Here is a 72,089-nt window from a genome sequence, read left to right as displayed (position 1 = left end):
GGGCAGTGAAAGAATTTGGAGGATGGCTTGCATGGCTTTGGAGGTATCAGGTGTCTTTCTCACCAGACTGTACTCTCTGTAGCAGGACTGTCCAGTGCTCTGGATGTTCCTACAGGACCTTCTGCATCTTGAACTGGGGATGAACAGGCATGAACAAGAGGTAAGACAGTTCTTTTGGAAGCCACATTGATCCCACATCTGTTTCAGGATGACATCCAATGGGTTGAGCCTTTGCCATCCTGTATGTAGGTAAGATACAGAGGGGTCTTGCCATCTTCCAAGTGAAGGCAGCCAGTCCTGTTGTTTTAGGAGTTCAGACTGGGCTACTTGTGTGCATTGCTGAGGATCAGTCCCAAGGTGTCCTTCCTGTCATTGGTTACAACCATAGCTTAGTGAGGGGCAGAGGATGGGCAACAGCAAAAATGCTCTAATGGGACTTGTCCAGAAAATGAGACAGCAACCACTGATCGTGCAGCACTGCATACAGCAGGGCTTTTGAAGGTGAACATGTCCTCTAACTGGCATCTCCCCCCCATAATTATACTCCATAACTCTCATGTAATCCAGTATCCCCCCAGGCTTGTGATCTGACAGCCTGGTGGAACAAACAGACTAAAAACGTGCAATGCTTGCTTCGGGCATCCTGTAAGCTGGCCTGGTTGCTACTGGCCATGTTTCCGGAGGAGGGAGTCCTGTTGCTCAACTCACTCGTGGGCTGAAATAATTTGTCACTGGGGCTCCTTGTGCTTGGAGGGAGGTGCATGCTGCCTGCAGATGAGATGCCTGGAATGCAGGATGTATGCTTGCTTGCTTGCTTGCTTGCTTGCTTGCTTGCTTGCTTGCTTGCATGCATGCATGCATGCATGCATGCATGAATCAATCAATCAATCAATCAATCAATCAATCAATCTTAGCTGGACTCCTTGTTTGAGCTTATGAATCCCTGCACTGGAGTCTGAACTCTCTAGCTTGGAATGTCCCTTGTAAATGTTATAGGACTGCAGGCTTAAAGATGCTTGACTTCAGATGGATCATGCTGCACAGTGCTGCCATTCTTTCAGAAGTACACCCTGAGTACAGTATGGCATTTACAGCTAAATGCATCTGAGATTGCCCTTTGAGTCCCTTACAAGGTCACTGCAGAGCAAAGGTTTCTGTGTTTGCTGTCGTCTTCTCACTTGTGGGTTGATGCTTCCTCACTGGAGCCCCTGGCGAGCAGGCTTTCTTCTGTGACTCTAGGTGGGCGGGCCCACCTGCTGTAGGGACTGATCTGATTGGAGGGCCTCATCTGTCCTGTGGGGTAGGCTCTCAACAGCAGTCCTGTGAGGCCAGGAAGGTGGCACGGCTCGCCTTCAGCACAGGTGTCAGCTCGTGCTGTATTCATCATAGCTTTTATTTCTTTCGCTTCTATACAGCCCTGCAGCCAAAGCTCTCTGGGGGGGTTTACAACAGCCAATAAAAACAAGACAGTTAAAAATACAATTAAAATTTCAGAAATCTGAAGATTAAAAAAGTTAAAAACAGCTTTAACAGGCAATAGCAGAACTACTTTAAAAACCATAATCTGCAATAGTTTAAATAAATAATAAGTAGACGTGCTCCAACGGAGCTAAGCTCAGGGAACCAAGGTTCCATTTAGATGCCAGGAAGCACTTCCTGACAGTTAGGACCCCGAGGATGTGGAATGGGCTTCCACGAGAGGTCGTTGAGGCCCCATCAGTGCGGGTGTTCAAAGATAGGCTGGGCATGCGCATGGTGGGCATGTCATGAGCAGAGCCAGCTGGAGCCGGGGGTCAGACTAGATGGCCCAGGGGACCCCTTCTGACTTGCTCTGTTTCTATGTTTGTAATGAATAAATTATAAAATAAAATAAATTATTACAATTTGCAATGCATAGCTAGTTTATGATGCCTTAATGCCACTGACACAAGCCACAGCAATTCTAGAGCAACGTTATTGTCCATCATAGCAGATACTTGAAAAAATATTTTCTTTATTTCTCCCGACAGGATACAGAGGAAAGTTCTATCCTCACCTCTGGGTTTAAGAGAGAATTACTTTACCCCTCTGTATTGGCCACTTAAAGCACCACCAGCCTTAAGAGGGCAAAGCTGAAAGGGGGGAAACTGTCAAAAGAGTTTTGCTTATTCAGCAGTTTAAATGCACAACAAATAAAATAAAGATGCCGTTCCTCCCGTATTTAATATCCTGAACAGTTTGACTCAAAACATTGGCTCACATTTTCTTGTTCAGCACTTGGCAGTGGCTACATCCACTGATGATTCCAGGGTTGCATATTCTAGTGGTTTCACATCACGTTAACCACAGTGCTCTGCAATTTAATTTGGCCAGGCAGGAGGCAAATCGGAGTTAGAGCCCGGCTTTGTGTTTTCAGAAATGGAAATCAACCATCACCAATCCTTTCCCCCAAAACACATTTTTATGTGTAATCTGATACCTGCAACACCTACCACTGACTGATTTATTCTTTTTGCAATCTCTGGTTCAATACTGGGCCTATTGAAACCGCAGACCTCATGGCTATCTCGCAAAGCCCAATTTTGGAATTTTTCCACCACCACCCCTTCTTGGTACCATCCAGCCTGCTGAAGAGATCCGGAGAAAATGAAAGCCTCTTGTGGAGTTCTGATAAGCTCCAATAAAGGTGTTGCCTGTGCTTTGTTTTTGCTTCTTATGGGCCATCATGTCTGTCTTCGCTTTCCAATGGCCTTTTCAGCAGTGTCAATTCTCACATTTAACACTTCTCAAATCCTTCCACAGATCCCATTTCAAATCCTCATTTGAGAGTAAGTAAAACCTGCCACCTGTCCACCCCACCCCACCAGGATCCTGCTATTCCTTTCTTATCGACTATTTTATTAGTTTGCTCACAATATCATCAAAAGCTTTTTGGACAGAAATAACGCCATTGTTATTTACTCAATATTTAGTATAGCACAGGAACAAGCTATTGCAGGAATGATTAAGCAATGATTAATCATTAAAAAGCACCACCAAAGTAAGTGGCATGTCACAAAGCAATGTGCAAACACATTAAGTCCCTGTCCCAAACAATGTACGGATGAATTTTTATATGGGGTGGAATGGAATGAAGAGGTGCTCACAAAGTGCAGTCCTACATACACAGGATTTGTTTTTGTTTGGGCAAGAGGCAACTGGGCAGCAACTTCTTGGGAAAAATGGATCTGGAAGATCTGGAGGGAAAAGTAGTGGGATCATGCTGGTTCAGGAAGGAGGTTTCAGCCAAAGAGGAAACAATGGAATAAGAATAATTTGAAGAGACCTCCAAATGATAGCACTAGAAAATTCAGTCAGGGATGCAGTGGGAAATGCGGGCAAAAGTATATAATGGGCCCAAGCTACGAAAAGCTTTTGTAAGGATGAGAAGCTGCTGAACAACCAGGAAAAGTAGGATGGGCAATCAATACAACAGGTTCATCTGAAGGTCTGAAAAAGTAGCTTCTTTTGACAATTTTGGGTAAACTTAAAAAAATGGAGATGCAACAGAGAAAAATGTTTTTGAGGTGTACCAACTGGGCCATTTTAGTTCACACATTGAGAGAGAAAAGGGGACTTGTACAGTGTTTTAAAGAAGCACTATCACTTCTCTTACCTTCCACAAAAACAGCCGTCATTCAGCCATCACTTTCAGTCCTTCCAATTGCAGGATACTTTGTGGAAGGCCACACCTGTAAGCCATCCAAATGTTTGAAGCTGAGAAATGGCCATAACTGAAACAGGAAAAAAATGAGTGATTTGCAATTATTGGTATCCTAAAATCACAAGCATGCCACCCAAAACATTGACCTAATGAAGTCAATCTTTAAAAAGTTACATTACTGTAACAAATGTTAGAACCTATCAGTTTGAAATTTGTAATGCAAGGTGAGGTTGCATGCCTCATTGCTTTTAAACCAAACAGCACAAAAGCACCATGGTATACTTAGAAGTTTTTTTTATTACTATTATTTTGGCAACTAAGCGGTCTGTGGAATGTTATGTAGCCATGGTGTGCTGTTTGAATCCTAGATCTACTCTAGAATTAGTCAAGCAAAATAGTCCATACTTCAGAAATTGAGCACTATGGAAAATTATTAATTTCATTTCTATACCACCAAGTGCCTGAAGCTCTCTGGGTAGCTGACAATACAAAAGCATGTCCCTCAATGTTGTTGAAGAAACAACATTGCCAAAAAAGTAAGCTATTATACAGGATGGTTTCTGAAGTTCAGGTGTCAGGCCGAGGTACTTTTCCCCAGCAAAGCCACATCAAGGATAGATCTTATTATGTCCTTCATTATTTTAAGTCCCTGAACTCAGTTCTCCAGTTGAAGATGAAAGGAATGGCAAAGGCCCACGCATGCTGCAGATCTCCCTAGAGGAACTTTTTAGTACTTCCAAGAAGGAAAGCAGGTTGGAAAGACTCCAGGACAATTGCTGGGGACTCTCCTCCTGGAACACTCCATGTTTCTCCTGTCCAAAGCTGCAGCTTTTGCTTTGGAGTCCAGCCAGTGCAGTCCTTCACATGTTCATGCCAGCTATTACAGGATCAGATCTCCCCACTATCCTGGGGTCCTTCAGACAACATATGGGCCCAAAGGTCACTGTGCAATCTACAGGGCCTACCTGCATTCATTGCTTGCAAAACGTTTTTTCTTTGAGAAAGAATATGATCCTAGTAATATATATACAGCAAGGTGTAAGATTAAGGATGCAATCTTAAGCTTATTTAGATAGAAAAAGACCTTTCATTACTAGCATTCAGGGCATGCTGGGGATTTCAGGGCTTTTTTCCGTGCAAAGGATTGTGCTCCCAGATTTCCACCCCACCCCTTAGTGGTGGAAATGATCCCGCACTGGAACAGGACACCGGGTTTGCATTTAGCACGCCTAAATGCACAGTTGTGTTTCTCACGACAGGATCCTAAGCAGAGAACGCCTTCCCTACCCGGGTTTTAGTGAGAGGGGTGCTCTTCCCCGTGTTAGCCGTTCCAAAGCACAGGCCGCTTTGGTCGCGCGAAATGTAAGGGGATCGAGAGAACAGATGGCAAGAGGTCTAATTCTGACCTCTCCTGCGCGCATGCCGTTTCATAAGCAATACAAGATCTCTGCGATTACGCCCATCTCTTTTCCACGCGAACCACAAGCGCTCGCTCCGCTTTCCCCCGTTTCAACCTGGTCCTGGCCATTCTCCCTTACCCCCACTTTCCTGGGGAACGGGCAATGCCACCCTCGGGCTGGCACTCACCATCCGAGACGCAGAAAAGGCAGGCGGGGCGCAGTCGGAGAGCTTATATAGCGAGGGGGAGACGATCCCGCGAGACGTAGATGGCGCGTGGTTAAGAAGGGCACCTAAAGCAGGAGGTGGGCAGAATGATTTGTCCGCCCACTCCCTGCCGCCGCAGTTCATTGGTGGAAAGGAAAAGCGCGCGTCTCGCCGGAGGAGGAGGAGGAGGAGGAGGAGTTGGCTAGTGGGAGCGGGTTGCCGGCAGGGAAGCGGAAGCCGCGGAGAGGGTTTCGGCTTTTGTCCGGGCCTTCGGCTGCCTGGTGCTCCCCAAGGGCATTGGACTACAGCTGCCAGCACCCTCCCGCTTGCATGCTGTCTCACGCATTTGAAGGGCGCCAGGTTGGAGAAGGTTACAGTATAAGTTACGCTAGAAGTTCATGTCCTTTCCAATGCAGGTTTTCTGGGGAGGCTACATTTGGTGCACAGCTTTTTCAGAAGCTCTGCAGACATTGTTTCAAGGAGAGTCTTGCTCCAAGAGGGAAGAAACAAAGTCTCCAATATTACTACCTTCCTATTGCAGAGGGAAAGAGGCAGAAAGTGACTTGGAAGAGTTGTGCTGTATAGGTCACTGCATATGCCAGATCGAGCAGTTAGACCGATTTTGTATTTGATTTCTACATTTCATGAGATCTTTTAACCCATAGCTAGACACTAGGTTACAATATTCAGGATACTGTATATCCAAGCAGAAAATGGTACTTTGTAATCATTTGCACATTTCTGGGTATAGTTACAGTTGCAAACGATTCTGCTTGGCTCCAGTCAGTTCCCCTGTGTGTGATGTATGTCTGGTTTAAACAGTTGCTAATATTTATGATGATTAATAAAGAGGCCTGGAAGCAAAAGGATGAGTTTTTGGTTTTGCCCCTGACATTTGTGGATTTCCCAAGAGTACAGCATGGTCCATAGACCTTCTCAGACAACTTGATGAGTTCCATCTTTTGCTCTCTCTCTAACTATATATGTGTATAATTGGTCGAAGAGCAAATTCCATGAGATGATACAGGAAGACAAAAACAGAATAAAATAGGAAACGTTCCTTAGAGCAGTAAAACTCAAATATTGTACTACCAGTTAACCAAGTATGAAACTGAATGGGTTGCAGCCATTACATTTCTCTGCCACTTACAGCTGAAGCTCTCTGGTTGGTTCACAATATTTTAAGTCACTCATTCAGATTTCAACCAGGCCCAGTCCTGCTTAACCTCCAAGATTGGGCAGAATCAGGTACTTGATGAGCTTGTTAATGAATAACATTTTTAATTTGCAAATACATACACATATAATGATTAGAGTGTAAAGCTTTGTGGAATGGAAACAAACTTTATTTCAGTGATGTGGTTACAACCCACCTTGTGCCCACCAGATAAGGCAGGCTATATACTTCTTCAGTGAGGCTTATTCATGAGATTTTCGGATAGTTTTCCAGAAATATACTGGTCAGGCCAATATCTGCTATTTCAGGAACCACATCAGATGCCTCCAGACCTGTCTAAGTCAGTAGAGAATGGTTCCCTGTCTCTTTCTTGGAACTGTACACACCCAAACCCAAGAAGAGCCATTGTGAAGTAGTGTATGACGTGTGGGTAGTGTGGAACTGGGAATACCAACATTCAAAGCCCCACTCAGCCATGAACTTTAGTGAATGAAGTTTAGCCAGGCACTCCCTCTCTCAGCTAAACCTGCTTTACAGTGCTCATGTGAGACTAAAATGGGATAACTACATTGATACCACACTAAACTCCTTGGGGGAACAAAGGACCAGAAATTTATTGTTATTTTTGTAAGTTAAGAAGCAAGGGCACTCTCCTGTGTATGTTTAGACAGAAAAGTGGCCTACAGCTCCTAGCAATTCCCAACCAGTATGTAATGTCAGTGCCAACCAAGGCCCTAGGCAAGCCATATGTTTCAACATTATGTGCCCATTCACACCCCACTGTAATATAGTGACAGCACACTGCTGTTCTCCCTTGGTGTGCAGCAGGCCTCCATATCTTGCGACCATGATGCTGAAAACAACCCATAGCCCATTTAATTAAATTGGTAATTTGCTGTCCATTTGGGACTGCACAAAGAGGTGAGTTGGCAATGACCTGGCATGGCTAATAGGCTGTGTTTGGCTTGGTAGGTCACAATTCCATTGTATGCATTATTATAATAATGCATGTGAAGTACTTTGAACTGGAGTGAATTTACTGTGAAATATCAATAACACAATTCACAAACAAAATTGCAGTTCAGATTTTTGAAACTCTGGCTCTGCTAATGCATGAATTTATTAGTAACTGTATAAATATAGGTTTTACCACATTGTTCTGAAAATAGCTCATGTTCTGTTTCCAGCCCACTTGCTGTCACAGCAACCAGCTATTTGATTTCCACGATGCATCTGCCCTGCAATTAACACTTCTAAGTAACCACATACAAATATTCAAGGTAAAGAATGTTGGATAATTAGAAGAGGTCTGCATGCTTCTAGGCACTAGGGGGCGATAGAGGTTGGGTTGTATCAACAGCCAATAGTCCCGTGCCCGCCCCTTTTGCCTTCAGCCCTGACCACCACCGGATGTGGTCCCCGAGTGGAATGGGATGAAGCCCTCAGACTGTGAGTGGTTCCGCATTCCAGTCTATGGCTTCATGCACCCATTTTAGACATTGCACCAGATATGTAGAAGCCTAGGGCATGGTGCAGTCAGGGGGTGCTGCATTGTTCATGCTTCTTTGCCTTCTGGGAATATATGGAGGGAGCTTATTTATTATTTTTACAACTATTTATAGGGTGCTTTGCAAGATCCAAACTCTGCCATGGTAGCTTGCAAGTAACATCAACAAGACCAACACATTCTAAATACATTGAAGTTCATAATCAACATCTTCCCCCAGTGGCAAACAGACCTGGGGACTGGGAGAGTGTAGCTGAAACTGGAGTAGGTATCTGGAGTCATCCACATCAATGCCACCCTCCTGCCCCAGAGGGAACTTGATGGTAGGCAGAGGTGCAGGAGGAGAGGATAAAATTTGGGTGCAGGGAGGCAGGAAACTATACAGGAATATACAGCCTGCCAAAACACACACGCACACACAAACACACAACCTCTTTCTATATCCCACTTGAAAAATGGAGCTTTACAATTTTTACACTGTTGCATGTTCAAGGGATGGTAGTATCTCAGGAACAAGTGCAAAAGTGAGGGCACCCTAGGGACACAAAAGCCCCTCCCTCTGGAAAAAAAACCCACCAGAGAATCTGGCCATGAAGGGGAGGAATGACAACCCACTCCCTTTTCACACGTGTAAGAAAGACAAAGATGTAGACAGGAAGAGCTGTTCTCTGAATACAAAGGGAGTCTCATTCTGAAGTTCTCTGCAAAAGTGCTCATTTGAATGAAACATAATTAAGGAGTAAGGTGCAGAGAGGATGGCTATATTATAAGATAATCTCACTCCATGGGGCATTTTTGAAGAACTGGTCTGACTATAAAATCTTCTTTAAATACAATTGAGAGCCCATTACTTGCTATCAGCATAAAATGTTAACCTATTTTATACGTTTTCTCTCCTTGATGAACTTGGACAGGTTTTTTGAGGCTGCAGGTTTCTAGACAACTCCTCTCCCCAGCACTTTCCTTTTCTTCTCACTGTAAAAATAAATACCTAGTTTCAATCCTTTTACAGTCTGTTTATGACCAGGAAAGTCACTGTGAACCTTCCTTGGTTATAAGAAGTATAGCATGACTCCAAGGCCCTTTGGCTGTAACGGAATGCTTCCAGAGCCTGCCAGGCACCCCTCTTTAGAGGGAAAGTCCACCCCCCCTCAAAAAAAGCTTCCTAAGGAACATACACATCAATATAAAAATTATATACAAAGGGAGGCCATACTTTCTCCTTAGCAGTCTTAAATCCTTAGGTCTTAAGAACTGTGTACTGTGCTACTTCTGATGAATTCTTTATGATGGATATACAAAAGTGAAAGGTTTTTGGTGGTTACCAAACCGTGATCCTCTGTTCTGGAGGCTGCTTTTCAGTGTGGCTCTGAGAATAGCATGTCTTATTTTAATTATTCTCATTCTCATTGTAATTATTCTAGTAATTATTATACTTGATTCTCTGTGGAATGGGAGTTGTTGATGAAACAGGAGAACATGGGACCGAAGATGTGCTCTTGTGTGGTTGTGTGATTTCTCCATTCCACTTCACATGCTTTGTGTCTCAGTTTTCCGCTTCTGGGGTATGGCCTGCTACGGTGTGGATTCGAAGACTGCTTTGCCATGTGTGACCCTTTGGCTCCATCTCTGCTGACCTGACCTCTGCCCACCATACAGATTGGCCGTCAGTCTGTCCTGTACAGAGTAGTATCAAAAGTAATAAATGAAAACATCTGCTAAAAAGCCCCCTATGCTGTTTCAAAGGTTGAGATCAGTGCTTAATTTCTAGGAGAGGGAGGTTTTTAGAGTTCAGGCTTGCAAACACTCCCGTGTGCCCTTCACTACTTCGGATCTGCCAGGTTGCATTCTCCCTGTCCTTGGCCAATTAGATCCCCTGTGCCCCTGATCTGTGGGGCCCCACTGTGGTTCATCTGGCATTGCAGAGAGCAAACAGGGAGAGGCAGGCTGTTGGCAATATTTTCTAGCGCGAGATGTAACATGATTCGAGACAACTGTGAGCTAGGCTAAGTCATGACTGGGCCATTTGCCATTTTGCTCACCCTCACAACAAAGTGGAACTTTTCTGGTAACCTTTTGTCTGGTAATGTCTGAGCAGATGATCAGCAGGCTACTAAAAGGAAATACAGTGAGTTTCTTTTGACCTTTCAATGAAATTATATAAGAACAGTTGTGTTATAAATAGTCTTTTTGTCTTACCAAAGAAAGGAAACACGGGGCTGTTTGTTTGTTATGAAGGGATACAATGGGAACAATTGTTCACTGCTCTTATCCACCCAACACTCTTTTGAAAACTGGCATTTCTTGCTTTCCCAGCATTTCTTAAACAACTGTTTAAAAAGAAAATATGTCTATATGGTTCTCTCTGCCAACCCAGTTGCTTTTATCCTTGTTTTTCCTGAATTAGTCTGCTGAGGCTAAATCAACAAAGAGTCTTGTGACACCTAAAAATGCTAACAAATGTACTGTGTCCTAAGCTTTTGTGGGTCAGAACCCATTTTGTTATTTTAAAAGCAGCAACTCTGTTTACACAGACATTGCTTGGCAATAGAGGGAACCATGCTGGTAAATCAGACTTTCTGTGCACATACAGTCAGTCCTTCATGGCAGATGGAGGAAGACATCCACTTCAGTAAACACTGCTCTGAAGCACCGCCTTACCCACATATAGGGAAGAGCTATTCCCCATTCCCCAATTTCAGGGTACAATTCCCAGCACTTATGATGAGAACTATCTGAACAATAATGAGGAAAGACTGGAAGAATATTAAATGGCAGAGAATGAGAGGGATTAAATACAGAAAGGACAGACTCTGAAAATTATTTTATATGCACATAAAATAAACAATAAGTAGTGATTCTCAGTTGTTGATGATAACCCATATTTCTGGCATTGGTCAGCTGGGGGTGGTCCAATGTAATCAATACTGAAAATGTAATTATAAACTCCATTCTGGCCATGGGTGTCAGAACAGACTGTCCTAAGGTATAATTCAGCAGTTCTACACTAGAGCCTCCATTTGAATTTTCTTTGTTCAAAACAAGCTATGTTAGAGTCAGTAACAGAATTCTCAGGATGCATCAAATGTTGTTCTACTGGTTTCTGAATGGCCTCTCCTTTTTCATTACATCTTTTTTAAAAATTGAAGTACATGTGTATTGAATACAACATAAAAATCAAATATATGTATATGGAAAAGAGTGCATAATGCAAATACGAAGCAAGTAACCCAAATGCTTCCTAAAGCAGACAAATACTGTCTGTTCTGGTGTTCATGCATTATTTTTCAAAGAAGCCAGCCTGTTTTCTTGTATAGAAGGCCATTGCTAGCTGATGACAGCCTATCCTTTCTCTTTTCATCCTTTTAATTTGTCTGTGCAAGTGAACTATGTCCTTCAGTTATACCTGCTGAGCAGGATAGGATTACTACCAAAACTGTCCTGAACTGGTAACACCCAGTGTTGTGAATTTACAGCAGCACAGATGTGCCATTGCACTAGTATTACCTATACTGGCAGGCTACCTCCTGTGAAAGAGGGACACATGGGTGACATTGGAAGCATAGTGCAAGAAAATCAGCATCAGCATCATCACCACCATCATATAATCTGAATATTATACCAGTGTATACCAACAGCATAGTGATACATGTGAAAACACAAAACCATCCTGTTTAAATCAAATAGAAAGCCCAAGGTACCATCCCTCCTAAAGAATTTTAATAAATCCAGTAACCAGTCATGGCATGAAAGTGCAATGAGAGGAAAGACTTTAGTGCACCATTTACCAGTGACGCAGTAGTACAGTTCAGCCTGCTCAGCTGCAATCTTGTGCTCATTCACTGGAAAGCATGTATGTTCCAGTAAGTTTAATGAAACTTGCTTACAGATAAACATTCTAGACTTGTACTGGAAGAGTTCAGTCCTCTGTACACTTACTTGGATTTGCTAAGTCTTGCTTCTGAGTAAACATGCAAAAGAATCACACAGAGATTTTTACTACTCCCTAATTATTACAACAGCAAGTGATCAATGTATTGAATTTTAAATAAATATATTTATATCTGCAAAATAACAATTCTCTGAGTAGCTTATACTTTAAAAAAACTAAATTGCAGTACAAACATTTAAAATGAAAAATACAATGAAAGTGTGTATTGAAAAGAATATAATACAACATGTAGAAGAATAAAGATATATAGGAGCAGCCATCAAAATTTAGAACTAGGTATTTAACATGCCAGAGAGAAAACAAAGATCTTTGGCTAGACCCAAAAAGATAACGAGACACTTTCTGCAAAGCATTCTGCAAGAAAGGTGCCACAACTGAGAAGACCTTTTCTCTTGTAGCTTCATTTACCTCAGCAAGCTGAAATTGACAAATCAACCCTCCTAGACTGAACAAACTCTTCAGCTCTCACAATACCACCTCAAGCACAGATGCAGTTCAGCCATCACATCACACACTGGCAGTGATCAGCCTTCATTGACAGACATATGGCATATTGAGCGGTTTCCTTCCCTGGGTGAAGCAAACCATGATATCCCATCCCTGTGCAGTGCAGGATCGGACTCAAACCTGAAAGGGCCCTGGGCAAATGCTTTCCGCTAGACTCCCTCCAATGTCAGTGGGCTCCTCTGGAATTACTTGGCCACCTAGGCACTCTGGAGGCAGTGAGGAGCCATCATGGTAATTTCCTACAATGTCCTGAGTTAGATAACAGGGCCCACCAGCCCTGGTGCCTGAACTGGGCTTCCTCCATGACAGCCTGCTGAGTCTGTGGTGGCCATTTTGATTCCCCATTATGGCCTAGAAGCTGATACCAGGCCTGTTGCAGTAGACTGGGGCAATGGGGTGGGTGGATTTTGTGCCTGTTTCTAGACAGACAGACAGACAGACAGACAGATGATAGCAGGTCTCTGGTCTGTCGAGAAGCATCATGTTCCTTTTTTCCTAATGTCTGATATGGATTAGCAGGGGTGTGTCTATAATCATCCTATAGAGAAGGAGATGCCCTGTGCTTCTGAAGACTCCCATTATCTTTATTCATGCTAGCAAGGTGGCTTGGCAACCTGGCTCCATTTCAGCAGTGCTGCTTGGCATTCATGTCAGAGGAGATGCTTTTCCATTAGCAAGTAAATGGCTGCCATATATGCATGGCCCTTGCCCACAACTTGATTACTGTACTGCTGGTTGGCAGCAGTGTGTGGGCTGATTCTACGGTTAACCCCTCAGCTAGAAAGGATCTTGGAGGTTTTGGCTCTGATTGAGAAATCTTTTCTCCGGAAATCAAATCTGCATCACTTTCACGCTTGCACGCATCAAGGAATCGCAGGATGCATGCATGTGTGAACGCGTTGCACTTCTGCGAGCCGGGGAAATGTGAAGCGGAGGCATTGCCTTGACGCGTTGCGTCCCATGTCCCGCTGTTCCGATGCCACCCTTCTGTCCTAGAGTGCGCAAAGGCAACAGGGAAGTTGCCTTCCCTGCCTGCCGAAGGCAAGCGACGCCAAGCGCCTCCGTTCCCGTCTCCGGCGCCACTTGACCCCTAAGGCTGGCCTAGCGGCTCGGACCGCCTTCCGTCTTTCTCGCCTCGGCATTGGCGGCTGGGCATCCCTCCCGAGATGGGAGCCGGCGGTTGGCTGGCGGCGATGTCACTAATCGGGATTGACCTTCCTTTTCCCCGTCGCTGTCAAAGTTGATCACCGGGCGCCGCACTGCAATGGAGAGAAGGGGAGAGGAGCAACTGCACCCGCCGCGGGGGAAGCAGCCGCAGCAGCAGGAGCAGGAGGAAGAGGAAGGAAAAGGGGGGGACTGAGAGCTGCTCTGACCCGGCTGGTGAAAATCCCAGGTCTTTCCCTCGCCGTGTCTGCGTGTGCGAAACAAATAAACGTAGCCCAGAAATGCTCCCGCGGCTGGGCTGCTGATAGGATCGTCGGCCGCCGCCGCCCCCCCGCCGCCCCGGCTCCCGGGCAGAGTAGGCGGCAGAGCTGGGAGGGAGTGGATGCCCTCGTTGTGTCTCTCCGCCTCTCGGATCCTGCAAAGCCAAGAGAAATGAGAAGCTGATCTGTCTCCCTCCCTCCCTCCTTCCTCTCCTCCTCCTCCTCCTCCAACTCTCTCGCCGCAGCTCCCTCTTCACGATCCCAAGAGCCCCTGCAGAGCTTTCGCTGCTCTCTCTCCCGCTCCCCGCGTGTTAGCCTCCCCCGCCCCCTAGTCCTGGCCTCTTCCCGGTCCTTCAACCATGCCTATTTCGGTTTTCACCTTATAAAGATGGCGGTGTGGGATCACTGCAACCTTTAGACTCATGACTGTCAGAAATATCGCCTCCATTTGTAATATGGTGAGTACTTCTGGCCTGTCTGACCTGTTTGGGGAGGGGGCTTCAAGCGGGGATTCCGCAGGCAGGGGGCGGGGCGGGGTGGGATGGGAGAAGGGAAGAGAGGCCCTAACCTTCGCCCGTCCCACTAATCCCCCCCCACCACGGTGTGGGAAAACTAGACTAGGGCAATGGCAAATGTGGCAAACAACAGGGCTCCTACCCTTCAGAATAAGATCTCCTGAAAGCTGTCCTCGGTTTCCAGAGACCTGTGCACGCTTATCAGAGAGTAAGGCTCGTTTAGTGTAGAGACCTTACTTCTGAGTAGTTACGCCTATGATAGGGCTGCAGGGGAAGCAATTGGGAGGTCTGGGAAAGCAGGCATATTGGATCCATTTGGCAGAAATATCGGGGTCGTTTGAAGTTTGTACAGAAGAATGTTGACATTGTGGTGTTATGCATGATGAACCTGAGATCCGGAAAAATGAGTTTTGGATACTGGGGTGAGGGGTGAGATTTTTAATCTGCAAGAGTGTCAGGCAGGTTCAAAGGTAAACATTGATTTCAAAGTGGGAAGAGATACTCCTTTTGAGGATGCATCTACTGAAAAAGTAGCTGGTGCAAATAATACTTCTTTAAGCTTCTATGGATGGGTAAAAAAAGATATGGCATTCAACCTACCTAATTAGTAAATAATTTCCAGGATCTCAAGATAGGACTTTCACTAGGTTTGTTCTTTTGGAGATGTCTACCAAGATTATAAAGTATGAAGTTTGGTTTTAAACTTCTTGCTCCAAAGGGTCAGGAGTTTTGTAAAACAATCTCCCCCTCCTTGGTTATGTTGGACTGGCTAATTGGCACCTAAGTTTTCAAAAGCCTGATGTGTTAAGAGTGGAGAAAGGGAATAGTGTCTCGAAGGAAGTAAGGCCAAGAGTGGAAAAGGTTGTCATTCTTCAATAAAGTGCAAAGATTTGCATGGGTTGGAGAAATCTTGAAGAGGACCACTAAGCAGGAAAAGGTCACAGGATCACATGTGGACTTTGCTGCATCTGTGTGCATCTGTCAGGAGCAGGTTGCGTGAATCTTTCTGCTCTGTGATGGCACCATCCAAATCTTTTAGACTACAACTGCCACCAGCTCCAGCTGTCATGGCCAGTATTTGGGATTGCAGCCTGAAACATCTGGAAGGCACCATGGTGGGGGCGGGGGGGGGGGGGATATGCACTATCTGACTTGCTCTGACAGTATGTTAGCATTTAGGATGTATCAGCAGCTACAAGAGCACAGTAACAGAAAAGATGGTGGTGGACAAACTCTGGTTAGCACCACCTGCATTTGTACAAATAACCTGGAGGTATAAGGCTATAATCCTCCTTATGCTATTTGATCCACTGTTGGTTTGACTGAAGTCAAAAGACATTTCAATAGTGTAAACACTTTGAAGATTTTTACAGCTTCATACTAAGGGCATAATCTTGTGGAAGTTTACATAGAAAAAAGGCCTACAGACTCCCAGCATGCCCCAGCCAACTATGCTAGGTGATCTAGACCCTTTTTTCTGTTTAAATTTGCAATGAATTGTGCCTTTTGTTTATTTGATTAAGGTTGGGGGAAGGTGGCATATTTGAATACCTGATTATGGTATTCTGCTTCAGGTGACCCACTTCTGAAAATGTAGGCTTTGAAATGGTCTCTGTTAAATTTCCTATGTGTGTTACACTTAAATTTTATTGCTATTATTCTTAATGTAATAGCTGTTATATATTTTATTTCTACAACAGAGATTGCACATGCTGTTAAGTAGTGACTGCTCATTTTCCTTAACTGTGGAAACCATTCCAGATGCACTAGTAGGACAGGTTTTGGGCCTCCAACCCTGAATTTATATAGCAACACACACACACACACACCCCTGCATGCCCACAGACATAAACAGTGCTTCCAGATGAGGTTTTATTGAAACATCAGCCTGCCTCCTTCATGGGATTTTACAGTGGGATGGATATGTGTCTAGATGTCGTCTTCTACTTGTAAACCACCTGTTTCCTTATCTCTCCTTCTGTCTTTTTCTTACTGCAGAAGAACTATTAATGAGAATTAATACAAAAAACAAAAACAGGATAGCTGTGCCATACCTGGTAGTGCCAGAAGTCCTCTGTCTGGAAGCAGCTACAGATGCTGTGAATCAGTTCACTACAATCAGTGGCTACTAGTTCTGATAACTATAAGTTATACCTTTCTATACTATTTACTGGGGAACATGAGCAGGAGGGTGAGATCACAGCCATGTCCTAACTTGTGGGTTTTCCATGCGCAGGGACAGCTGGTTGTTTGCTATGTGAAAAGTATGTGCGTTAGATGGACCTTTGGTCTGATCCAGCAGGCCTCTTCTTTTCTTCGTACATGTGACATTCAACTACATGTGTGAATGAGGAGTAGATTTGCATATAGTGAAAAATGTGTTCTGGGAAATATAATGACAATTATTCTTATTTGTTCAAAACTCGCATGCTCAGTAAGCCTTAGAACACCATGAATCATCTGAGGCTTGTGGCACCAGGTTGCATCCAATCCTGCCAGTGGGTAACAGAACTGCTTTCCTTCCCTCTCTGCTGCCCTCCTCCCCCAGATCCACTTTAGATTGAGGGACTCTACAGAGCAAATGAGGAGGGCATGCAACAGGCCTCTCATGAAAAGTTGAATTTAAGCCTAGGGCTGCAATGTCTTCAGTTGGCAGGTACATACACTGATAAAAGCACATGTATGTGTGGGGAATGTAAACACTGTTGTAAAATAGCAATGAAATAAAGAAATACAATCTTGTATGACAATCTCATATGAAACTGAAGATATGCAACTGGCCATTTGCTATTGCAGTACTCATGATAACAAGTCACTTCATTAGATTTATTAACACCTATAAGTGGGATAGCATGGATATAACCTAAATGACTCAGTAAGCTTTTCAGCTGTCTTGTCCAAGCTGAGATAATGAAATGGTAATCAAATAAAAGCTCATGAAGGCTAATCAAATAAAAGCCCATTAATGCCTTTCATCTTTAAGGCAACTTTCTCCAGCCTGGTGCCTCCAGATGCATTGGGCACAATTCTATAATCCCAGGTTGCGGAATGCTGCTTTATGATCACACAAACTTCCTTGCTGGGTTTGTTGTGATAGGCGTAACAGGGCTACATCTCTGGAAGTTGCAGCAACCTTGCAACTGAGGCTGTGGCAGTGATCTTCATATGACCAATGGGAATGGAGGCCAAAAGGCCTAAAGCCACCCAGAAAAGGATCCTCATGAGGGGGAACACATTCTTTGAACTAAGGCATCACACCAGCTTGCCAACACTCACCACTGGACAGATCAGTGATGTATTTTTAGTGTTTGATAGGCAATTGTCTGCATCTATATAACTTCACAGATAGCCAGCTTGTTGGCCAGAGGTCTTTACATGTTTCCACTTGGTAGTTCAGTTTAGAAGGGTAAGGATAGGGTTGCAGACAGAATGAGCCAAGAAGCAAACAGGGGAAGGAAGGAAATGCAAGTAGGATTTAAGGAGTCAGTGTTACTCTGAAGGTGGGCCAGGTAGAATAAACATCTGAGCTAGATAATGCCTGACTGCTGTTCCAAACCTTTTCTGTTTGACAGCAGTTGCTAAAATCTCCCTGCAGACAGGGAATTGATGAGCATTTTAGACCAAACCAGGAGGAAAATAGTAGGGTTGTTTTTTTCATTTTTCGTTTTGTTTTTTTTTAAGCAATTGGAAGTAGTTTGTGGAAACATTGGTTGAAACTTTAATGTGAAGGTGTTTTCAATGTACAGATAGATCTCCTTCACCCTCCCTTGGCCCTTTAAAAATAGAGTGAGGGAGTATAAACATAATATTTTATTGCACATCTGTGGTGGAGATTTACTGCTTTCTGTCTTGCTGTTAAGACAAATTTCATACTCTGCTTTTTGTGAGCAAAGCTTTATTTTGACATTTTCCTTGGAAATGATTGGCTATCCTGCTACTGAAGCATTTAAGAGCTCTGTTCTATTCTGTTCAGCAAGTAATTTTTTTAACAGAAGCCATATTTTCAGTTGAGCCCAGCTGGGTAGCAGCTGAAGAGACAAAAACCTTGGCTCTGTTCATTGTTGCACAGGAGCAAAGGGACTCTTTAGGCTGATAGTGTTGAACTTTATATTCTTGTAGGTGAAGCTTAAGGCAAAATGGGAAAGCCAAACAGGCCAACATATTGTAATTTAAAGCTCTTCCTACTCATAATTAAGGCTTAGGAGAGGCATTTCAGCATTTGAGAATGGGAAAAGGAACTGCACAGAGCTTGAAAACAACAAAATGCCCAGTGGTTGCAGGAAAGGGGTGGAGCTAGAGGAAAAGAATATGGCCAGAAGATTGGATTTTTGGCTTTGAGCCCCTGGTTTTGCACTCCTGCTTTAGCCCAAACTTGCCCAATCCACTGCCATTAGCTATACTGGTTGGGAATGATGGGAACTGTGACCCAAAACTTCTGGAGTTCACCAGATGAGAAAGGCTATGTGAGCCTAAATCTTCTGGCGTGAACAACAGCAGAACTTTTGCCTTTATCCACCTGAGGCTCTCCATCGATGCCCCACATCTTCCTTTGGAAATGGGAGGGAGTAGCCAAGGTGCATAATGAGGGAAGTTCTGCCAAACCCTCTCATGTTGCCTGCACTGCAGGAGAGGGGAGCCCTTTTCCTGCTGTGTTCCAGCTTGGGAAAAATGCTGGGATACATGATGGACACATCTGTGTGCATGACTGTTCCTCTGCAGTTGGTGAGGTTGCTGGGAAAATACTAGAAGCCAGAGCTAGACTTTCAGTGACCTATGCCCAGTTTAGGGTTTCTCTAGAGTCTTCAATCAAAACATTTTTGACACTGTTGGACCAAATCTTCCTGTGAAATCCAGCTGTTTAATAAGTGGAAACACGCATTTTAATATCCAAAGTTGCCCCTTGGAGTTCTTGGTTGTTTTACTTTACATGTGCACCCTTAATCTTCACCCTCCATTTCACCCTGAAAGAGCAGTTACTTGTAGACTCCATCTTCCCACCTAGTGGTGACCCAGCATGCCCTTTGCTGGTGAGGTCACATCCACCATACATCAGCACTGTAAAATGGAGCTAAGGCACTGGTTCCAGCTTGTGAAGTCATGACACCTCTGAGGTCATCAGCATGCTTTCTGAGTGTTTGGAGCATGCTCCTGAGTCTCTCTGTCTCCAGTAATCCACTTGAGTGGATCCTTCCTTGACAGAAGCTACTCCACAGAAACTTGTCCCAAGGTCCTTAATTATACCATTTAAGAAGTTGGAGGAGTTGGAGCTCACGTGAATGAAACAGGAGGAGAATCGCTGAAGTAAACAATATCTTGTTTTCCTTGTAATTTAGTTTCCCCATTGCTGGAAGAGAGGGTGGAGATCTTCAGGCCTGGGGTCAGATTTGGTCCTCCAGTGCTCTCGGTACAGTCCTCCAGGATTCACCAGATGCCCAATTCCTTCTAGATCAAGAATCAGTACTACCTGCCAGTAATATTTAGCCAACCAAATAGAGCCAGATGGGAACCCTGGATTGGATCACATGAATTTACTTCAGAGACACGTTTCCTGCTGAACTTGGAGATTGTTAGAAGAGTTTGAAATGGCACAATGGCAGCTTGAGGGTCCTTTGTTGTAGCATTTACCATTTGGGCTGTCCCATCTACACATTGCACCTTTTCAAATAAGCTGCCAAAAAAAGAAAGGAATTTCAGAGAGACTCACAAGGGAGCAAGTGTTTAGTTGACTCCTCTTTTTCAGGGTAATTATATTTCATTGCATGCCCTGTGGTAAACTGACATTACTTCTGTTTCATCTACATTCCATAATAACTCATCTGCAGCAGTTTCCTCCTCATTTTCTGTTTCAGTCTGGACATGACTATTCTGTGCTTTCATTGTTACTATAATGATTATATTTCATTTATAGCCTACCTTTTTTCCTCCTGTGAGGAGCCCAAGACAGCTTATCCTCCCAATAGCCCTGTGAGGTAGGTTAGGCTGAGAGTGAGTGACCAGCCCAAAGTTACCTAGTGAGCTTCATGGGCAAGTGGGGCATAGAGCCCATACCTCTCAGCTCCCCACTCCAACTACACCACACTAGCTCCCAAAGTAGCTTCTCTTAGAAACTCTCTTACAAAGAATGAAGTGGGTAGAAAAGGCTGGAAAGCCTTGGGGCATGTTTAATTGCCTTCACATAATGTAAATTACCTACAAACTAGCCTGTCTTGTTGATTTCAGTGTAACTTAAGTGGGCTGTCTACTCTGGATTTGGGCAAAGGCGTGTGGAATAAGATGTGCATTTACAAAATAAGCACTTATTTTTTATTTTATTTATAAGGTGCCAAATAGTCCAAAAAGACTCTGAAAGTACTCTGTATTTATGAAATATGAATGTTAATACTCAGTGGCTCAGACAGCAGTGGTTCCCCCATCTTCTCGACCTCTCTAGTCATTCCTATTACTGAGTACCCCTCCAACCCGACCTCATTTCTCAGGAACACAGGAGAGTCCTCCATTCAGACATACTCTCCATCTTATGGCAAGGAGAACCCTACCATCTCAAATTCAATGACTGACTTACCTCACAACATCCAGCTGATCCTCAGTGCTTCATGGATATATGCTGTCTGCAAACCATACAGCTCAAAGTGGGCTGCATTCCCTAATTTTGCATCCCTACACAGTTTTGAACCACACAGAGCTTTCATCAGCCAAATCCTTTCCTTCCTCAACTATCTATACAAAAAAGGTCTCAAATCCTCCTCTGTCAGGGTTGATACAGCTGCTGTCATTGCATTCGACAATCCTCTGCAAGATTACTCTATTTTCTCTTACCCCGTAATCTAGAGGCATCGTTAATCTCACTCCACCTGTCTGGCAACCAGTACTAACTTGGAGTCTCTCTATCGTCCTCCACTCTCTTACTTGGAAATGCTTTGAACCCATGGCTACCACTAAGCTCTGTCTTCTGTCATTTAAGACAGCTTTCCTGGTGGCTGTCACCACAGCTTGTTGGGCCAGTGACTTAGCTGCCCTCAGAATTGATCCACCTTATCTCACCTTCCACAAAAATAAAGTGATACTCCATCTTGATCCCACTTTCCTTCTGAAAGTTGTCTCTACCTTTCATGTCAATGTGCTTCCAGCCCTTTTCCAGTCCCCTCCAACCCAGTTGGGCTAGCCCTTCACCGCTTAGATGTACACAGGGCTTTAGCCTTTTATAAGACCAGGATGCAACCTATTTGTAAGTCACAAAGACTTTTTGTTGTCTTTGGAGGTGCAGCTCCAGGCTCACCCATCTCCTCTCAAAAACTTGCTAACTAGATATCTTCCACAATTCAAGTAACTTACAGTCATGCTGGCCCTTCAGTTCACTAGCCCTATCCACACTAGAGCAACAGTGACCTCCACAGCTATTTATGCTGGAGTGTCTTGACCTGTGTCAAGTAGTGACTTGGTCAAACCCATCAATCTTCGTTCGCCAGAATCGACTAGATATCTGGGCTAGAGCAGATTGCACCTTCAGGAGAGCCATGCTCTTCCTTTTTCTGTCGAGCAATACCACCCTCCTCCAAGAGGTAAGCTCACCAGTCTCCCATGTGTGTGATACACAGAGACCACAGTGAAGAAAGGCAGGCTGCCTACCTGTAACTTTCACTGTCTGAGTGGTCATCTGTGCATTCACACGTACCCACCCGCCATCCCCACTGTGTTGCTTGATACATAAGGGATAAGCACAATTCTTATTCTTACAGGGGTCACACTTGATGGTGGTCTCACTTTTGAACTGAGCTCTTGGTGGGAGCCCCTCCCGCATGCTGGGCTTGGCTAGGGGCTGAGCTCCTGCCAAATAATAATCAATCGGCTTTGGAATCTTCCTAAATGAGCTCCACGCATGTGTGCAGAACCCATATCTGTGAATGCACAGATGACCAGTGGAAGAACGATAGTTACAGGTAGGCAGTTTCTCCTTTCAGTTATTCAATTGCAAGTATATTGTTCTGAGTTATTTTCATTAGCTGTTTGTGTCATGTACCTTGTGGGGAGGGTATCTAGATATTTATTTAGTTCATTGTTGTTATACCAATGTATGTATCAGGTATCTTAGAGGATTTATAGGCTTCTATTCATACTTGCTTTGTTTCATTTGGAAACATTACTTGAAATTAATACTGTAAATTAAGAATTAACAGGTTGAAATTAGCCAGATCTAATTTCTTTAGTCAGAGGAACTGGAAGGATGCTTGTTTTGGTATCTTTGGCTGCCTGAGCATGCAATTTTTCCAAGAGGGCTTGAAAAACTGAACCCAAGAGGACTTACCTTTGACTAGGCAGGAATAGGATTGTACTGTCAATTTGTAATAATATATTTCCCTCCTAAAATATGAAATACTATATTTTTATCCTAGATCTGCTTGGCCCAGCTGTTTCACTACTTTAAATTAATCAGATAGAATGTTTGCACATTCTTTTCCATAGGATACATTTTCATATCAAGAACTCTTTGGGCTCAGCTCAGACAAAGCTACCCTGTTTTGGTTTCTCCCTTTTGATTTGTGCTGGGGCTGGGTAGGTCACTGGAAAATGAGGTAGCATTCCTTTAAAACACCCAGTAGAAAAAATTAAATAAAGGAAAGGGGATGGTTGTAGTTTGTTGACTCCCTCATTATCCAAAAGGAGAGGTTAAATCCCTAACATAGAAGACAAGGGGGATACAGATTTACTTAGGGAAATTTCGAACTAATCACCATACTAGAAATAGAATAGACCTCACCAATGTGGGGAAAGCTGACCAGGTGACTCATGTACCTTTTTCATGCTGGTGGCCAGGTGCCCAACTGTTGATTGGCAGCTTCAGGGCCCTTTGATACAGTTCTTTATCTTTCACTCTAACTTGGACTGGAAAGATCTCAAAGAGAAGACTGTCCAGGAGGGCACATGATCCTCAGTAGGGAGACCCAGAGTTAACAATGTTATAGTAGCTAGAAAGGTGAAGGAGCAGAGCTTGAGGGAGGGGGAGAGATCCATTTTGAAAAGGGAAATAATGCATGTGGTTGGCCTCTAGGCCCCATTGCAATTTCTCGTGTTGTTGCCAATTGGATGAAAGGGACTAGAAGCCTTAGGCAGGGAAGACCTGAAACATTTTGTTCCCTTACTGGCCCATTATAAATCAGTAAAATCAAAAAATTAAAAAGTAGACCTCTCCCTAGTATAGCACCCAGACTAGTATTTAATGCCAGCTCCAGGCAGGAATAAGATAATCTTATTTGAATGTATTTTTGTATCTTGATTTCTTTGGTCTGACCTATGGGCTATGGAGGGGTATGCAAATGTAATAAATAAAATGATGCTCCTAGACAGAAGCAGAGAGGAGATGAATGCCCTTGCCAGCTGGCAGTGCATTTTGCCAGTGGTCTGAGCAATGCGGGGTGCAATCCAAAAATGTCCACAACTCTCAGTGTGCCCCAGCCAGTTGTAGACTACCTAAATATGTATAGGATTATGCACTTAGATAGTGTGTTTGACATAGGTGTACTTGCATGGGCCTGTCTCTGCATGAGCATGATGGAAAAAGAGAAACAGTTACCAATTTTGGTACTAGCATTTGCTCTTAGTAGAAGGCTAAAACCTTTTAAACAATTATACATAAGTAGACCTTCAAGTGCATCTGAGCTGCATCACTGACATACTTAGGTCCTGGATGATAAACGGTTCTCCACAGTAGACATGTTGCTCTTGAAGCAGCCCTTGTTTAGCAGAAGAATTTTGCAAGGGTTGTCCCCAAAAAGAATCTTTGCCTTGAAGGATTACCAACACATTACAGAACAGCTACCACTGACCCTCAGTGCAAGAGGGACCTGAGAGACCCGGGTTCCAGTCCCCACTTGGCCATGAACTCACTGGGTGACTTTAGGCTGTTCACTCGCTCTGAGCCTGACCCACCTCACAGGGCTGCTGTTGTGAGGACAAAATGGAGCGATGTAAGCTGCCTGGGGTTCCTCCCAAGAGGAACAAAGGTGAGATATAACCTCAATGTAGCAGTAAGAATAAGATCAAGGAGGCATGTTTTGCAGTGATACGTAAGGTGGCCTTGCTCTGGGCCTAGCCTGACTCAGCTTTGTCCTCTTCCTTTCTTCAGTGTAACTTTACGCTCCTCTACCCCTTTTGCTTACTCACTCTTTGCCACTGTCTGGCACTTTTTTTCCCCTGTCTGGCACTGAGCCTCCAGATGCCACTCTTGTTCCCATGTCCTGCTTGTGGCTTGCCCATAGGCCTCTGTTTGGCTACTGTGTGAACTGAATGCCAGACTAATGCCTGTTCTTGTGTTTTTAGCTTGCTGTATTGCTAGTTGATACCTTTTCTGATTCCCATTTCAACCCTGGTTTTGCTTAAAAGAAAAGCTTGCCTTGTGGCCGCTAGTTGCAGTACTCATGCCTTCAAGGGCTTGGTTCTTGTAACACAAGCTCTGTATTGGGCCAGTAGCTGGGCCAAGCCTTGATTTCTAAACAATATTAGATGTACATGGCATCAACTGAAATGAGAGATTTCCAAGATAAAGCTGTTTCAGGCACGCCTTGTCCCCATTTTCAGACTGTCCCAAATTGCTTTTGCAAAATGTCCAGTTCATTTTAATTGACAAAATCCTCTGCAATGTATTATTCCCTTTCACTCATAATCTTCCAGTTCAGACTCTCCCTGTTAAGCTGTTGCTGCAGTTTAGCTGCAGAGAGAGAAATGCATGCATGCACACACACCGTTTATCATAATCTGGTTTTTCTTTCCCACTTCCCTCCTCTCCAGGATGCTGAACAATAGCTAAAATAATCTGTTTTGACTGAATTGAAAGCAAAATTTCAACATGTCATAATCACTTCTAATGGTGTTACAGGGATGATAGTTTTTTAGGCTGCTCACATGTTACAATGTTTGTCAGTCCCTGTGGTAAGATGCTGTAGAATGAATGCATTCTGAAGGGAAGACGATTCCATGAGGTACACTGCTGGGTGTTTTCTATATTTTTAAAACCAGTCTTTGAAAAAGTGTATGGTCTGATTTTTGGATATACATTTGTACTGCTCCTGAAGGCCCACACTGTTTGATTACCTGCTGCAGCTTTCACCAGATGCACATACTTCCCATGCATCCAGCCTTTCTCCCACCAGCGAGCAGGGCACTAGTTTTATACCCACCGTTAGTGGAAAGGAAAGGTGAGCAAGTGGATATTTGAATCCCAAGGCAGAGCGGCTCTTAAAGCATTGAGCATCATCTTGAGGTCTGGAACTGCCAACCCCGTCTACAGAAAACAGATGGGGGTACAGAAAACTATTTCCCTGCATTATCAGTCCACACAGCTGGAAGGGATGCATCTGCTGCCTCCTGGCTTATTAAGAATACAAAGCATGCTAAGATGCTGTTAGCTGTTTATATCCATGTGGCAACTATCATGTTTGTGCCATGTGGCTTGGTATCATGTGCAAAAAACACGTGCCCACAGTGCTGTTCTAGAGTTCACAGGGAAGTACTCGGGGACAAAAGTGCAAGCAGGATTTAAAGCCAAATCATGGACACACTGAAAATCAAATTGTGAATAAGAAGAGTGGGGGTGTTAAGAATACCTGTAATGATTATGACACAATAACTAGCAGTGTTCTGTTACAACACAGGAAATGCTATACAACATTGGAAATGTGTGGGATGGGAGGATTTGTGGCTTTGGGATGCAGAGCTGGCATACAGAACCATTTAATTCTTCAAAAAAATTCAGCATTATAAATACGTCTCTCAATGTTACTTACTAACTGAAACACTTTTACTAGCCTCTGATAGTGGCAAAGGAGGGAAGAGAGCTGCATGTGATGCCTCTTTGCCAGCCATCATCTCATCTGCATCAATTCCTGGTCACCCATGGCTACTGGGCTAGAGCTTAAATACAAAGTTGCAGTTCCTAGCTGTGTAGAACCAATGTGCAGAATTGCAGCTCCTTTGGTATGAGTAGATACATTTGCAATTTATGTTTTTTCTGGCTGCAGAAAAAAAGGCAGCTCTTTCCAGTAGCTCCCCACTTCCATGCTGATACAAACATCATATAAATGATGTAAACATGGGTGAGCAGTTACTGGCACAGGTAAGCTGGTTACAGTAAATATGACCATGCAGGCTATAAACATACTGTTCATCCAGTGGTGAGAGCTGTACAAGTGAGGAAGGTCAGTATAATAATGAAAGTAAACCTACAAAGAGTTTTCTGAGATTCAGAGACCAAGAGGCCCATGAAAGAACTCTTATTCCAGAGATAGAACCTGGAAAAATGCAAGACTAACAAGCAAACCTTTGGGAGCCGTGTGTGCTTGTGCATTTACGTCAATTTATATGTATTCAAGAGAGAGAGAGGAATATGTTATTGAAAGAAAATGAAAGCCAAGAAAACAAATAGAGGCTGATGTTAGAACTGGTAACAGGGAAGCCAAATGACAGGAGAGTTAGTAGCAGGGGCGAAAAGGCAGCTACTCAGAATGTTAAGAGAGGTAAGGATTGGAAGAAAAAGATCTGACCTACATCTTTCTTTTTAGCAAGCTAGCTAATGACATAAATGAAAGAGAAGGGGAGTGACGAGTTGCAAAGTCAGGATTCTGCTTTCAGGCTGGATCTGATTTCCACTGTAAAGGAAGTCCAAGTTAATTCTGCTGCAGCAAAAGCGCCTGAAGCACTTCGAAGACTCACACATTAATTGTAGTATTTCACATGCATGAAATGTTGCCCTTGTTCGGCAGGTATGCATGTACACACTCATTTTGATCATGTAAAGCCCCTTGATAATTCATTGAAAGATGAATGTAAATAGCTAAGTAAAGCAAAATATATACACAGTAGAGAAAAATTTCTAAACTGTGTAGTCAAATGATCATAAAATGTAAAACGTACAGTCTGAGGCAATTTAACAAATACTTAAATGTATGCACAGTAAATGCAGCTCTACCAAGAGTGCAATCCTATGCATGCTTAGACAGAAGAGAATGCCTGCAACTCTCTACATGCCCCAGCCACCCCCTTGAACTTTCTTGTTGAAGAATGGCAAGAACAGAGAGTGCCCTCAGAGATGTAAACATTCGGCTGCTGGAATCTGAATGGTGCTGTTTCTCATGTGAGATTCATATCTGTTTATATTGGTCTGTTCGTTCTATAGCATATGCTGAAGGCACTGGTATCCAGTGGTAACTTGCCTGAGTGTATCTCTTCTGGAGAACAATGGAAGCAAGCCAGTTCCATAAGGCGGAATCAGCCCTCAGTCAGGATTGTTAGTTTTCATGATATAAATATAATGAAAGGGTGGGCACGGATCAGAGAGTCCATATGGGCAACCTTGACTATCCCAGAGTAAAGAATAGGTAGGTAACAATGCAATAAATGTCCATCCAAAAGTAAGTCTCATGGAGTTCAGTGCCATTTAGGTCCAGATAAGCAGATGTAGGACTTCAGCCTGATTTAATTCAGCCTGATTCAGTTGACTTTATCAACTTTTTGAGTTATTAGAATTTTCTATGCATTAGGAGCCAGATGCATGGAAGAAGGTATGGCAAAACAATCCTCAGTATGGGATTCCTAATCACATTCACCTCCAGCCTGCAACACCAGAAAATGCTGAAACTGACAGGCCAACTAGTCATACTGATTCATTCGATTTTCTTTCCAAGGGGAACTAAATGCAAAAAAGTACTAAATGGTGCAGCATTGCTGAGAGGGGAAATAGTTTGCCTTGTACACTTTTGTCTTATTTTGCCCATATATACATGTTTATATTTGGAGATGAAGTTCTCATACTTTTCCATAATTAAAAATGAACTCAAGGGATTGTTTAAAGAAATTCTAAAACTGCTCCAGGCATGGATAAGAATTGACTTACCCCTTAGCACTTCTGTGAGGGTGCTCACAACAGTCACACTGAAATGAAAATGTACGTTATTGTAGTAGGCTGTAGTACAGTGCTGATTACACAGGCAAGAGCTAGTTGTGGTATTTTTCAAAGTTGCCACCTGTTTGGTTGGCAACTTAATGTTCCACAAGGGCCATTATGTTGAATTGCTTGATTCATAGAGGCCAAGACCGTCAGTGGTGATGCCCATTAAATGTGTTGTGTGCCATCAAGTTGTCTCTGTCTTATGGCTACCTGATGAATGAATGCCTTCTAAAATCCTGTGTACAGCAAGCCCCTCATCTACAATATCGGGGATAATCCTATCCTACCTTACTCAACTGCTGAAAGCATTGATCTACTTAAAGTACTTCAAGCCTTCTGAAAGACTCTTTATATGCTGGATATGATTATTGGGAATGTAATAGTTTTGAGGCATTTGCAAATCTATGGGATATGGTAGATTTTTGGAACTGGGAGAATACTAGAAAACATCAAGCACCAAGAGGGGAAGGTCTTTAAAAATATATGGATTATTTATGTACTGTCCTGCACTTCTCTCAAGGAGCTGAGAACAATATAAGTGACGTTCCAACCCCTATTTTATCCTTGCAACAACCCTGTGAGGTAGGAGAGGCTTATGATGATATTTTGGAACTGTGAACTTGAGGAAGCTTACCGAAAACTGGGCCAAATGTGCCTCCCAGCAGCAGTGCTGTTGTGTGACATGCTTATTTTCGTATAAACACCTTTCCAGATCACAGGTGCCTGCCCCAGAGAAGCCAGATGAGTACCTACAATAGAGAGGGAGAAAGCAATGTGGGGGGAAAACTTTACAAAGCCCCAAGTGCCAACCATAATAAATGATTTATTGTTACCCTATGCATTTCAAAAATGTAGGCTTCCTTCAGGATCCAATAGTCATTTGTTTGTTATATTTAATATAATGTGTTATCATAATGATTTAAACGAATACATACATAGCTGAGATGTGAAAAATAAATACTGCAGAACACCCATGTGTAGAGATTTAGAGTCAAACTGTATGTGATATCAGTTGTGTGGATGCCTTTAACATACACATTTCTAAACAAAAAATACTTTGAAATACATTGCAGCTACAGGGTTCTGCTTGAGCAGAATCAGGACCATGGTGCACAGGGAAGGGGAATTTAAGCTGCAGTCCTGCTGAACTCCAGCACCCCCCAAAACTGCTATTAACCCCAGAAGGTAAGCTCCCACTGGAAGCTCCACTCTGTAATTGAAGTAACATAGAACCAGAGTTTGGAAGTTGATCTTACTATCAAGTACAGCAATATTTTCCAACAGTGGAAAATTAACCACAGAGGCTATGTCCTTGCTTTCTCTAGGCTGATGCAAGGACTGCCTGATGATTCTACTGGATAAAAACTCTGCTACACCTGATGCTCCCTGGGGTACAAATGATGTAATATGAGGTAGACCTTCAGGGCAGCCAGGCCATTAAGAACAGGAACAACCCACAATGGATTATTGTTGAATTGTGTGCCTTCCCATTGAACATTTTTCTTCAGGAAAGGCTCATGTGGAGTGAGGAACTGAAAACTATTGTGTGCCTGAGGAAATTCAGTACAGTTCTTTGTTTTCACTGAGAACTACTGGGAGACTTCTGTACCCTAGGACTGAAAAATAGGGAAAGTGTTCTGACAGCAACATGACATTTATTTAAGCCTGCAACTTTATTACTAGCTGCCAACTGCAAGGGAGTTGATTTACTTTTAGAGCCAGCAAACTCTCCACAATTATCTTTTCCAATTCTCATTCATCCATTCCAGCACTCAAAAAGCCTTCATTTACTGAAAAAAACCCAAGTTGCTTTACTAATCTAGGCAAGAGAAAAACATGCCTCTTGTCCTTCCCTCCCAGCCCTTGCAAATTGGACAAATGGAATGATAAGGAAAATGTTAAATGAGATTGCAGAAATAAAATTGGATAACATCAGAAGGTTCTGGCAGTTTGTTTGTTTTTGTAGTTCTTTTATCTGGAAAACAGATGACAGCAAGTTAATGGAAGAGGGGTGAAGGAGTGTCTTGGTGCTCTATTGCAAGGTCATGGGTTTGGAAGGACAGATCGACGCTGTTTTTAATTTAAAACCAACGAGGCTTGTGTGTGCTTTGTGCATGATATGTCAGATGGCAACCAAGTGTTTTCAAAGTTCATATGTTGGGCTGTTGGGTAATGAGGATGAAGGACATAAGAGGAGCCCTGCTGGATTAGACCAAATGCCTACCAAGGCATTCTGCTTCTTTAGCAGTTAGCCAAATACTTGTAGGAAGCCCACAAACAGGGCAAGATTGTGTGGACACCTTTCTCTTGTCTTCCTCAGCAACTGGTATTCATAAGTATGCTGGTATTCATAAGCATGTCTTCATCAAGAGTGGTAGCCATTGACAGTCTTCTTTTTTATGAATCTGTTGAATCCCCTTCTATATCTGTCCAGCTTGGCAGCCATTGCTACATATTGGGGTAGCAAATTGCACCATTTATGCACTGAGTGAAAAAGTACTCACTTTCATCTCTCCTGTATCTCCCACTATGCAGCATCATGGAATAATGGTTCTAGTATTATGAAAGACAAAGAAAAATACCTCCCTGTCCACTGATCCCAAACCATGCATATTTCTATACAACTCTATTCCTTCTCCTTCCACTGCCGATTTACTTGGGTCCCCCCCCCACCCCCATGCTAAAGAGTCCCAAATGTTATATCTTTTCCTCATAGGGAAGTTGTTCCGGCCTTTTGATCCTGTGGGTTGCTGATTTTGGTACCTTGTCCACCTCTACAATATTCTTTTGGAGGTGCACGGCAGCCTCATGTCACCGGCTGAGCTGCAGTGGAGCTGTAAGCCCTCAGAGATGCCTAAGCCCTGGGAGAGTCCTCTTGGCACAACTTCAGAGCAGAAGTGTGAAGGGACTTGCCCTTTCAGGGTCATCTCTCTCTTATCTTTTAAAAGGCAATTTCTTTTCCCTAGGGCACCAATGCCTCTGCTCTGGAAAAAGACATTGGGCCAGAGCAATTTCCACTCAATGAACACTACTTCGGACTGGTCAATGTAAGTATCATTGCTGTAATGCAGGATGCATTTTAGAGGTTATGCCAAAAATTGAAAGTCTGGTTTGTAGAAGTGCTAGATCACAACCCACAACCCCTAAAGGAGGAGGCAGGCACTGCTGTGTAAATTTTCTGTTTTTCCTATGGTCCTGGTGCCCACCTGCCACACACACCCCATCCCACACTGGAGCAAGCAGAAGTCTCATTTTGTCCCCCAGCAGGTGAAGGGAATATGGGAAGGGCAAGTCAAGAGGAGCGGTAGCGTCACAGTGAGACTTTAAGAACATAAAGGAAGGAACAGGAAAAAGGCAGACAGACTGGATACCTCCTGGTCTGAATGAGATATTCCATGTTTTACTTTTTAAAAATTCTTGTAAATTTCAGAATAAAAATAAAAATCCAACCAAAAAAGGGAAAATAAAAATAATAGTGTTCTTTCCTGTCTTGATGTTTAACTAAATCTATTACAATGAATGTGTGTATATTATGTACTCCTATATATGTCATGTATAACAACATGTGGTACTATTTTTTAAGATAGTTCTATGCAGACTTCAAGAAAGGGAGCACAGATATCTGTGAATTGGTCAGTTTGTAAAATTGCCTAAAAACTACCCATTCAAAATTCAAATGTTTCATCAAGACCTCTAGCTTTCAGTGTTGTAGGATTAGACTTCTAGCTGTCAAAAGGGTGCAGAAAATCAATTTCTGCCGACCTTGCATTAAATTCCAAAAGGAAGACTGGTAGTTCAGAAAAGGAGTTTCTGTAAATACTAAAGAAGATTTTCTCATACAATTTATCTGAATTAATCTTCTTTTAGATTAGACAGGTGTAGGGCATTGGCAAAACATTTGGGTAAGAGAAATGTTAGCTGTATTGCATTTCCAACAATTGTCCGATTTAATTAAGCCCTTATTGAAAATGTTGTCTACTTGAAGCATCATTTAGGTTACCTTTCCTAAATGATTTTCCATCATTTAGGAAAGGTAACCTAAAATCTGTTTCCCCTCCTGAAATAGATCCAATGAAGTGCTGCACTGATTGGGCGAGATTGGGTTTTTCAATTCATGACATGCATTTATAGACATAGATCCTGGACTAGTGTAGCTGTTCAGCCTCAACCAGTACTTCCAATAGCAAAGGGAGATCTGAACCTGGAAAGGTGACAAGGCCAAACCTGGATTCCATCAGATGTTTCAGTTGTGCATTTTGCCATTCAGCTGGAGCTGGCAAATCATATTTAGCATACAAAACAGAGAATGGCAGGAAGTTATCATTGGGCCCTGCATGCTGAGCCAAAGTGAAAATTAGCCTTTCCATCCAAATATGCCAAACAAATATTTTCTTGCCAATCTTAAATCTGGATTTCCCCACAGAGAACATTTTACACATGAAAATAAATCAGACTTCAATTGACATAAGCCCATGTGTCAATCCCCGTTTACTTTGAAGGTTAGCATGATCCTCACCCTGAATTGCTTGGCTCATAACCTAGATGAAGAGAGGCCAGCTGGATCACTTGGAAAAGCATTACTGGTGCTTGTATCCAGGCCAAACTGTGACATTGCACTAAGCCATGTGATTTGCAGTCCACCAATATCTGAAGGGCCACACATTTCTCAGCTGTACAGGCTGTTTGTTCCTCTGAGAAGGAGTAATTTAGCCCTGGAAAGATAAAAGGCCTCAGTTCAGCTCCAGACCTTGTTGGAACCAGTTGCTTACTTGGAAGCTTCTGAGCTTCTGCCTTTCTGAGCTGGTTAGTGTGCCCCGTGGGCTTCTGCTTGCAGTCAGGGTGGGACAGCAGTAGTGGGGAGTGGTACATGCAAGGCTTCCTGGCAATGAGATCAAGAAATGCTCCCATTTGCTCAAAGGCACCCTCTGAATGATTGATTCCCATGTGTATTGCTGCAGATGGTACACTGGGTGTGGGAGGAGCTGCATGAAAAGTCTCCCTTCCACATGTTGGGCTTCTGCATGAGCCAGACTGGCTCACTGTTGCCATGGTGACTGCACTCTCCAAAAAATAGCATCTGAAAAGACCCAGCTGCCCTTCTTCCTGCTATGAAGGAAGATCCATGAAAGAAGCATGGATTTATACCTTATTCCAAGCTGGTTTCTTGCATTTATGACAGAGCCTGTGCATGATAAAAGGCTTTCTGGATCATAGCCAAAGTATGTTGATGAGTGCATTTAAGTGGAATGTTTAGGAACTAATGAAATAGAAGCTTTGAGTTTTTTGAAAAAGAAAAGGCCTGATGGCCTGGACACCTAAACACCTGCTTAACATCATGGAATTTTTATTCCTAGCTAAATAATTCTTTATAGTTCCACTACCAAACATCTGTTCTGACCCACAATCAAAAGCAGTTCCTTGCAACTTGTGATAGGAATTTTACAAAAAGCAGAAAATCTGGAAGCAACAGGTATGGAATTTTGGGATGTCGCATCACACTGCGGCTCACTGTCTACATCCACCTTTTTATCTTGCAGTTTGGAAACACGTGCTACTGTAATTCTGTCTTGCAAGCCCTGTATTTCTGCCGGCCGTTTCGGGAGAATGTGTTGGCATACAAGGCCCAGCAGAAAAAAAAGGAAAACCTCCTGACATGCCTGGCTGACCTTTTCCATAGTATTGCAACACAGAAGAAGAAAGTTGGGGTGATCCCACCAAAAAAGTTCATCTCCCGATTACGAAAAGAAAATGGTATGGAGCAGAGCTGAGCCTTCTTTTAAAACAGGTGGGCAGAAGGTAGATCTCCAGATGTTTTGGACTCAGCATTCCTGACCATTAGCCATGCTGGCAGTGGCTTCCAGGGGTTGATCTCAAACATCTGAAGATCTTCCTTTGTGTTAGGCAGTGGTCCTGCACCCTTTCCCAACTTGTAGGAGCAAGAGGAGGATGCTCCACCACCTCTCCTTGCAAACATGTACACTCTCTGGGTGGCTGTGCTCAGTTAAGTCACCCAGTCCCACTAGAGCAGCCTTTCTCAACCTCATATCCTCCAGATGCATTGGAGTGCATTCCCATCATTCCCAGTCAGTATGGCTGCTTATGCCACTGGCATGGTCAAGAGGACAATGCAGTGAGAGAGCAGAGGTAGCAGCTGATGTATGCTTTCAGCTGCTATGCAACATGGTAGACAGAGCCCAGCCTACCTTCATTTACTGCCCAGAAAGGCCAGGATACAACCAAGAGGATGTGGCAGCTTCTCTTGGAAGGCTTCCTCCTCCTCCTCATGCCCTCATGTGCCTCTTTCTGGGCAACCCTCATGTGCAAGCCAAAACATCCAGAGTGAGCAAGCTGAGGCAGAACACTGCCATCATCCTTGTTCTCTTGCTTGCTTGCTCTGTCTGGGTGGCATGGCAAGGTCTTATCTTACCATTGCATCTCTCTAAGGGAGAGGTCAGGTGAGCAGTCAGGTGCACAGGTGACTGCTCCTTGTCTCTTCCATGCATGTGGTTGCTTTTGATCCTAGGTTGGGAGAAGGAGGAGGTGCACCTGCCAGTCTGACGTCAGCACTGGTGGCTTTTCTTAAAATGTGCAGACCTTGGCAGCTGCCTGAAGGTGCCAACACCAAGCTGGCTGGGACTTCAGAAGCCTGGAAAATGGATGGCTTTCTCCTTTTTGCAGACCTCTTTGACAACTACATGCAGCAAGATGCCCACGAGTTTCTGAACTACTTACTGAACACTGTTGCCGACATTCTGCAGGAGGAGAAGAAACAAGAAAAGCAAAATGGCAAGTTGAGAAATGGCAACATGAATGAAGCAGAAGAGAACAACAAACAAGAGCTGACCTGGGTGCACGAGATCTTTCAGGGAACCCTGACGAATGAAACAAGATGTTTGAACTGTGAAACTGTAAGCATTGGGCTAGTTGGGTTGTGGGGGTCTGGGCATATGCATAGTGAGAAGGTATACGGATGATAGATGTAAGTGGATGTAAGAGGCCGGCTGAGAAGTGGGGATGCATCTGTGTAGTGAAGTGAAGGCTGTCTGCTTTGAACCATGGTCTTTGTGGCTATTAGCCATCTGTTACAATGGGCCACAGAAGCCCTGCTCATGAATCCACTGGAAAGACCCATCCAGATGGTGCATATGAGAAACTAAGTCTTTCTGTTGGTGACCACATCACTGTCGAACTCCCTACTGAGAAGTGTGTTTGGTTCCCTCATTGACTACTTTTAACTACAATTCATTTTACTTGAGGAGTCTGTAGTTGGTCTGTTAAATGGTTGTTTATTTCATTGCTAATATTTTTTTAAAATCTGGTTTTTATCATTGCAATCATTGATTTTTTTTTTCATTTTGTAAGTTGCCTTGTGAAAGCATTCTGCCCAAAAGGATGGCATATAAATGCGACTCTTAACAGAAGGCATGAGATAGATCTTATTGTATGGGCTGGATTGTATGTTGTGGCACACTTGGGTAGAGTCCTGGGTCACAGTTTGGTAACTACTGGATTTTCTGAAAACAAATTTTTATAACTGCATTGTTAATGTCATGAAAGGTCATTCTGGGCTTCAGTTCTTTTACTGGGACACGTTAGAATCATGCACTGGATGGTGCTACAAGACAAAGTGCTTTGCAGTCTTCATATTCACTGTCGCAACATCCCTTGAGCAGCCACTGTCCTTCCCGGTTTAGGGACAAGACATGTCCATGGTGACATGAGAGATGGGATTTTGGCCCAGGCCTTTCAGGAGTAGCCCATGAGCAGGCAGAATCAAATAGCCAGAAAGACAGCCACCACCCCTACCGTAGTCCATGAAGATTTTTCTTGTTGTGTAGATCCAGGTGATCTGTGCTTTTATGTCCAGTTTACCTGTCTTGAATACAGCTGTGCTGAAGAGTGCCCCCCAAAAGCCCTGGATCCAAATTCTGAACGTAAACGCACAATCGTTCTGTTTATGAGATCCACCAACATTAGCATTTTATTCTGAGAGAAACCAGAATCTTTATTTTCCCCTGAATTATTTTATCAAGCTGACAAGTGGTTATGAGGAACTGCATCTGTCCCGAAGGCAGACTGGAAAGCAACTGATACAGGAGCGTTGTAGTTAATTCTTGACAGAGAGAGGAAAAGGCCACAGCCAGCTCTATTCCAACAGTTGCACTGGCTTGCTTTTAGTTTTGCACTTAATTCAAGGTGCTGATGTTTATATTTCTATCACTGATGTTTAGATTTCCATCAGAAACAACCTTTCCAAATATGACCCCAAACATTGCCTGTGTCCTGCAAGTTTGGAGACACCCAAGGACCCTGCAACCAGAAAGACTTGGAGAGACAGGGAAATTGACCAATTGATTTGTCCACTGCAGATGTTGACAACCATGTGCAATACCCAATCCAAACCATGCCTTGCAACCCCTCTTCACACCATGTTTTCATGTACCTTTTTGTGGCCAGAATGTAACTGCAGGTACTCAGATGCCCTTTAGTGACAGAGCAATCCTGTGTTTGTTCCTGTGCCCTGTTGGCAAGGCAGAATACCTGTGAGAGGCACGGTTTACGTTCTTCCATTCACAGATGGAAGAAAAAGCATTCATTCCAATGCAGGTCCAATGTCATGAGTGGACAGGTTGGACATCTGCTGTGTGTCCCTACCCTATCAGAGTCCCAATGACAAGACTGCCCTGGGTGGCCCCTTGGCATTATCTTTTAGGTTTTGATGTTGGACTGACTCCAATGGTAGTCATATTCCTTTAAGCATTTGCTTCAGGGAACTGGTCTTGGGGTCAGGCACCTGTACATAATTTGCTTTGGATTTTTCTGTCTTGGTTTCAGGTCAGTAGCAAAGATGAAGATTTTCTCGATCTTTCTGTTGATGTAGAACAGAACACATCAATTACTCATTGCTTAAGGTAAAAAAGAGAAAATGGGTTTGAAAAGACCATTTGAGACTTCCACTTTGATATAGCATAAATCAAATCAAGGAATAGAAACAGAGCTTTTTTTGGTGGTAAGAAGCTGGGGGTATATATCAAGCATGATGCCATTGAATGTTTGGTAAGAAACTGCAGGTTTTGAATGTCTTGGTTGCTTACTCCTGGGAAACTGTAGGATTACTCAGGAGCAAATAGCTTCAGTGTGTGCATTTCTGTAAGCACACACAATAGATACTTAATCTATCCTCCATCTGTCAAAGGACCTATTGATGAATAATTTGAAACATTTGCTCCCAGGCATTAAAAAGTTTATCACGGCAGTTGACTGTACAGGAAAGATTTTAGCATCCATCATGTTCCATTGAATTACAGAAGTTGTTAATTTACCAGAGTTTCACTGAACAAAATATTGGTTTTATTTATTTTACTTGCTTATGATGGATATTTACGTGCTTATGATGGATACTTATAAACTGCCCTTCATCAAATGATATTAGGTACTGAATAACAAATATGTAACAAATAGCTTCAGCTATTGAGTGGTGCAGAAATGAAATTAAATAAAATATACAAACAATAATAAAATGTAGTCATTAAACACCTTAACACACATCACCCCCCAAACACACACACATATAAATGCCATCTAGAATGCTGAGGCATTTCATTAACACATCATTTCCAAGTGAAGAGTTTAATGCATCTTTCTAAGACAAATTAAGAACCTACTTAAGCTTTCCTATTAGTTGGGGTCAAGCCTTAGCAATCAGCAGAAGTTCAACCTTTTTGAATGTTAGCTGCTTAAATGTAAGTGCATGCGAGCAGTGATCTTGCCTAAGAGATCACACCCTCTCTTATGTCCAGTTGTCGTACTACTTGAACAGGCCTGGGCAATGGGTCACCATCAGGCTGAAAGCGGACAGGCATCTTTGGCAAGCCACTGGGTGGGCGGGGGAGGGAGGCAGGCAGGGGAGGGAATGTGGCACTTATGTGCCTTACTGGGAATGGAATAATAAGACTGTTGAACACCTGGTAGTCCACTGTGGTGCATTCATTGTGTTCTTGAGCATTCTGTCTGCGTGGAGGATGCTGGAATTGCACAACCATGCAGTGAAGCAAGCTAATCAGCATTTCCAAAATAATTAATGTCCCTTTTCCTGGATGCTCACCAAAGCCTGAACACTTTTAGAAGCTTCATAACAGTTCATTTCTAAAATGATTTTGGCAGGAAGTAGCAGTCAATCACGGCTATTTTTCTGTCATTCTCTTGAAATCTTTCCACATTGTCTGATGTCTGTTTTGGTGCCAACTGAAGACTAACAACAGATCTTCATCATCATTCCTGAGCTTGCAGAGAGTTTGCTTTATTGCTGGTGGTTTTATTTGCAGTGTGGGGGGGGGGGTTGGTCTCATTTTGTTCTTATATGATAGCTGTATTAGGCAATATTCCATGCTGCGTGCATGTCAGAGGGGACCTTCCACTATCCCAACAGGAAACCTGTGGTCCCAAAGCAACCCTGGAAACATCTTGAAATGTCCGTTCCTGGAATTTGGTACAGCAGTGGTGCTCCTGCCAGGGAGCTCTATTGAGCTGCCCCGTTCCAGAAATGAGCATCCATTTGCTTTAGGAAATACTAGCTTCCTGTTGTGTCCGTCCTGCAGATGAGTAGCTGCAATGTTGCATACTGCCCATTGTTCTTCCTACCATATTGGGAGCCATCCTGTAAATTGTTATACTGAAGGGTAGTGTGTGCAGCTGTATAAATAACTAAATGATGGCTTAGTATCCCTGCCTGTCACACTGAATGAAGTTTGATTCCATGATGAACAGTCTCCCTTTGTTTTGGGTCAGAGGCCATAGATTGGTGCTAGAACAGGTGCTTTGGATACAGAAAGTCATAGGTCATATCCCAACAACTCCACTTGGCAGGGCTGGAAAAGATCTTGGAGAGTTGCTGTCAGTCAGAGAAAACAATATCAGTGTATCGGTATGGACCAACAGCCTGATTCAAGATAATGCAGCCTCCTGGGTTTGTATGTGACAAGTATTTATCTCAGAACATGCATGAAAGAGCTCATGAAAGACTAGCTGATGTCCTTGCCCTATTTGGGAGTTCTCACCCTGAATAAAGCAAGTGCATGAGGAAAGCAAGTGCTCCAGCCCAGCCCACCTCCATTGTGACATCACACAGTCCTCTTCCATCTTTCCACTCATAAAAGTCATGCAATGTAAGTTATGGTGAGAGTCAGTGACCTGCCCAAAATTATTAAGTGAGCTTCATGGCCAAGTGAGGAATGGAACTCAGATCTACTGAGTCCCAGCCTAACATTCTAACCACAAACATTCTTCAGCTCTCAGTGTCATAAGCAAATAAGGAGATAACATATAGCCAGCCACTTCTGTTTTCTGTGCCTTTTCTGTAAAAGAAGGAAAATGGCTGTCTGTTTTACAAAGTGATATATTTCCTCTTTTTTTCTTTTGGCAACTCATATGTGACCACCTTAGGTTTTAGCCAGACAATTACACCTGTAGTAACCTCCATAAAAAAACAGATAATGGCTGAATTTTGACTGGGAACACTTTCTGTGAAGGCAAAACATAATAGTCTTTTTGGATTTTTTTCTCATCAGTTATTCAAATGAGCATAAAATATCCTCTTTGCCCATGAGGCTCCAGAATGTATGTTGGAAATTATAATTGCTATGTTTGAGAACTGAAAAATGTTTGTTTGAACTTAATTGTATGAATAATGGAGAGCAGGAAAGAGAAAGCAGTAAACAGGAGCAGTTCAGAGGTGATTGCTCCATTAGTTTCTTTCCCCCTTAACAGTACATCTAGCTGTTCCCCCCTCCTACTTATCTTTGGATGAAAAAGGCCTTCTGTGTTTAAGTCTGTGAAATAGCTATTTTCCTCTGGGTATTAGTGCTGGCATTAAAATAGGAATGCATATAATAACACAATAAATTATGTGTCAATTATTTTTATTTCCACAAGGAGTTAAAAAGACCAGTTGTTTCAAGTCAATTTGCCTCTCACAGCCCCTTCCTTTTTCTTTGTTTTATCAACATTTTCTATGTGCTTGGGGTTTTTTGTGTTGTTTTTTTTAAAGAAAAACATTTTCCCTGTGAATAAATAACAACTCCAACATTTTTCTGTCTAAGTGTTAGTTCATGTTGGCATCCTCAAAAGCCGCACTTAAATAAAATTCAATAAGCTGGATTAGGTTGGAGATGAGCAGCTGTCAGTACCAGGCTGAATCTTTAAAGGATGTTATTTGGCCCAGCAGGTGCCAGTCCAGAAGCAAGGAGGGTGATGGAGCCATTGGGCCATTTTAGGAAATGGCAAGCAGAACTTGGCCCATCCCCACTCCCAGTGTTTCTTTCCAGTGGAAATCTTTTTGTCTATGGGAATAAGGTCACCCTGATCTTGTAGAGTGGGCATGTATCCTCCTTTACAGTGGGCAGTATCTTTATCTGAAGGGCTGATGGAGGACCATCTTCTGCCTGAACATAGCCTGTATTTGAAGGACTGGCCTACTGAATTCCAGTTATCTTTAATGTCATTGTAAGAACAGTTGCTCAGCAACACATGCCAGCTGGACACTAGACTGAACAAGCAGGCACTCTGGTTACCCAGTCACAGTCTTCCATAGGATCCTGAGCTGTACTCTCTATTTAAATTATAATTATTTTGTCTCTTTGCACCTCTATATAAAATTAGTGCATGCACATTTAATGTGATTTGCCATTCTCTTTGCCTTTCTTCAGGTGATTCATTTACTTTGCTTGTTTTGTTTTGGCATTTCATAAGTGAACACCCTAGAACTTAGCACGGTTAGCCATGTAGCAACTTCTATATAAAAAAGCAAAGGCAAATAATTGCTGGACATTATGAATTCTTTTCATTTGAAAATGTTTTTGAGCTGCTAGATGTTTAAATGAAGCAAAACACTTTGCCAAATATGAAGGCATTCCTGGCACATAGTGGGCCCCCAATGCACAAACAGCCCCCCAGGCAGTAAAGGCACCCCTCTTCATGCTGGTCACACCCAAGGGAAAAAATGGAGTTTTGTAGGCACATGCAGTAAACTCAAGAGTATCATTTCAGAAGTTCCAACTGTTAGGCATATAATCACATTTTAATAATTAGTATGGTATAATTAGCTGTTCCAACAACACTAAATTAAGAGCCAGAACAATATAATCAAACTTCCATTACCCCAAACTCTTAATTAGTTAATTCAATTAATTTAATGACAAACCTGCCCATTGGAAACAAAGTATTCTTTGCAAGGTTTCATTCATTCAAACCTTCATTCAAGAGATATTCTCCAGCTTATTCTCCTTAACAAAGCTTAAAACCCACAATAAGAACACTATGGTGAACAAGCAACAAATACCAGGCGAGAACAAACCCACAATAATGCAAAAATGGGCAAATTTCTCACAGTGAATTAAGTAACTGCCTGTCACTAATCAGTTACTCCAAAAGCCTCCAAAACAAGTTAATCTTTACTGCCCACCATTTGGATTTCCCCTGCAAAACTTCCAGGTGCTGGATGGAGAGTTGCTCCAGAGCTTTGCTGCTGCTATTCCATCTACCTCCCCTCTGCAGAGGAGGTGAGGGGGCGCTCATGTGGAGGGTGCTGAGGGCCCTTGGCCCTTGACTCCTGGGCAGCCACACTCCAGAACAGGTGCACTTTCTGAGCACTCTTTGAGGCAGAGGTGGGCAGCATGTGGCCTACCATATGTTTTTGGACTGCAGCTCCCATCAGCCAGAGCCAGCATAGCCAGTGGGGAAGGAGGATGAGTGTGGTAGCCCCAAAACATCAGAAGGTCACAGGTTGCCCTCCCCTGCTCAAAAGGCGAGCCTGTACAAAATGACTCTTTGCTGCTACAGCAGGGGCTGCACATAACATTTCGGATGACCACCCAGCCACCTACTCTGCTAACTGTGTTTATGGAACACAAGCACATGTGTGCGAATTCATAGATAATACAGTGGGTAGTTGGGCTGGAAAATACCAAAACGCTTCTGTCAACAGGTACCTCTGCTAACTTTTTCCAGAGACTTCAGCAACACAGAAACATTGTGTAGTGAACAGAAGTATTACTGTGAGACCTGCTGCAGCAAACAGGAGGCACAGAAAAGGTAAGGAAGGCCATTGGGGCTCAGGCATACCTACAGTACAAATCAAAAGGGTTAGGCAGGACTTACTTCAGACATCTTGATTTCAGTGGAGCTCCACTAAGCATGACTAAATCTGAATCCAACCCGTTTTGTTATTGGGATAGGTACCTGTTTATAAGTAGAATACATATCACTATTGTTTTGCATTACTATTTGAACCTCGGATGCAATTTGCCTCATATAAAAGAAGCTATACTATAAGTATTTCTATTTTTTTAAAAACACTCTTTTCAAAAAACATGACAGTTGTTGCCTCCCCTCACCCCCATGCAAAAAAATCCTGTTTGTGTGATATGAATAGAAAATGCAGTTCTTATTCTATAATGTTACTTTGATTTCCCAGGATGCGGGTTAAAAAACTGCCGATGATCCTTGCATTGCACCTGAAAAGATTCAAATACATGGAGCAGCTACATCGGTACACCAAGCTCTCTTACCGTGTGGTATTTCCGCTGGAGCTTCGGCTGTTCAACACCTCCGGGGATGCTATCAACTTGGATCGCATGTATGACCTCGTGGCTGTGGTAGTTCACTGTGGAAGGTAAACTGCTTTCAGGTGTACGCCAGGAGATAATTCAGAACAAGAGTGTCATTACCTCTCATCCTGAATGCAGGACCCTGATGTTTAAGTGAATCAGAGCTAGTGTCTGTATATTTGGTGTACTCTTTAAGTAGGTAGAAGCAAACTGCATTAAATAAGCAAAGAAAAAAAATCCTTTCTAGGAATCCCTGAGGCCTGAAAGTACCTGTGCGCTTCTACAATGTAGAGAACATTGTGTTTGTAAAAAAATTCAGATACAGACTGGGAGGAAATGGGATCCACACTACGACTGAGAGGTACATTTGTGTATCGCTTTTTTTCCTCTTCTGTCTCTGTGCCTATAAATTAATGAGCACAGAGCAATCAATGCTGGGGAGAATCTCCAGTGCCTGAACTGCCAAATCCAAAGCCCTGCTGGGCTGATGCCAGCAGGATAGAAGATGGAGGTGGGGTGGATGGAGTGGAAGGAATATGTCGAGGCTGGTATTTGCTCCGTCCTTTTGGCACATCAGTGGAGCAAGAGGACATTGGAAGTGGGAGGCCCAAAGCTCCAAGTACCTGCTAGATGCACACCACTGGATGCTGCTGTTTCTCCAGCTGCAGATCTCCCTGTCCCTCTATCTGCCCCCGGGATGCCTTCCTAGGGACCATACGATTGCAGTCTAAGTGCCTTTTCCTGTAATGGGTGGGCGTCCATAAGCACCAGTGCTGTCTTGACCCTTGCTGAGTTGCCCTTCCCTCCTACTTTCTTTAGAGAAGTTAGCACGTTTTCTTAGTGGCAGCTTAGAATTGTTTAAGAGAGGCTTGGGTAGTGAAAGGAATCAGAGTTTTCTGGTGGAGGGAACAGAAAGAAAGTGTTTGTCTTCTGTGAATTAATTTTCTGTTGGCACTGAAAACTTTGATTTTAACATCATCTCTTAGTGTGTTGAACTCTGACTCCACCTCCACTTCGTACTCAGTCTTTTGAACTACTTACTTGTCCCCTGCAAATAGCCGTCTCTCCCATGGCAGCTATTTTGTGTTGATGCCCAGGACAGCAACTCAAATGTCAAAGGAGACTGAAATGGGTGCCCGCCCATGTACAGTAATATGACTTTTGTTTTTTAGGAGGTTGACTCCATCTTGTCACTAATTTTTAATTTGTTTTTCTGTTTAGTGGGCCTAATCGTGGACATTATATTACTATTGTGAAGAGCCATGGATTTTGGCTTTTGTTTGATGATGACATTGTAGAGGTCAGTATGCTGGTAATGGCTGTGCAGAATTTAAATGTATCAAGCTGTCTTGTTTGTGTGAAGAATAGCAACCTTCAAACACTAGGAAGCATTGAAGTTAGTGGGAGTTACGCCACGATTCCATTGTTTAGAACCCTAAATTTAGTATCCTCAGTAGATGTTAGTTAGAGCCAGGTCTACATGTGCAATTGAATCTGTACCACTTCAGGCTACAGATTGGGGATCATAATTTTTAAATTATCCACTATATTTTAAAAGCTCTGCCCAAATAGAAAATTAGCAGGAAATCCAGGAAAAGGATTGGACTAGCCTCTTTCTCCCTGATATGCATGCCTTTCATTTGCAGGGAGGGTTATTTTTATATAGAGAAACATTTCAACAGGCTGTTTCCCACCCATACTCTGAAGTGGTACAGTCTCTTCTGGTACCTGCTTACCATTGTGTCCTGCTAGATGTGAAAACCAAAGTGCAAAAAAAGATATATCCGTCTAGCAGCTACACCGCTCTTTCTCTCCTTTTATTTTTAGTTTAGAGCAGATCAAGACTCTAGTGTTGGAGTAGAAACTTCCAAAGATCCAGATTAGGGCCTCTGGGCCTACTCTAGAGTAAAGACAGAAGAAAGATATAGATTTAAAGTTGAGTCTGTTTTGGCCCCCAACCTCAGCCTCTCTCTTTCCTGGGCCAGAGATTCTAACTTGTTCCTTCAGGGAAGCATGGAAGTGTCTCACACACTTCTTAGCACATCACTTGAAGAGCGCCCCACAATACTAAATAAATAAAGGGTACCATTCTGAGCAAGAGTTTGTGTGCCTTGTTCATGCATGTGGACTGCTGCACAATGAATATGGTCACTCCCAAGGCTCACTGTTCGGTGGCCAAGCAGCCAGGAAAAGAGCATCATGGGTCCCATGCTGTTTGTCGGGATTGGGTAAAACTGTGAAAAACTGGGTGGCAGGAGAGAATAGACCTTAAATGAGGCATCCACAACCAGACCCATCAAGCCAACTCACCAGCCATGAGTTGCGCCCTTTGAAACACTCGATGAGGTAGGAAAATAAAAATTTTGTGGAGACTCAGGTGGGTTCCCAGACATCATTGCTGACACGCATTTAGTTTGCTTGGCAAGTCAGCCACTAATCTACAACAATCGATTTGCTGCTACAAGCTATAACCAAATAAACTCATGGATAAATCACATTGTTTTTGACATTTCATCATATTTTGCCCTTTAACATTTTTATCACTCTTTCCCTTACTTTTACAGAAAATCGATGCACAAGCTATTGAGGAATTCTATGGTCTGACTTCTGATATATCAAAAAATTCAGAATCTGGATATATTTTATTTTATCAGTCAAGAGAGTGACTGGGAAGACAGTGACTTCATCCACACCCAATGGGAGAATCTGACCAGCACTGTTAACTGAATCTGTGTAGACCCATTTGAATACAGTCCAGCCTGCTTTTGTCTCAGTTGTCGACTCCTTTGACTGCAAAGACTTTCCCCCTTTTACCATGACCCTCATTTAACAACAAGACCAAATTTATACAGACTCATGCTCATCTGCCGAAACCTGCAGAACTGAGGCCTAATGTTGCATAGATGTTTGTATCACTATTCAGGACCATTTGTTCACTGTTTCTAAAGAACCATTCCTTTAGGCTAGTGGTTTCCAAACTGAGAAACCATGGGATGCCTTAGATTATTAGCAGGAATTCCTCAGTAAGTTCATGGGTAGTAATGGTGGATGAGCATCAGAGCCAGGGTCAGACCTCGGTGTTGTTGGGCAGCTTCCAAGCCAACCCTCAGAATCCCCTAACCTGGCTTCTCCTCTTACTGCTCCCTGCTGTTGTTTGTTCACATGCTCACTACAAGAATGTGGGTAGTGGCAAAAGCAAAGGTGAGCGTCAGCTTCCACTTGTCCTCTCCTTCAAGTCAGTGGTTGTGAACTGAGGTCAGAGGAGGTGGCAAAAGAACGCTCAGGAAAAATAGCATTAAGGATCCTGCTCAGAGAGAGTATCTCACCCCAGATGTTCTGCCACCATCTGGAGCCACCATCAACATTCATACCCAAAGGCAGCTTTTCCCAGGTCCCTTGAGACATTGATAGACTATGATTCCTGGCCAATGACTGGCCATGCTGGCTGAGGCTAATGGAGCTATAGATCAAAATATCTGAAAGGATCGAAGTTGAGGAAGGCTGCTTTCAAAATAGTTTGCCAAATGTTTGCCTGGAAGCATAGGCCGGAGGTAGTCCAAGGAGCTATGTACTCTCTTCACACAGGACAGTGCTGAATCCCCGTAATACGTATCTACCCTAGAATATGTCTTGGATGCCCCTGGCACATGGAGGGGTCACATGGCAGGTGAGCTCAAGGGTTTCCAGACAGAGCAATGTGGGAAGGTAGAAAGTCTGGATTTTCCAGCTTTAAATGGCTGTTACTATAATGTAACTCGTACTAAGTGGAGAGGAGATAGATATGTATTTCATAACCATTGGAACCAAGTTTGGATTGTGGATTATGTCACATGGTATTCTCCAGTTAGAAAACTATTCCTTCCTAATCCCTTTAAACTTAGAGTTATTAAAAAAGAAATCAAATTGGCAACCTCCAGGCACACTTTTACTCCAAGGGATTTCAGTCCCACTAGAACCAAATCATGCCTGTTTGTCCAGTCTTCCTGTGATCGTGGGACAGCACAAATGGACCAAGTTGGTCTTGTGGATTCCCACCCTGTACAAGACTTTAGGAGATTTTGCACTGAGGAAGAGAGGAAGCTGTTTCTCCCTGTTACTTTCGCTGCATAACGAGTGATTGTATCTGTTCTTAACCCAAAGAAATGTCACATAATGTTGCTTTTGCTTTCTCAAGTTCGGACATGCCTGAGTCTCACGCATGCCAGCAAGTGCTTGTCCAGCAGTTGTCCATGCTACAGAAGCATTACTGGCCACGATCCCTAACTCCATAGGGCTTACCAGAGTCCTGCATGCAGGGGGCATTCACATTCTCCTCAGTCTTAGGGAATGCTGCATAGCACAGTGGAGATTTTGCATGCACATTAGAGATTTTGGGTTTAAGTAAAGATCTGCCATGGCACTCCATCTCATAAAGTGCTAGACCTGACAGGTTGTGATGGCTGCTTGGAAAGCTAATTAATGTGGCATCACCCAGGATCAAATGTTTTTTTGTGTTCTGCAGGATCTTTACAGTCATATATATTAAAATCCAGTTCCTGAATTCTGTCTCCATTGCCATACACAGCTTAGCATGGCCAAGATATGGAACCTGGGGCAAGGGAATCAGCCTGACTTTGAATGGCTCCCATTTGACATGAAGTAAATGGGCCGCAACTGGCAAGACTGCTGGAGAAGATACAAAGTCACTGACCAACTTTGGAGAGAAAGAGGGAATGACCCCTGAGGCATAGGACAGATTGAGCACCCACCTCAGTCTCAATCTGGGAACATGCCTTTAGTTTCTGACATATGATGGCTCTCATTAAGTAAATGGGCTGTAATTGGCAATTGCAATTGACCTCAAACCTGCTGCCCTCAAAATCCTGAGAACACCAACTCAAGGAACAAGGTTAGTTTTTGTCCCAACTATCTCCTGGTGTGAATTCTTTTTTCTTCTTCTGTAGAAGCCAGGAATAGGAAGCCTCAAGCCCATGAACTAATTTTGGCCCTTCCAAGGTTTTTTGATGGCCCCATCCCTCCCTCCAGCCACAGCCCTTTCTTCCAATTACCAATTTTTCAGTGGTTTCCCAGGTGTAGTGCATCCCACTGCCACTCCCAGATATGGAAGCTTGAAATGCCCCTCCTACGCCTTAGTTACTGGCAGAAGCAGCTTTAAGCGAACATGTGCTTCTATTTGGAATGGTTGGCCAAACCCCTTTTGCCTACCACCATTGGAATGCAGCCCCTTGAAAACAAGTTTCGCCTTCTGGCTAAAAAAGTTCCCTACCTCTACTGTAAAGGAGTCATTTTGGGAAATTATATTGAATGAATGAATGAATGAATGAATGAATGAATGAATGAATGAATGAATGACTGCTCCGAATCCTGGCTTTGAGCATTCCTTTTCAGTGGTGGTGAGATGGGCCTTCTGGCCCTATCACCGAGTGGCTGAGCCTACACCAAGTACTGGGATGCCTCATGTCTCTGTGTGCCCCAACCAGAACCTGCAATATATAAATCTCTACCACCCTCTTGCTAGTCTTATGAGCAGGGATTTTGCTGGTTGGGCAATAATAAAGAACAATCTTCACTGCAGAAATTAAATCCTAATGACATCAAGAGTCACACATACTGATTTGCCAGATTGCTGTTTCAAGGCTACCTGGATGTCTTGGGGTGGTCCTGCTGGCTGCAAGAATTGCACTCTGGCGAATCAGTACTTCCAAATAATACTGCCTAAGTCCTCTTAAATGGGAAAACTTTGAAGGCAACTGGGAGGCCTCTGTTTTGTTGAATGGTTAAAGTAGCAGACTTGGATTGCCTCAATGTTTATGACCCTGCATGATGCATTGCATGGGCTGCTAATGCCATGTTTTGACCGAGACCAAACAGAAAGCAAAGGGCAACTTCTAGCAGGAGGTTCTCCTTGGCAAGGCCCATCAAGGTGAGCAGGAGATGTGCAGAAGCTTTTCTTTCTGCTGGATTGTGTACCAGTTCTCTGTGGATCTGTGTAGGACTTTCAGTGAAGACATTCCAGAGGAGATCATAAGCTCACAACTTTTTAAAAGATGCATGTATTTATTAGGGACCAGTCCCTTTTAATACTTTCTGAATGGAGGTCTAATTAGGATTTTACTGCTGGGTTGCATATTTCATCACTTGCCAGATTTTGTACCTTGGTTTCCCTTCTGAAAGTTAAAATCTTCCTTGTGTTCATGTGATGTTACATTATTGGCTTTCGCTAAAGCAACACTGCATAGTGTACTTGCTGTGTATTACAGGGTGTAATACTTCCTGTGGCTGAGGAGCAAAATCTAATAGTTTTAATCTTTAAATCATTAGTTTATCACCATGAAGATCCATTATGACAGACAAAAGAAAATTGCTTGCATGGATACTCCATTTTATCCACATGGTCATGGTTACTTTGTACATGTACAGAAGATAGGCAGTTTGCACCTCTGCATAGCCTAATGCCAGAATTGGACTGGAATTCAGATGCAGATTTAGCATATGAAATCTTAGCAGGCATTGCCCACATTTTTGTCCCAAACATGTTCATGGTCATAAGGACTAGATGTCAAATGTCACACTTGCACAATACTGTCAAAGAAGCAATGATACAGATAAACCTGATATAAGAGCCTTAGCCTACAGGTTCTTATTAAGATATGCAGTGAAGTAAAAAATGGAGGGTGTAGTTTATACTAAGAGGACTTTTTTTTCAAATTGTGCCCATAGTCTGTAATTCACAAAGATATGTATACAAATATATGTATGCATCAATTGATTATGCAGCTTTCAATTGCTGGCAGCTGAACATGTGAACTGGTTCAGGCCTGGTTTGGATGTAATGAGATATCATCGCTTTCTACTACCTGAACAAGCTGCAATGCAACTTAGGTTTGTCCTCTCCCCTTTCCTCTTCTTTTGTGGCTCCAAGGAGATTGGCGCTTCTGCTCTCAGTTTGAAAGAAACCAGTTTCTTGTGACATTCAAACTCTGGAAGCTATAGCCTGTTTAAACTCCAGTTAAGAAACAAATTGGTTTGTTTACACTAACTAGTGTTTTAATAATCCACAGTTCTTTCAGACTGGGCTTGATGGGAACCTGTAGTTTGTTTAACACTGGAAGTGAGGACTTCCTGTTATGCCAGGCTGCATGGGAGGAAAGGAGAAAGTGCAAACCCAAGGCTAATTATGGTTCATTCACACAGTAGGAAACCATGACTTCCTATTACATCTGAACTAGGCCTGTGTACATATTGCACTGAAGATAATGATGTGAAAGTTGGGTCTCCAGTGTTTGGTCTGTGATGGCTGATTCACACATGCAAGACATCCTTTGATACCCTAGTGATTGGCAAGCATGTGTGGAAACAGGCCAGATCAGGTATATCAGGAATACGTGTTTTGCCTTGGAGAACATAAGCATGAAACTCTTACTTTGGGAATGGAGCAATGTAAGCTTGTCTAACCAATAACTGGAATCAATGGAGCTCTTTCCATTAAAACTCACCTGTCAACAGACACTGTACAACTGGCTCCCAATGGTTGGGATGTGGTCCGTTTGTGAATAAAGTCCGTTACTTGCTTTGCTACATGGCATAGCCTTTTTCTGAGATGTGGCCATCACTTTTCTGACAGGCTGGCTGCTCCGGTTGTGGTGAATAAATGCACTTTCTAGTTCAGTGTTAATCAGTGTAATAAAGATGTTTTGTACATTGCAAAGGTTGCTGCCAAACGTTTTTAGGATATATGTTAAACCTTTTTTTAAAATAAAAAAGCTAGCGTTAATGTATAACTTCAATGTTTGGAGCTGATGTTTGTATGAACAGAATTTTTTGCATTACTGATGATTTTTAAAGAAACAAAAAAGTAGAGATAAGGATATATTGGTGTTTTACATTATTAAATGCAATATCCTTTTTTGTGGTAGATAATTATGCCAGGGGATTAGAATATATTTAAATAGTACGATATACAACTCAACATGTTTTTCCTTCCTGTATCTCATGATTTGAGCTGGATAATAAATGCAGACAATTATAATACATTTTTGATAGTAAAATTGCTGTGGTAGGTGAGGGCCTAAATCCACAAATGGTTGTGCAAATATGACCTGTATAGCTGTCTTCCCTTTCTCCTAAGCAGCCTAATATATGTTAACATTACACAATGTATATGCAGCCCTCCCCAGTGGAGAGGCTGAAAATTACACAGACAGCATTTCTATGAGATACCATTTTCCATCCAGGCAGGATTAGTGAGCAAAAGCTCGCTTCAGTGTGAATATGGCCTCTAGCAAGACTGGGGCAGATTCCCTCAAACCTTCCGTTGACAGTGTGTGGGAGATGTAAATATAAGCCTGACTCACTCTTGCCTGGTCCTAAGCACCCCAAGCCCTGACCAAGATCACACAATAACAACCAAGGGTGACTACAAAAGCCTCGTTAGTTTCTTCCAAACTGGCATGACCCCATTTTGCACTTTGTGCAACCTCTCTATTTCCTGTTGTGAAGCAATGTTCTGCTGATTTCCACCACTGGGTTGGACACTGGCACTGTGCACTCGTCCCATACCAAAGAGGAATGTTTAACAATAAGGATCTGTTTCTCAAGGAACCTCAAGTAATGCTTCACACTCCTCTATTATCTATATGTTTACCTGTAACTTCCTCTACATGGTTCCTCAATATCCTTCAAGGGAAACTGTGTGGTGCTTTAGGATTTTGGCAATGCACACTACTCCACCCCTACTGTGATTCAGACGCTCACACCTCACTATTGATCATCTGGTCTGAACTTTCATGCCTGTCTCCTTTGTACTTTGACCAAGAAGAGGTTATACTTTCTCCACCAGTGCCACAGATGTCAAATAAGGTTTCAGAAAACCTGAAGCTGTGGCTTACCTCCACCTTGGATATATATAATGTCCAAGGGTTCATCATGCTTCTATTTTCCTTCACAGCATGTCATTTTGTAAAAAAGCTGTACAAATAAATAAATGAATAAATAAATAGAATTGAGGGCATTCTGATGGAAAAGAAATTGCATGTGTGTACCTTAAGCCAGAGTTGGGGAACACTTGGCCCTCCAGACCCTGAACTCCCATCAAGCCTGGCCATAGGCTGTGTTGTCTGGGGCTGATGGGAGTTGGGAGCTCAAGACATTTGGAGGGCCACCCTGTATACAATAATGTAGGCTTCTAGGAAAGATAATGGAAAGACAGGTTGATTGGGAAAAATGCTGAATCCAAATATTTGAAGATGGGCTATGTGAAGTAAAGGAGGAGTAGAACATGGAAATAGAGGTGGATCGTGTTGCAAAGTTAGAAGAGGCAGCGTGCAGCCTGGGGTTGTCCACTGCCTGGGCAGGGAAGATCTCCACAATGGACAGAGAACATGCCCCTCCATGGAACAGAAAGTGAAGATTCACTTTTGGGCAAAACCCAGCAAAAGAACTTGTATGAGTGGACTGGCAATGACAAATGGACAAACACAGAGTGTACATACTATATTTGCCATGGTAGTCTGTGTAAAATAGAATGGAAGTACAATTAGGATCATGGCAGGATTATATCCCGTATTTCTAAAGCTCCCATAAAGAGCCAAATGTGGTGAGGTGTTGGACTGGGGTCCTGAGATCCAGGTTCAAGTCCCTTCTTGTCCATGAAGCTCACTAGATGATTTTGGGCAAGTCCATCAATTCTCAGCTCAACCTACTGTACAGGGTTTATTTATTTATAATTGAATTTATAAACCAAATTAACCAATAGTCCAGGAGGACTCTTGGGTGGATGTTGTTGTGAAGGTGTCTTGGGTTTATCACAAGAGGAAAAAGGTGGGATATAAATGCAATGTACTAATAAAATCAACATTCTTTTAATTTCATGGAGAGAGGCCAAGATGTGATTTGTCTGAAAGCATCACAGTGTTGGGAAATGAGGGAGACGTGCCAGCTATAGAAATTAACTTCAGTAGGACCCAATAGCCCAACTTCTTACCCAAAAGCAGGAGAATCCAGCCATGCAAGAATCCCTCCTTGCCACAGTGCATCAAAAGCAGTGAAGAGGCACAGAGCAGGAAAAATACCACTATCTATCTATTTAGAGTATTTGTATGCCGTCCCATCGCATAGCCTCGGGACGGCTTACATAAAATAAAACATAATACAAATAAAATCCAGATCCACCCTGGCTGCAGATTAAAACCTATAAGCTGATGTTAAAAGTTATCAAAATATTGTTGAAATAAAAAGAACTTGGCCTGGCACCAAAAAACAAATAACGACGATGCCAGGCAGACCTCTCTGGGGAGCGCATTCCATAGGCGGGGCGCCACCGCAGAGAAAGCCCTCCTCTGGGTACTTTGCCTCCTAATGTCTTTCATGGAGGGTTCCCGGAGGAGGACCTCTGCTGCTGATCTCAGGGGGCGGGAGGGCAAATATGAAAGCAGGCGTTCCTTTAGGTGTTCCTTTAGGTATCCACTAAATGACATCATATTATTCAAGCAGGTAAGAATAGCAGATCTGGGGGAGTTTCCAGCAACAAAAAACCCTTTTACTGGGGGAAGGGATCCTTCCTATCTCCAAAACCACTAATCAATAAAGAAAACTCATCACACAGGAATATTTATGTAGCACACCTATACATACCAGCCATTCTTTTCCCCAAATCTCAGCTGAAAAGAAGTCAGAAAAGACCCCACTATTTCCAAATATGGATTCAAATCCTGTTGCTGGGAACATTTTGCATATTAGACAGATACTGTTGATGCTTGCCCTGCAGAAAGAGAACATGAGGTGTTCGCTAGCCATACCATTTGTGTGAAGATGGTAACAGCCAAGGTGAAATGTTAGCAGGAACTTATTGCCAAGGCTCTAAGCATTTTGCTTTGTAATTCAAACAAAGTTCATTCTATAATTGCATCAGTTACACTAACTCTTAGGTATTTGAGATGTTGTTTTAAGAGGGGTTTTTAAAGACTATTAAAGTTCAATAGCTCAGAAACTTTCAAAATCACTCCTTAACATTTTATATTTGTGTTTGGCTTTATAAGCAAAGACTTTAAAGCACCATAGATTATTCCTGTACATATTGTTACAGGAATTGTTAAGTGTCTGAATGGGAACTGAGTTTGATCTTTCTGGGTTTTGGACTTTTATCCAGTATTCTGGATATTATGTTCTATCCAGAACTTTAATCCAAAAAAAAAAAAAGACCTTGGATTAATTGTGGACAAGAAGCCAAATATGAGTCAACACTGTGATGCAGCAAAAAAGGGCAAATGCTCTTTTGGGATGCATTAATAGAAGGAATACTGTGTCCAGTTCAGGGCATCAAGATCTAAGAAAAATGCAGAAAAATTAGAAAGGGTCAAGAGGAGAGCAATAAACATTATCCAGGATTTGGAAACACTGCCCTATGAGGAGAGACTGAGAGAACTGGACATGTTCAGCCTTGAGAAGAGAAGACTGAGCAGGGACATGGTATCACTCTGTAAGTACCTCAAAGGCTGTCACAAAGATCTCTTCTTGCTGATACCAGTGTAGGACACAGAAAAATCAACTCCAGTTGTGACAACTCAGATTCAGGCTAGATAGCAGGAAATTTCCGCTCTGTCAGAGTAATACGACATTGGAACCAGTTGCCTAGAGAGGTCGTGGGCTCTCCCACACTAGAAATATTCAAGTGAAATTGAACAGTCATCTGAGTGGGAGGGTATAAATTGGTGACCTGCAACAGCAGGGGGGTGGACTCAATAGCCTTCATGGCCCCTTCCAACTCTACTATACCATGATTCTATGATTATGTTTTAGTACATTGGCTAGATTTCCATTCATTGCTGGACATCCTATATTATATCTGCATAACTGTTTTTTTACCTGCATTTTAGCCAACTTTATCTATTTTAAATTATTTTTCTTTTTGTTAATGTATTTAATCAAACACTTTAAGCAATGACATCCATCCTTTGAAATTTGGGTCAACTTAACAACTGGTCTGCAAAATAAAGTGAAAATAATTCACAACTGGAGTTCTGGATAAAATAATATGCAGCATTTCCATCCACAAAAGCCTTTTAATTGAAATCTAATGTCAACTTACAGATCAAAATGTAAGCAGTTTATGCTACATACTTAGAGTGACTCACAGGGGCTTGAATGCACTTCACCATGTAACTACTTCCATAAGTCCATAAGACATTGAACATTCATCAAACAATAGCACACCACGCAACATAACAAGGTGCTTTTAGGTTCAAGAGTAGTTTAGGTTCAAGAGCAGTTTACCAGACATGCTGCTCTGCTGTGAACCTAAGATCACAAAAAGAACCATGGTGGATCAAGAAAGGTCCAACTAGTCCAGCATCCTGTTCACACAGCGGCTAGCCAGCTGCCTGTCACAAGTAGGACATGTCTTCAGCAGCTCCCCCAACACTCATGTTCCTCAGGAACTGCTAGTGAAATGCATGCTTCCTTCAGTACTGGAGGTAATATAATCAGGATGAGGAGCCACAGAGCCTTCTCCTCCATGAATTGCTCCAATCCTGTTTAAAGCTGTCCAAATGTGTGGCCATCGCCACATCTTGTGGAAGTAACTTCCATAATTTAATCTGTAATTTAACCAGGTCCTAATATTACGGGGGATGGAGAAAAATGTCTCCCTAGCTACTTCCTCCTTACAATGCATAATTTTGATCTATCCCCCTGTGCAGGGATGCACTCTGGCCATGTAAAGAGGACTCCGTGTTGGCACTAGTTAGGTATAAGGTTCTCCTAGGCAGGATGAGGCTTCAGGGACTGGCCAGGAAGGGAAGCTTATGTTCAGTTTGCATTCAGTGTTAGCATTTGCCAATAAAATGATTATACCTGTGCACAAGCTAGAACACTATTTGCTTTGTGAGAAATTCCTGGACATGTGAGCGTTCTCATTTCCTTCAGTGCACGGCTGTATGCTTGCAGACATGTGCTTTCTACCCCCTGTTGAAATATTGAGTTTCCCCCTCCACCGAAATAAACAGGGAAGTCTTTATAGGTAACAGGGCTTGTATTGTTCAGGCTTTCCTGGAAGAATGGTGAGGTGTTACTGAGGATCAACAGGTAGTATAGCGAACTTTCCTGGTTTCCAAATGACAAAACCAATTCTGGAAAGCATGCCAAGCCCTTCAGCTTTTTAAGAAGTGCATCAGAGATGGTCTTGAAGGTGCCTTCCACAGTCATTCCGTAAGGCCTGCCTTTGCAGCAAAAACAAAGCTTTATGTTACCAAAACAGCTTTTTTCCCAGGAAGAGGGAAGGGGGTTTGTGCATCCTGAGAGGCTCTGCAATAGTGGGAGAGAAGAACTGCAGAAATGCTGAAGTAAGAACTGTTATCTTTTGTTCATGACCTGGAGGGAAGAATTAATGTGTCCCCTACCTGGGCACTTTTGGAGGCTGTCAGAGCACCCCTGGCCTAGTCAGGGGACCAATAGGCCATGGAGAAGGAAAGTGTGAGCTTTCTTTATTAACAACCTGCATCCATATTTCATTTGTATTCAATAGACTGTATTGAATTGCCACTTTTTGACACCCATGTCTTTGAGTCTTCTGAAGTATCCTCAAACCTAAACTGATGGAGCATGGTCAGAACAGGACCACACACTTGCAATTTGCAAGTGAACCCATAAGGAATATCTTGGACCAGGGAATACAAGTCTTTTGTCCATATGTTACCATTTTTAAAAAAGGGAAAATGAGACCCATCACTTTGAAAATAATTTAGGTTATCATGCTGTTTTCTGTCACGGTGTGCATCATGTGTGTGAAGTGAGGAAATTGTTTCCCTGTTAAACATGTTTTCAATCCATATTTGTATGCAGTATGCCACCATTTTACTAATAATGTGCTCAGAAGCCCATAGCAGTACATTTTAACATCACATTTTCTGACCTTGTCAGAAGAGATAATCCATTAGTGAGAAACCAAATTTGAACAAAATGCAAATAGGCAGTTTGCAACCAACCATCTCATTGTGTCAGCCAAAATAGTTAAGAGAGCTCCAGCACAGATTATATTTTCCAAATTCCAGGAATGTAAGAACAGATAAGGAGAAATGGCTTGAGCTTTGTTCTTTTGAAATAATAAGCAAATCAAATGGCTGCAAGGGGTTTTGTAAGTGCAAAAGGACACTTTTGTTACAACTCAGCCAATACAAGGGAGTGTATCAGGGTAAAATGCCAATGGGCAGTTCCCCTTCCAGGGCACATTAACAGCTTGCATGAGCCCAATTACAACCTGCTGAATTGTACCAGAGGCGGGATCTTTTCAGTGGTGGCCCGACAACTTTAGAATTCTCTCTCCAGGCAGCTGTGCATGGCTCCTTTAGTACTTGCTGCCTTGAATATTTTTTTAAACATTGCAGTCTACATTTGGTTGAGGTGCTGTTGCTCTTCCTTAATATTTGGCAAATTCATCATGTCGATTTTATGGAATATTTTAATGAACTGTCTGGGGAGAGTTACACCCTGAAAGGTTGACGTCAGGAGGAAATAATTTAAAAAATAAATAGGGACCACGACATAGGGGAAGTGTTAGTGCCCACTTTCACACACCATGGCCCTGATCCTGATTTAGGATATTAGGACCCCTGCTGAGGTTCCACATGACAGCAAGGGCCCACTGGCAAGTCCACAGGAATTGTGCTTCCTTTTCACCATGGCAACCTGCGTGTTCACCTGTTTGTTCACCTGCGTTTCACTCTGACTCAGACAATGGCCTCGGTGCTGCTTTGCTGTCAGGCCAGCAAGTGGTTGAGGAGCAAGGGCAGCTGGTAACCATAGCAGTGAGCAGGTAGGCTGTTTGGGGAAGGGGCTCACTGAGAATGTCTTGCCCAAGGGTCCCCAAAACCTCAAGATGGCACTGCCTGGTCACCTGTCCCCATCCTGGCAGACAAAGCCACACCAGCCCACACTGCTGTGGGGGCTGGAAGAGAAAATAGGGACGCCAGGGCCAGGGCTACAGAACTCAAAGCAAGGCAGAGTCCAAAGTCCAAACGCAAGGTTCAATAGCGGTCCAAATCACAGGCATGGAACAGGCTAGGGCCAGGAACCAGAAACATGTATCAGGGCAGGGCATGGGCATCGACATATGCAGGTGAAGGGTTAAGAAGCAGGAAGACAAACAGAGAAGCAGGTACCCGAAGGCAGGAGAACTGGACAGGATATGTGAAAAGGCATGACACAAGGTAAGGCAAGTTGCAGGAGCTGAACCACAGCTGGCAGGAAAACCTGCACTGCTGAGGCAACTCTGCAAGGCAGGATGCACAGCGAGGCAGGACACAAACAGCAAGGCAGGATCTGGGTCAGGCAAGATACAGGCACTGCAGCAAACAGGAAGACCTGAGTTGTTGAAGCTGGCTTGGAGAGAAGAGCTTGCTCTTAGATACGTAGCGCCTCCCTCAGATCTCCCAGCTGGTGCTCATTAAGAGACTGAGTGTTCCAGCAGGGCTGGGACCAATTCTGCCAATACCAGGTTGGTGATTCTGGTATGGGCTACCAGTTGGACCAGATCCTGACAACTGATTGCTCACATGTCTAGTCTATCAATCTCACTAAGCAGCAGAGAGGATAATGAGCAGGGTTTAAAGGCAAGCAACAGGGCAATGCAAGGTGGAGAGGTGGGCACCTTGACCATAGACCCCAAACATGGAGCTGGGCAGTCCACCTGATGGCTATTTCTCAGCATGGTCTTTTGGATGTCATATAGGACTTTGAAAAATGTCCGACGACTCCCAGCATTCCCCATATTGGCAACAAATTCGATGTTTTTGAGGCACCCAAAAAACTTTAAATATTTCCTTTCATAACCAGTATCCAAAACAGATTGTAAATTAATCTAAGGCAGGAAGTTAATATTATAATAAGTTGTACAGTGGCCAGAGAGGTGCATCTGGTTGCCAAGCTCTCGTATTATTTGACCCAAGTTTCCAGGAGTGCTGCAGAGAGTTAATTGTGCCCATGTTCCAATATTTTTCTGCAATGGATGTGAAAATAAATATGCACCACAAATAATCACAGTAAGTATTTTCAGAATAGCGGGATTGGATTTTTTTAAAAATAAAAACTAATCAGAGTGAATCTAAGGAATTTCATAAGGGCCTTCTATCTAGACAGCAATCCAAACCATTGATTAGAAAATCATGACTTTTTTCACATGCCTCTCAGAGCTGTAGTAGATGGATTCTGGAAAGAAAATGCGCTTTTTATTTCTTTTTGCGGGGGCAAGGAGCCCTTCACATTGCTAATTTCAGGTCCCATGTTTTTATAGGACAACCCTGAACTAAGTTTACTCAAATCCCTTTCCTTCTCAACTACCACATTTTAAGTTTCCCTGCACTTCTTTGTACCTGACCACTCTCAATTAGTTGTCAAAATGAATGACAACTGCAATGATCTTTGGGAAACATTTGTTGGAGCAGGACACTGGGAGGTTAAGTCTTCTCATGACTGAAAAACAATGGGAACAGTTTCTCCTAAGAATATAAGCACAACATTGTTACACTGACCTTGTTTGCATAATATTTAGTGCCACAGAAGGCCTGCAGGAATGACTTTGCAACTAACAACAACAACAAACAGTTCGCCCCCCCCCCCAAAAAAAGTAGCTGAGAAAGGAAACTGAAAGAAATGGAACAAATAGGCTTCTGCCTGGTACCACACTTCCTCCACTGCAGTCTTCTTTATCCATAAGAGGTTTTTGAAAAAGAAACACCTGTTGGGAACATTTGCTGATTTTGTGACTGAGAAATGTGTGCAATTTTAAGGCTGGGAAGTAAATGGATAGGAAATTTGCAGCCATGCCATAATGGAGCAGTTAATGCAGGTGTACAAATTTCCTCTCCATTTACTTTGTAGCCTCTAATTGTACACAGAATTCTCCCCAATTTACTCCTGAGCTATTAAATGTACATATATTTCTTGCATTTATTTAACAGCTCTCAGGGACCTGTAGCAATTGTGGCACTCTAAAAAGGAACTATGCACAGAGGGGGAGCCAATATTCATTGGCTGGAGAATCAGAGAAGTTTTGAAAAGGTGGAGGGCTTAAAAGCAACAAGATCACATTGCCAAGGGGGACATACTGTCCTCCCACTTTTCGGTGCATCTACACTGGCTGCTTTTTTCTACTTTTTGGTGCTTTTCAATTGTCTGCTCAGCAATTGCACCTTGGAAACTATGCACAAATTAGCCTCTACACAGTTTCATCTTGTCAGTCTCAATATATGTTACTTATTCCACTTGGCTGCTCCCTTGGACAGCAGAAACACACAAGGACTTTGGCCAGGCAAGACTACAAGAAGAGTACACTTGGAAAAAAGACTGACGTAAATAAATAAATAAATAAATAAATACAAACACATTTGCACAAAGTTCTGGGGGTTTTGTGAAACAAAACCCAATCCTTTAAAAATAACCTGAATTGTACATTTTTGAAGCTCCAGTTTTTCCAAGTGGTGAATGAAAAGGGGTAGCAACCAGGGCAGAGAAGTGGAGGACGCAGCAGATGGCTTCTGCTGGGAAGGACCCTGAGATACTGGCTACAGGAACAACAACTAAGGAGGGGAGTACAGGTCATGGTGAGTTCAGTTGTCTTTTGGCCAAACGGTAGGTAGTTCCAGGAATCCATCTCCCCTGGTAACCCAGTCTAGCATTAATTTGATGATCTTGATGGAGCTGGATGTTGAGAAGTTTGGGGTATAGAAATCCAGTGACCATGATTGCCAAATCCAACTGGGTTTGCACAATAGATTAAGCCACCATGGCTTCACAGCTGCAGAGGCTTAGCTTGTTCTCCCAACCTGCAGCCCCACCATGGAGTGGCTTCACTGGGGAAGCTTTGTGGGGTGGATGACTTTTGGACAGCAGTTGTCCTCACCGCACACCCCTCAGTGCGCCCATGGAGATAATCCTGTGGGATTGAGGACTGAGGGTGGAAGAGGAGGGATGAAAAATTATTTGTTAGGCACAGCTGGAGTCCCTGGAGGATGTTTAAGCCATGCTGGGTTTAAAGTGTCTGCAGACCAGCTCGGTATGTCTGATGCTAAGGAAGAAGGCTTTTCATTTGGTGTTCCCAGATATGAATGTGGCTCATTCTTACAGTTTCTAATTAATGTTTGCCTCCTTGTGTCATCTTAATATATGTGTTTCAACTTTATCACCCTGCTAGAGATGTTAAAGATTAGCATTACTCTTCTATTAACACATTAATTATCTTAGCTTTGAACTTGAATTCAGAAATTTGAATTTGAATGTGACTGTGTTTCATCACTTCTAATGAGCTGGCTTGGTATCAGGCAAATATAGTATAAAATTAAAAGTAATGTTAAGTTTAATGCAGATTTTAGGTATTTTATCAAACTTGTTTCAAGTATAAGAAAAACACTGTTTTGTATTACAAATGGTACTATAGTCAGGAAAGCTAGAGGCATAATATAGATAATCCAAGGCTGCAGCTCAGGAAGCTAGGCTGCAATCCTATACATGCTTAGTTTGGAGTAAGCAATGGGATTTACTTCTGAGCTGACTTACCTAGAGTGCCCTATTAATGACCAAGACTGCTGTGTACACTCTTTCCCAGGAGCAAGCTCCCTTAGACGCACTGGGACTTCTTTCTGAATGCACATGGATAGGATTGCTCAGTAAATTTGTATTCTCTGTTGAGCGGATTATGCAAAGAAGTATATACCCTGAACCAGAAAAGGTTAATTGTGCCTAATTATCATCTATTTTGTTCAAACCCATGTGACATGTTAATCGCAACTGTCTGACTGACTTCAACTGTTCTTATAGAGAGGTTTGTACCACTTGCTCATTAGTTCTGCTTCATTTATAATGTGCTCCATGTTTGTCTTGTCATGAAATATAGCTCTTTTCAAAATCTCCTGCTGATTTAGGGGAATGAAGGAAACCATCAAACATTTGTATTTCCTGTGGCAATTTATACTAGTTTGGGGTCTCCAGTGTCATTAATACAAGGTATAGGGGAAGAGCAAGGAGGTTGCCAAAAGAAAACATATTACACGATAAGTTCTGGGACCTGCACCAGTATGTTGCCTCCAGTAGCTTTCAAATGGTCAAAGATGGCACTTTGTATGGCAAAAACTGAGCATTGGGTAGAAAAACTTAAGTACTGAACACAAAGATGCCACCATCTATTTCATCCTAGCCATTCCCAGACTATATAATAACAATGGCCAGAAAGACACCTCAGTAGGCATTGGAATAATGCACAAAACAAGAACTATCAATCGTCTTGTGAATGTCTTGGATGAAAGATTCTGAATGCCGATTTCCAGAGCCTTCTGTAACTACATCTTTCAGTGAATATATATTTGTAACTACAGAACCATCTGAAAATGGTGATGACAAGACCACAAAATAGGATCCTGTCCCAGTAAGAGTGGATGTGAAGACATTAGTCTGGATAAACTATAGAGAAGGCTAGATCAGGGCTGGGGAAATGAGCTTCAGTCATCCTCAGAGACTATAGATGTCAATGTCGGTGCAAAAAAAGAGAGTTTGGAAGAGGAAACAACACTGTCCCCACCTATTGAGCTGGTTTTAAAGGGTATTGACAAATGTATGGCATATATGGCTATCCATGGCTGCAGTCCTGAAGGTTCAGTGCTATGAAAGGCAATGTTTCTGTGTGCAGTGGCTCCATGTGGGTTTTCCATGGGCAGATGGTTGGACAGAATGCTGGACTAGATATACTCTTGGTGTGGTATTGTGCCGCTCTTTTATGTTGTTATGCTCAGTTGCTTCATTTAACAAGGTAATCACAATGAATATATGCAAATCATATCATGGATGTTTTGCCAAACGTTCACCATGCTCCATACAACAACATCCATAAATGTTACTTGAAGTACCTCATCCACCTGAAAAAATTCCCTTCTGCTGAAAGACTTCCTTGTGTACAGAGTCCACATGGAAGGAGCCACAAAGGTATCCAGCATGTCAGATGAATCTCTGCTTTTTGATGGATCCAAATAACCCTATACCAAATCTCCCTCTTCTTCCTGGTTTCTCTTCATTCATGTACACCATCCATGTAATTTCATGAAAGAAAAGCCTCACATCTTTTCCATGGCATTCACTTTTGCCTTTTCTAAAGAGCCTTGTGCTGTTTCTTTTGATACACTTTTCAGATGCACATACCAGATGTGTCATAACGGCAGTGTTTTGCCTTCGAAATCATTCTTCCCAAATTTGTCAATGCTTGCCACAGCCCACAAGTCTTCTGGATAAGCATGTTTCTGACAGTAGCCTTGGTGACAGTTGCTATAGCATTTCTCAGAATTTAATTTCTGTTCATTCTTCAAAAGCTAGTGTTTAGACATCTCTGTGGGAGGCCTGGAGTTCTACTAACATCTGATTTTATTGGCTTCACTGCTTTGCTCCCACTAGGGAATAATCTGTTGGAGCTATCTTCCCCACCTGCAGTTTATCTCAGATATTTCTGGAAAAACAATCTTCCATATCCATTGTTGAATGGAACATTCCCCTGTCTTTCTATTTCCAATGCAATGTTTCTGACCACATTCCAGAAATGTGAATAATACTTATTTTACCGGTCTGCTTTCTTGTCTTCTTTGAGGGTGCGTTCACATTAACCCTGACCCTTAAACTGTAAGGAATTTGCCAGCAACATTTCAACATTACATGTCAGGAAAGGCAAGTGTGACTGCGCTGGCAGTTGAGTTTTGGGAGTGATGGATGGCATCCTCCACAACACCCTGAGGAGGTAAGCTATCCTGGGGCCATAGATCCAGCCACCTGGAACACAACCATTTGCTGCTTGCTCCCTGCCAGCATCTGCTGCCTGAGGCAACAGCCTCACTCTCCTTCATAGTAGGGGTGGCACTTGGTCACTTTCCCGCTTTATATTTTAGGAGTTTACCTAAAACATCTTAGGTGTACACTAGAGCTGACGAGAAACACCGGACCAGTTTGCAAGACCAAAATATTTAAAGATCAAAACTTATTTAAATCATGTTATTTCCATAAACCCTGCCAAGCATGGCTCGCTGTGCTTTCTGAACCTGGGTGGCATGGACTGTTCCAGGGTTAATGGAGAGCTGTTTTCCCTCCAACAAAACAATGCTGGCCAGGTCTAGATGACATGACAAACCAAGCCAGAGTGGCAGTTATGGAAATTATTGCCAACGTCCACCCACCATTCACCACAATTTAAATAGAGCACCTTAGCTCATTTTCATTGTTCAAATCAGGGCAGCAATTCAATCAACAATTACTGAAATTCACCCAGTTTGTTTGAGGAGAAATGGTTTTGTGAAATGCCTTCCTGCAGTTCATATGCACGCACCTTATTTCACTGAGTTGTTTTATTGGATTTATTATCCTCTGCCACATAGAGGATAGCATTGTTAATCTCTGATCCCTCTTCACAAAACAGTGGGACGCCTTTTAAACCTTTATAGCAAGTCTGCTTTAGAACAAATTTCTTTGGATTTTCACAAGATTTTTTTGTCCAAAAACCGAGATATCAAAACAACATGTTTTGATGCAGATGGCATAGCTTCAGAATGATTGCTGGTATTTTAAGCCAACCCTGGTTTTCCTTGGGAGGAAGGCTGGCATATAAATGAAATAAAAAATGATATGCAGTTGATGTTGTTACAAGGTATGCCTGTGTTTTCTCTTTTGATGATTTTGGCTAATGTTTTGAATTTATTTCTTTCTGTTTTATTTTGAATGTCATGTGAACTCAGATAAATTCCATTTTGCTCAGGTTGCAATCCTCTGTACCACTTATCCAGGGACTTTTTTTCATGAGTCTTTAATCTGCCACTTTAAAGAGGCCTCTGCTTTTGGATTCTTCAAGGGATTAAGATAAGATCCTCCACATTTTGGGTGGGGGGTGTTTTCTTTCTCTGCCTTTCCACCTGTTCATTATATAACCTTGATGTGACACTGTGGTATAGGAAAACTGCTCAACTACATTAGGGTTTCATGCTAATATTCCTAGACAGATGGATGGATGGATGGACGGACAGACAGACGGATATGCTGTGGAAATGCTTAGAAAGCACAGCAAATATCCTGGAAGATAATGACATCATGTAAAGCATGAGAAACAGCTATGAACAAGGCAACATTAAGGTGTGTACAATAAAGCTCTGGAAGTAAGACCTATTGAACTCCATGGGACTTATCTCCCAGTAGATGTTTATAGGCTGGCATATACAGTTGCCCTCTGGCATTATGGGTGTCCCAGTTCAGACCATGTGAACAAGTAAGAAGGTTAATTCCCAGGTCATATCTTGGGTGTCCTCTTGAAGGCATCTGTAATGGACTGGTTCCAACTGAAACTGTAGTGCCAGGTAGCCATCTTTATACATTTTGGTACTCTGTGCTGACGCGTAAGGGCAGCGAAAGTTAGGCAGGGAGTTAGAGGAATAAACCTACACCCCCTTTTGGTCCATAACTGACATGGTACTATTGCAGAGAAGTTGCACAAATAAGGTTTCCAAGTAGCTGTGTTTGTTTAAGGAATACGTGTACCTGTATTTCAAGATACTGGAAATGTTTGGCTTGAGTAGAAGAATGGTAAAGGCACTGCTTATTTGTGGTGTAGAAATGATGCTGCTGCTGTTCCTACTTCCAACAAATCCAGCAACAGACCACATTTTTCAAGAGTTCATATGAATGATACAATTGTTGCCATAACAAACACTTCCTTTCTGCCCCTCTGTACCACACCATGTTTAGCTTAATATAGACAAAAATAGAAACTCTTTGAGACCTGGTTTATTCCCTTTTCTTCTGCATCCCCACAGCATGACATTTTTCCATCACTCAGGAGGAAATGCTAAGCCTTTCCAAAGAATCTATGGTCAACAGTAATAAACAACATGCAGCAGATTTACTTTAAAACTAATTATATAGGATGTGTACCTTAGAAATGCCCAATAAAGTTACAAAAAATTTGAAGCAGGGATGAAGTGGCCATGAAATTAATGGGTCTACATAAAAAATGAGATACAGGCATGGTACAAGAAGGCGCCAGAGACCACGCCATAGACCTCCGTGTGAGGGCCTCCCTGACTACACCTTTCCTCTTCCAGGGTTCTTTCTCAGAGTCATACATATGGTAGATTCGGTACAGTAGTTCGTTTCCCCGGCTTTTTTTTTTCCAATGAAAGGCATCCCTCAAGGCAGCCATAAGAAATTCATGAAACAACAGATTGAGTGGAAATCTGGCCCAGAAAATCTAGGAAGCTGGTATTTCGATTTATAGGCATTAACTTACATTCTTCTTTAAGACTGCATGTTAATGGGCCAACCTTCCTGTTTCTAAGGGACAAGAATGCACCCGAATGTCATCCTAAACACTGAATACACAATGAGCAAGACAAGCTCATAATGACTTGGAAAAGGTGAGATTCACCATGACCTATATCCTGAGCAGAGGGCCTCTTCCTAAAGCAACTTATACCCTTGCATCCACCTTGGAACCAAGTTTTACTTCCCATGAATAATGGAGCCAAATTCTTTGGTTTTGCCCATCAGCTCTGGAATTAGGTCAGGTCCAGTACCGTGTAGCATCCTTTGCAACAGGATAACAGAACTGGTCTTTTGATTCCTGGAGAACTCTGTTGCAATGCATCTACTGATACCTAATCCAGAAGATAAGGCATACGTAAGACTCTGGAGCCATGTTGCATGTTTTTGACCATGGCTGCAAATCTAAGCTCTTTTTGTAGGTTAGAAAGGCACTACATAGAAAGGCAGAGAAACACAAAGCTCAGGAAAAAAATAATCTACATGAAAGGCACATTTTTCCTCCCACAATGAAATGGAAGAAGCTGCTTCAGAAAAGCAGTAGGTCGAACCCTTCATGTAGGGAAGCCCCGGCTGAAAAGCTGGCGTAGCTAGATGCTCATTTAAATGCACCATCCAGTGCATGTTTAGATGGCAAGAAATCCTGCAACTTCCAGCTTTCCTCAGCCAGAGAGGGAAAATGCATAAGCCCACACCCTAAATCAGCTTACCAGATTAGCCCCTGCAGTGCCAATGTTAACATTCAGTTCATCCTCTGCACCCAAGAGATGTCACAGGGAGCAGTACCTACTGTGGTTGTTCTGCAAGTGTCACTTCAATGAATCTTTCACTCATCCAACCAGTGGAATGTAGAATGGGTTTTATCATCATCATCATCATCATCATCATCATCATCATCATCATCTCTATACTGACTCATAGCCAAAGCTCTCTGGGCAGTTTACAACAATGCATAATGGCCAAAAACTTACACAGCCTTTAGCTGGATTCTTCTCTTGAGATTAGTTCAGAACCTGGTTCCTTCTAATGCAAGGACACTGGATATGCCTTATACTTCGGCTTTTATAGTTATAATTTTTACACTTTTTGTAATTGCATATTTATCCTTTTACTTCTGCAGACATTTAACTTTTCCCTGGGTGCTATTTTCCTTTTGAGCACTGGCACCCTGCTTCTATCGTCCCAAGAACAGCTTTCCTTGTATTTTTAATTTTTATCTTTTTGCTGCTGGAGGTGAAGAGGACCAATTCAGAGGGAGAAAGAACAGAAAGGGTTACATATCCCTTCAACCATGGGCCCTGTTCCCCTGCCTGACTGCAGCTACAAGCAGCTGATTTTCATCTAAAATGAAAATTGGGGGAAAGTAACATGGAACTCCACAGAATGTGTACATTGGCCCTGACCCAGGAGTGACATTTGCTAGGAGCCTTTTAAGTGTCAGGATCTGCGATATGTTGATTCTGAAAGTGGACAATATTTCCCAAGCAGTCACTGTAGAAACTGTGAGTTCATCTGTGTCTGGCAGGAAGCAAGGTGGTAACCGAAAACACAAAGGAGAAACAAAAGATAAAATCCAGACACAAACAAAGACAGTGATGCAGAATTGCCAACTGTCCTGATTATTTGTGGGTTAAAAGGTCAGCTCAGAGTAACTCCAACGTATTTAGGATAGCTATAAATATTGTATTTAGAACATTGGTTCTGGACAGATGGAAGTGAGTAAAAAAAAGTCTCTGGCTTATTGCGTTTGCTCTGAAGCAAGTTTGGAAGCATATAGGTATATACATCACTGGCCGGTGTGCCAGGACCATACTTGCTCTGAAGCAAGCCCAGTCCTTGCTCAGGGTTGTACCTGCTCAATCCGTCTTCTGTTTTCAGCAAGCCGGAGCATGATGCTATTTGCCACTGACAAGGAAAAACAAAGACTGTCTGCTGAGAGTGTACAACCAAAAGAACACCTACCATTTATTCAGACATACAGGAAATACAGGCAGCATGTAGGCAGCCCTCAAAGGGACTACCAAAATGGAGTCTGTACGACATGCTTTTATAACCTATCAGTTACATACACAGTTTGGGGTGGGTGGGAATCATGTAGCCAGTTTGCTAGAAGCGCATGAGGGTAAAGCAATAGGACTCTGTGGATTAAGGCACGACAGCACAAAAAGAAGAACCTTCAGGACAGGCAACATCAGCACTTCTAAGGTGTGCTCCCAAAGGAAGACTTTTCAGGACAGGCACATTAGCATATCTAAGGTGTACATGGGAGCAAGACTTGCAACATGGATTCCTGTTCAGATCAGAAATTCCACCTTAACTCTAAAGCTGTTTTAGAGTGTCAGGCTCTTAGCAGCCATATTATGGCAAAGCTTTTGCTCATTTGATTTGTTTGTTATTTCAGTTTATATGCCACTACATTAGCCCATCTCTGAGTGGCTTACACAATAATTAAAACAGCAAAACATTCTTGAAATCTATAACAACAGAACATTAACAATAACACCCAAAATATAAAGAAACAGAATCCCATAAATTAAAGTTATTATATCCAAATTTTAAATTAAAAGTTTAAGATTTTGTCCTGACACCACCTTGAAAGAGCAAGGTTTCATGTGAATCTGCAGACTAGCACTTATTTTCAATATTACACTTGAATGTACAATGTATAGATAGATCAATGGACGTGCCCCAGAGCAGGTGCATTTCTCTCACCATCATGGAGGGGCCTCACATAGCAGGTAAACAGGATTCCAGATCAATAGGTGGTGAGTGTAGTCAGAGGATGCCTGGTGCCACCAATCAGAAGATGGAAGAAAACATGGACAATCACGGGAGGATCACACATCAATGGGGATGTTGTTGGTACTCTTGTAGCATTCTGTGGATGAGCTTGGAAAATAGCACAACAAAAGCTTCATCTGGAAACACCCTCTAAGAGGAGTGAACCTGGTCATCTCTTTTACTGGAAATTCCACTCATAGGTGGAATTGTGATTCTACATGTTAAGCTTCCCACTTTCAAGGATGCCATATTTCTTCAGGGATTTCTGGGTGAAATGAACCATGTGCTTAACTTGGGGTGCAATCTTATGAATTTAGGGCTTTTTCCTGTCTAAACAGCTGGAGTTGCTGGGAGTTTTAGGGCTTTCGTGCATTGTTTTAGGGCTTTTGTGCTTTTAGGGCTTAAATGTGCATAGGATGGTACTCTTAATTTCCTGGACCATAGATCCCTGATGCTGGAGGGATCATGGCCATCATGATGATGAGTATCCATTGGTAGTCTTGTCCTCCACACATTTGTTGAATCATCATGGAGAGCCATCCAGCTTGGTGGACATCACCTTAACATGTAGTAACAGAGATTAGACATGTGTTCCCAATCTCCATTGCACTAACAAAGCAAAAAAATGCATGCTGCCACTGCCTGGGTTCCCAGAAATCTTATCCATCAAAGAAGGGCAGGGAGAAATAATGAATAATGGTGCTTGTGTGTGTAAAAATGTTTGCAAAGAGTACCCACCTTGCTCATGATGTGTGATGCCCAGGTGGAGAGGTGAGTTTTTATTCATCTGAAGAACATCACCACCCTGTCTACTTTTATGCACCTGCTTCTAGAGGACAAAGGTTGTCTACATGGCTGATTTGTGGGGAAAGTTGACAGGATCAAGTCACAGCAGTCCTCCTGCACCTTTAACCATTGTGAAGGAACAGGGTGGCATCTTATGTACCAGTACAAAGGATGGTACAGATTTGCACATTCTCATTTATATGCATTGCAGTATTTTTAGAAATAACCACTGTATTTTAAATAGAAACACGATACATTTCACCACAGCAGGAAGACTCTGCTCAGTCTGCCACTGAAGGGCAGCTTCAAGAATTCTGTCATCCCTTCTTGTAGTCCTTGATCTATATCCCTTCAAATAAGGGATGCCTTCAAACATAGAACTGTTCTCTATAAAGCAGGATACATGGGCATTGTATGGACCTATGAACTTGTTAGAAGAGGGAAAGCCAACAGAGTTGTTAGGAAAATACCAAAGGAACATTGGCTGGTGAAAAGGGCTGGGGTTAGGGAAAGGGGTGCGACCAGCAGAAAGATCCATTCGGGCCACACTGGAACCTCAGGAGAACCAGAGGCATCCTTCATATTGAGCTTTGTAATTTTAGCTAGGAAACCCATTCATGGGAGAAAACAATTTAGAAGAGTTGGGATGAAGTCTTCCTTGGAAGATTGATTAGTTTAGATCTCACCCAAGACCCAAACTGAATATTTTGGAATTGGTTGTTTGCCAGAGTATGAAAAAGCTATTGCCATATCAACTCATCAGAATTGCAGATCAAGGATTCTAATAACAAAGGAAGCACTTATTTTCCATCAAGATGTGACATTTTGAAATACTTGACATTTCTTTAAGACGTGTTATGACAGGTTGACCAGAGATTTCTCAGGTGGCATGAATACAAATAGTCAGGAAGCCAGGAAGATGTTTGCCTCTTAACTAGTGGATGCATGTGAGTCATTTTTAATAGTCCAAATGCTCACTTTGGTTTGATATGATGTTTCATTGAAATGCCAATAATAAATAAGCAGATAGTATCGCCACTGCTTTTCTTGCAACTATAAAGTATTTAAGGCTGAATAATTTCCAACTTTCTGTCCTCCGTCCCCACCACATTCTGCTGATAGCATAAAGCATTCATGAGATCGTAAGCTGAGGTTCCTCCTTCAAACTATCACCAGCCACAGATCATTTTCCTTGCAAACTTTCTTTATTGTTCCTAAGTACAAACCATTCAGAACAGATCTCTGAGCATGCACAGAATGGCCCAAGGAGGACCAGAATGTTCCATTTCTCTGGGAAAGAAATGCTTAGCAATCCAGCTCCTGGAAGGAAAGGGAATGGGATATAACAAAGCTGGGGACAGGGAGACCTAAGGCCAAGAGGCAGAAGGAAGAGCAAAACATGTACTGAAGAGGAAGCAACTAGGTAAAGCCTATAAGGTTTCTCAGCTTCCAGCACTGTTCAGGGGAAGCCATGCTAATGAAAGTAATATAGGATGGAAATAGGTTTATAGTACGGATATGGGCTGAGTTCCATATATCCAAGCAACACTAAGATATATAGTGTTGGAAACCATATATATGCTATATATATAGTTCTGTTTCCGCTATATATGGAAACAGAAATGACATCATCTAAACAAGCAGTCCAGCTTCTTGGTTTCAGCTCCCTGCCCATCCATCCCTCTGTGGGCAGCGTTTCCAGTCTGCTAGTGGACAAAATATTCGTACTCTTGGAAATGAAACCATGAAAGTCAATAACAGCAATGATGATGGCAACAAAAGTCTGCTTTCTGCCTTGGTTTAAACGCGACAGCCTTGCAGAATTTAACGGGGATGGCGATGTGGGTTGTACTACTTCTTTCAAAATGAAGATTGCATAACATGCCTCACTGTTTAGTTCACACTTCAAGATTGATCATGCCACGAGACTAGACCATTACCTTTTAGGAAAAACAGTTTTACTGAGTCATTTGAAGTTTTCAAATGCTTTTCATAACATGCTGCTTTTTGGAAATATTTATATTCCTTATCTGATGAAGAAACTTTATTCAATGTCATACTCAAGCGTTCTAGTGCCAAGTCAGAAATAATGGCCAACCTTCAAATGGAGGAGAGTGCCAGCTCCTCAGAACAGAAGACTGTCCTCTGTCAAGTAGGACATATGGCCACTCTAGAACAGGCTCCACCAACGAGGCACTCGCACTTGTAAGTAATCGCAAAGCTCTAAGTCTGATGTAGAGCTCAGCTCCTAGGCTTTGTCATTCTCAACCATCAACTCATTCGTATGCCATT

The 72,089-nt window shown here is 42.7% G+C and overlaps 1 protein-coding gene, 1 non-coding gene and 1 pseudogene across 4 annotated transcripts; 1 reads left to right on the top strand and 2 right to left on the bottom strand.

The window, feature by feature from the left end:
• The window catches only part of LOC123016942, a 5,670-nt pseudogene extending 381 nt beyond the window's left edge, over positions 1-5,289 (bottom strand).
• LOC123017269 lies at positions 1,992-2,109 on the bottom strand. The gene has a single exon (XR_006413569.1). It is a non-coding gene; the product is annotated as a small nucleolar RNA SNORA26 (small nucleolar RNA).
• An 8,386-nt stretch (positions 5,290-13,675) lies between the features above and the next one.
• Positions 13,676-50,689, top strand: USP46 (ubiquitin specific peptidase 46). Of its 3 annotated transcripts, XM_044417750.1 has the most exons (9): positions 13,677-14,312; positions 31,272-31,352; positions 33,843-34,056; positions 34,984-35,213; positions 37,141-37,217; positions 42,310-42,393; positions 42,776-42,973; positions 44,130-44,208; positions 45,473-50,689. In XM_044417750.1, the coding sequence occupies exons 1-9, from the start codon at positions 14,277-14,279 to the stop codon at positions 45,572-45,574; spliced, it is 1,101 nt and encodes a 366-aa protein (XP_044273685.1). In that variant the 5' UTR covers positions 13,677-14,276; the 3' UTR covers positions 45,575-50,689. The 3 variants fall into 3 exon arrangements, with proteins under 3 accessions (XP_044273687.1, XP_044273685.1, XP_044273686.1); XM_044417752.1 differs by lacking the exon at positions 42,310-42,393 and having other exon boundaries at positions 13,676-14,312; XM_044417751.1 differs by lacking the exon at positions 31,272-31,352.
• The last annotated feature ends 21,400 nt before the right edge of the window (positions 50,690-72,089 follow it).

The sequence above is a fragment of the Varanus komodoensis genome, unplaced genomic scaffold, assembly GCF_004798865.1.
Source record: "Varanus komodoensis strain SLA01 unplaced genomic scaffold, ASM479886v1 scaffold9, whole genome shotgun sequence".
NCBI lineage: Eukaryota > Metazoa > Chordata > Lepidosauria > Squamata > Varanidae > Varanus > Varanus komodoensis.
The sequence above is the reverse complement of the archived record's forward strand: the minus strand, read 5'-3'. Positions and strand labels throughout refer to the sequence as shown.

Coding starts and splice junctions, on each gene's coding strand:
- USP46 (XM_044417750.1), top strand. CDS start 14,277: ATGACTGTCAGAAATATCGCCTCCATTTGTAATATG. Junction 31,353..33,842: donor ACTACTTCGGACTGGTCAAT/GTAAGTATCATT, acceptor TTTATCTTGCAG/TTTGGAAACACGTGCTACTG. Junction 42,974..44,129: donor GTGGTAGTTCACTGTGGAAG/GTAAACTGCTTT, acceptor TTTTCTGTTTAG/TGGGCCTAATCGTGGACATT.